This window comes from Carassius carassius, chromosome 39 (assembly GCF_963082965.1).
Source record: "Carassius carassius chromosome 39, fCarCar2.1, whole genome shotgun sequence".
NCBI classification, from domain to species: Eukaryota; Metazoa; Chordata; class Actinopteri; order Cypriniformes; family Cyprinidae; genus Carassius; species Carassius carassius.
The window spans coordinates 19,933,329-20,005,417 of record NC_081793.1 but is presented as its reverse complement, the minus strand read 5'-3'; the positions used below and the strand labels follow the sequence as shown (position 1 = coordinate 20,005,417).

The 72,089-nt window shown below is 37.0% G+C and overlaps 3 protein-coding genes across 4 annotated transcripts in view; 2 read left to right on the top strand and 1 right to left on the bottom strand.

Moving 5' to 3' along the window:
- Positions 1-17,838, top strand: part of LOC132121581 (NHL repeat-containing protein 2-like) — a 20,907-nt gene extending 3,069 nt beyond the window's left edge. The window contains exons 3-11 of the mRNA XM_059531109.1: positions 2,782-3,237; positions 5,486-5,607; positions 5,736-5,865; positions 8,450-8,534; positions 9,005-9,236; positions 12,037-12,159; positions 14,980-15,189; positions 15,271-15,499; positions 17,054-17,838. Coding sequence (XP_059387092.1) covers positions 2,782-3,237; positions 5,486-5,607; positions 5,736-5,865; positions 8,450-8,534; positions 9,005-9,236; positions 12,037-12,159; positions 14,980-15,189; positions 15,271-15,499; positions 17,054-17,310 — 1,844 coding nt within the window. The 3' untranslated portion in view covers positions 17,311-17,838. The remainder of the gene's footprint in view (positions 1-2,781; positions 3,238-5,485; positions 5,608-5,735; positions 5,866-8,449; positions 8,535-9,004; positions 9,237-12,036; positions 12,160-14,979; positions 15,190-15,270; positions 15,500-17,053) is intronic.
- A 7,110-nt stretch (positions 17,839-24,948) lies between these two features.
- LOC132121580 (beta-1 adrenergic receptor-like) lies at positions 24,949-26,864 on the top strand. Its single transcript, XM_059531108.1, has one exon. The coding sequence runs from the start codon at positions 25,320-25,322 to the stop codon at positions 26,466-26,468; it is 1,149 nt and encodes a 382-aa protein (XP_059387091.1). The 5' UTR covers positions 24,949-25,319; the 3' UTR covers positions 26,469-26,864.
- Positions 26,865-32,067: 5,203 nt separating this feature from the next.
- LOC132121579 (coiled-coil domain-containing protein 186-like) lies at positions 32,068-61,774 on the bottom strand. 2 transcript variants are annotated; one of them, XM_059531106.1, is made up of 16 exons: positions 61,619-61,774; positions 58,080-58,942; positions 56,614-56,740; positions 55,160-55,288; positions 54,430-54,642; positions 54,196-54,315; positions 53,148-53,252; positions 52,803-52,901; positions 52,122-52,208; positions 51,891-52,033; positions 50,079-50,334; positions 49,293-49,482; positions 41,923-42,003; positions 40,516-40,735; positions 35,878-36,097; positions 32,068-34,157 (listed from the first exon to the last, which is right to left on the bottom strand). In XM_059531106.1, the coding sequence occupies exons 2-16, from the start codon at positions 58,925-58,927 to the stop codon at positions 34,074-34,076; spliced, it is 2,922 nt and encodes a 973-aa protein (XP_059387089.1). In that variant the 5' UTR covers positions 58,928-58,942; positions 61,619-61,774; the 3' UTR covers positions 32,068-34,073. The 2 variants fall into 2 exon arrangements, with proteins under 2 accessions (XP_059387089.1, XP_059387090.1); XM_059531107.1 differs by having other exon boundaries at positions 58,080-58,939; positions 61,619-61,752.
- Between the last annotated feature and the right edge of the window lie 10,315 nt (positions 61,775-72,089).

The window sequence follows — 72,089 nt, the reverse complement described above, 5'->3', positions numbered from 1 at the left end:
ATAATAATAAAATAAAATAAAAATAATAATATTTTTTTATTTTATTTTTTATTCAGTGGCACAACCATAATATATATATATATATATATATATATATATATTAATATATATAGATATATATATATATATATATATATTAATATATTAATTAATATATATATTAAATTTAATAAATAATCAGCTTCATGTATTATTATTATTATTATATTTTTTTTTTACCTAAAAACACATGTACATAATCAAAAACATAATAATATATATATATATTTTTTTGTTTTTTTATTCAGTGGCACAACCATATATATATATATATTAAATTTAATAAATAATCAGCTTCATGTATTATTATTATTATATTTTTTTTTTTACCTAAAAACACATGTACATAATCAACAAAAACTGTAGTGATGACACCGCTCTAGTTTGATGGGGCTGGCAAGAGCTTAAACTCACGTGTATCGAAACCAAGCAATTCTTGTTGTTAAAACCTGTATATCTTCCATAGGTTACACTTATACTTATTTTCATACTCCTCATCTTAGGCAGAAGTGCTGGTTCTAGCATGCGTTTACTCCCCTGAGGGGAAATCAGCTGGGGAAACATGAGAAAAAATAAGGAAAAACATTGAGCACATTTTGACTATGCCAGGTGTATTTCAAATACATTTGTTAGCAGAAGGCTAAAAGCATACTGAAATGGGACACTGGTCCCCATGTGTGTCCTTCCCATTTTGCTGCTGAGCCTATGAATTTTAATCTTCTGATGGACGGCTGAAACCAGAATTTAAAAAACCACCATCCGTCTGCTTCAATCATCAATGACTGTGTTGCTTACCCCAGGGACACAGAATGGAGGAATGTCACTTCCAGTGACGAGGCGGAGACGTTCCGCTGACATTTTTGTTAAATTAGACAAAGTCAAGCGGAGTGAGCACAGACTTTAGAGTAGTGCAGGAGACTGGAACAGAGCGCATTGGTTATAATGGGATGCCTGGGGGCTCTCAATCAAGACCCCCATGTTTTCCTTGATTGGTTTTGACATTCTGCATGCAGTAGCCTATGTTAGGATGTGTACTTCTGGGATTCTTATACTCATTTCTTGAAAGGGGCCTACATTTTCTATACCTGTCTTGTAGCATTTATTTTTTTGTGTATTTTTGTAATCCTAGTCAAGGATTCTTGCATCAAAAACAGCCGATTAACTTGTAAACCTGAATAATTTTCACACACTCTTTTTGACCCTTAAGGCCTATTTACTAGAAAAAAACAATAACTATATTTGTGTCCGCACAAATGTAAGATAATGTTCAGTTTGTTATAAGTGTGCACTGCAGATACGTCGTCTGTTGCTTTTAAATGCTGGAGAGATTAAAAGTCATGGATGGATTCTCTTTGACTGGCAAATGTTTTTATTGTTCATCAGCTGGACAAAATGTATGAAAGTGAATCCATCCATATTGTTCCTCGTCGTTGTGGACTACGCTATTCTTAATAAAGAATTAAAGTTAATTCTGGTGTGAACAGCCTTTATACTTTGTCTTAAGCAGATGATACATTAAGTGTCAAGCAGTCACATTTATTACTTTTTTCTGACTTTGATAAGCAATGAGTGACGGGACATTGTCAGTCAAATACGCTTCCATTTTGTAGGTTTGTGTTACCCTGCCCAGTGTGAATCGCACTGGTCTAAATACACACTCCACATAACTGTATATTAAACTTATTAATTGGGTATTCTTATGCCGTGTCGTTCAGCATTACCTCTTTCATTGTGGACAGTAAGGCTTCTATGGCTTCTATGTAAATGACCTGTGTTATGATTGGCTAACATCGTCGCATATCTAATCAGTAACAAGGCTCTTCCTAATGGTTTTTTCAAATGGTTGATTTCTGCTTAGTTTCCATTGGATGAGTGGATAGGAGTTTTACAATGTGATTATCACAGTACGTCTAGTACATTGAGGACTTTTATAGCAAGTAAATTGCTGTTTTTCATGTCCTCTGTACAGACATTTTTGTTCCAGATAGAATTTGTTGTTCTTTTATTGAACGTTTTTAAAAAGAAAGGAATTGTGACTCATGAAGAGTGAGGTTTAGTACTGTTGAAAACATTCAAGGCGCTGATACACAGACAAAAGATGGTTCTTTGGGATTTTCAGTGTTCAAGGACTTGGATAAAACATGTCAGGAGCATACACCAACGCAACATGCTTCCACACATTGTTTGAAGAGATAAGATTGAACAGCTTTGTGTAACCTGAATAGATTTTCTTTGAACGAACAAAAAGATCATCAAATAAAACCATAATTAGGCAAAAAATAAATGTAAATAATTAAATTAAAGCCACTTTTCTATCATTCCTTTTTGATTTAGGTTCAGACCTTGATAGATTAAACATTTATTATTTCATAAGGACCTTTTAGAATAACTTTGAAACCTAAATTTACCTCAGGGCATTTTAATAAAAGTTCTACTAAGGCCAGTATGTTTTGATAGGTAAAACCTTTTTCTTTTTCACAGAATTTCTTCAAAGAGAGTATCAAGTGCAAGCTGATAAAGTTGTTCTTCATTTGAGCTGTTATTGGCCCTTCTGGTAATCTTAGAAGTCTAAAACAGGATAATATTATTTTAAGAATGTCAAAGGAAAGAGGTAGTATTCGTGCATCAAACATTTTGGGATGCTGATTTAAGCCTGGCCACTTCGTTTTCCATTCACATACCTCCTCTTCAGTGTCAAACCCTCTATATATCTTGCATTTCTCTTCTTTTCCATCTCTGCAGACGGTCTGGTTGTTGTAGGTGTGCACTCGGCTAAATTCCACAATGAGAAGGTCCTACAGAACGTACGCAGTGCGGTGTTGAGATATGACATCACCCATCCTGTAGTGAACGACAGCGATGCCCGTCTGTGGCAAGAGCTGGAGGTGTCCTGCTGGCCCACGCTGGTACTGCTGGGACCCAGAGGGAACCTGCTTTTCTCCCTGGTGGGTGAAGGCCATCGAGAACAGCTCTTCCTTTTCACTGCTGTTGCCCTCAAGCACTACAGAGAACAAGGGCTGCTCAAGGACCATGATGTGGGAATCAAACTGTATAGAGACTCCCTGCCTCCCTCCATCCTCTCTTTCCCTGGGAAAATAGCCATGGACCCCAGTAGCAAGCGGTTGGCTATTGCCGACACAGGACACCACAGGGTACTGGTGGTCTCCAATACTGGGCAGCTGCTGCACTCTATAGGGGGTAAGAACTGTTTGTACATGCTTTTAAAGTTAAGTTATCAAATACATGGGACACTGCTTTTGTTCTGTTTTTATTTTTTTGTTAAGAAGACATGGATTATCTCGATTTCTTTATGGTGCAGAATTTTCTGTACTTGGTTTTATTTTTTTTCTTAATATAATTTGACATGCGTTCAGATCAGATCTCCATTTAATTATTATTAAAATTCATGCACATACTACTATTCAAATGTTTTATAGGTCAGTAAGATAACATAACTTATAAAGCAAAACTAAATAAAAACAGAACTTATGAAACTATTAAACAAAGATGCATTGAATTGATCAAAAGTGACAGTAAAATATATTTATATTGTTACAAAAATGTAATAATAATAATATCACAGTTTCCACAAAATATTAAACAGCTCAGTTGTATATATACAATAAATACTTGTTCTATTTGTTCATGGTTCTAACAAATAATGCTACCTAACAGATTATGCTACCAACGCTCTATTTTTTTATCCTACTGTAAGTGTAAGTTTAGGGTTGGAGTACATGTACATGTTAATAAAGAATTTAGCTTCTGAATGCTATCATCTAGTGTATTTTTCAAATCGACAATTGTTTTTTATAATTATAATAATTTAATACATTAATAGGAGAATGAGCCTAATATCGAGACATTTGCTATCATCAATATCTCTGACTATCGTTGATATACAATACTATCGTCTATCGGCACTGCTAACCCTATTACCATCTGTTTTTTTATGGGAGGTAGCAAAATCTGACAGTGTAGCACAAATCGCCAGAACACCTGTGCAGCGAGATTAAACCAATAAAACCCATTACAATCGAGACATTTGTTATATCCAGTGGGGACATAATTACAGATTATAATGACGTATACTGTCTTTTTACGCGTGGCGTTGCATCGCGCCACACCACGTAAACATAAAACCATGTCTGCATTTGTGATCAGAGAAATAACAAACAACAAATGCTACTCTACACTGAACAAAACTTGCGTTTGAATCAACAGTGGCAAATTCTTTAAATATGTTAATGTACTTACTAGGGATGGGATGGTATGAAAATTTAATATCACGATTATAGTGACTAAAATTATCACGATTATCAATATTATCACGGTTTTGTTGAAACGAGATGAAAGTGTTCAAAAATAGTTGATGCTCACACTGAAAACATTTCAGCAAGTTTTTTATTTAATAATCAACAAACAACTAATAAAACAAGCAACTCTATGCACTTAATTTAAAGAAAGATTAAATTCTGTGGCATTTCCTTCCTTACAATGAAAAGTGTAGAAGCATAGAAAAGTCACTGACTTTCGCCATTCCTTCTCGAAAAAAAAACAAAAAAACATTGTGCGCTGCGCTTGCGTCAGACTGTTGCTGGCTGGACATGATTTAATAGCGAGTTATTAAAACCGCGATAATCAAACACGGTTTTAATGATAATTCATTTTTAAACGATATTACTAACCTTCAGCACATTTTATCACGATTATCGATAAAACCGGTTATCGTCCCATCCCTAGTACTTACAGACTGTGAGTTAGAATAGCCGGCATTGTAGTCTACTCTCCCAGGATCAGGAAACAGTCCTTCATAAAATGCGCTGCACACATCTGAATATTTGGGTTGAACTGTTCTGGAACAGTGTTGTAAATACAACTTAACCACTGATTTCTAGTTGTGTCCTCTTTTGGAATGCCAAACAAAGTATTTTCACTTTCACAACGAAACACACAGCGTTTCCACAACATGGCGCAACAGCTTGTAACACTCCAAAGAGAAAGGAAAACTTGAAATCGCATCATGTGACCCCTTTAATATTATTTCAATTAAAATGCATACATTTTATTTGTTTGAAATGTAATTTAATGAATAAAACTAGTAATGTGATAAATAGGGTTAGGGTTAAATAATAATTTTATTCATTATTAAACACAATTTCATGAATAACTACTTTTTTTAATTATTTATTTTTTGCAAGAGAGAATGTCTTTGCAGGAATGAAGTATTTTATTCATAGCTGTTTGGGTGTGACACCCTAAAATAAGGGGCAAATTGCATCAGTCTTTGAAGTGCAGATCTGTTCCCTTGCAGGTTGGTTCCATAAAATTAGGGTTGCCAACTGCCCCACATATTAAGAATAGAAAATCTGCTAATTTTCTTTTTGGTAAATGTTTTGAGGCTATTTTAGTCTACTTTTAGATTGGTTAATCTTTGCCCTTATAGGTCCCTCAAGCGGGAGACGAGATGGAAATTTGTTTGAGGCACAGTTCAGCTCCCCACAAGGGGTGTTCATAAAGGGAGACACGGTCTACGTGGCTGACACTGAGAACCACCTTGTTAGAAAGGTAAATCAGCAGAATCAGGTCAAGCTACTTCTCCTGCTGGCAACTCTAACCCAAATTCATCTGATTGGTGCTTGAAAAACCATTTGTGTCTGTCCTCAATAGAATCTGACTTTTTTTTTCTTCTCTAGATCAACCTTTCAGAAGGAAAAGTCTCAACCTTAGCCGGCACTGGCGTTCAGGGTACAGATAAAGAAGGCGGTGCAGCGGGACCACAACAGCCAATCAGCTCTCCCTGGGATGTTACCCTTGGCAACGCAGGTACTTTTACTAGTCATCCTCTTCTAGTATCCTGTGCTCTTTCTTTAGAATTAGGGTCACTCTTTTTTCTTTTTTTCTACCTTGCTCATAAAATTTCATATCTGCGTTTCATTATTCTGCCGTGAGCATTTTATACGTCCTTTTTTTTCTCCCTCTCACATCTTCTCTCTATCGGTCTTGTCCATCTTGGAATCTTTAATCAGGTTGTTCTCAGAAGTCTTCGCTTTGTAGATACCACACTCGCCTTTGATTTTCACAAGTGTGTACGGTGAGGGGTGCAAAAAGATCTTTGTTCTGTTAAAATGGCCTCTTGTTGTGTTGGAAGCGGCCCTGGAGTGAATTGCACGGTCGGGCAGTTGCTAACCAGAGACACAATGCTGACTGTTGTGGTGTTGCCCGAGTTAAACCCACAACCCTGAAGAAACAGAAGGTGATATGATCAGAAAGCACTCATGTGGCCGTGGTTTCTGATAAATGGTGCCTCTAATGAACTGTTTTCATCAAAGATTGCATCTTTTTGTTTCACAGTGATATCTTTATACAGAGCGGCCCTGGACAAGATGTCCCACAGGTCTAGAAAATCTAATTTAACATGCTTCTAAAACATAATTAAAATTCCTGCTTTATATTTGAAGGTATTATTTAATCAGTCCGCATTATTCAGTCATATCATTCCATTAAACAGCTGAAGAAATGGATGTGGCCAGCATTAGCTGAGAGAGAGAGAGAAGTTTAAAGTGGTCTTTGCAGTGTGTGTCTGATTTAGTCAGCGTGTGTTTGGAGCACATTCATTGATGGTCCCCACTGTGCATTAGGTCTGTTACCCTGAACAGTAGGTTGCTTTCTTGCAGGTTCTCCTACTAAGAAAATAAGTTATTGCTGTATCCTGTTCCTTTATGCATCTTCTGTTGTCCCTGATGCTGTTTTACTTTTCTTATTCCATTTCATTCATCTTCCTTTCTTGTGTCATTTAATGCAACAAGCGTTTTGAATGTTTGATTTAAAGTGGACATAAAATCAGAATTCAAAAAGAGCGTTTATTAATAAAGCCACAGATGCTGCTCTTTCCAGATCATTTGATTTCTGTAGTCAGAAAGTTGAATAAACTAACATTTACACATCAACAATGCCTATTCTGTGTTCAGAAATGGTAACCAGGGTTAGAACATATAAAGTTTTTTCTAAACACACCAGTAGAGATTTTTCGCGAATTGTTTTGTACCATAGTGTTTAGCCTACAGGTAGGTAAAGAATATTTCTATTTATATCTATATAATGGGTGCGTGCGTGCATGCGCACAATTTTACGGGGTTATATAATTTTGTTTTAAAGCAAATTGGAGCTCAAGTAGGAGAATATGCAAGAAACAACATGATTGTTTACATTTTTTTTGTCTGATATCTACTGTAATCTTTACATTTTCCAGTTTATCTTTCATAGTATTTCTTTAACCATCTGTCTGGTTTGTATTTGCCTTCTTTCACTTGTTTTCCACCTTTGAAGTTTAACTGTTATGTGGAAATCCTGCAGGATGTCTTTGTCATTCATCACACATTTGGCTCGTTTACCTTCCATCCATCTCAGATCCCTTTGAAAACTAGCGTGAGGAGAGTTCTGCTCCCTTCTTCTCCATCTTAGTCTTTTCTCCATCCCTTTCTCGCTCTGTTTTCCTCACTCTTTCATGAATGTAAGTAGTTAGGTTCCAGCCCAGCAAAGAAATGGGCTCTGATAAGCACAGTACCATTAGAGGTCTATTGTTAGACACAAGTACAGAACACCTCATTTTTGATTCCTTAAAGAGAAATAGCAGCACAATGCTCTGAAGTATTAGTGCCCCTTCACACGGTACTTAAACTGATTTATAATGTAAATTCATTAGTTCAGGTTACTGTGTGCTGAACACCATGATAGGATACTTTTATATCTCCAGTGCTCTGAAGCATTTCAGAACTTTGTCTTTTGCCACATTCTACAAATGGAATACAACGAAAGGGTCAAATTTGTATTTTTTTTTTCCCTCCCTCCATAAAGGGTTACTGAAAGGAGGCAAATCTAAACAATTAGAAAACATTATTTAATCAAACTAAATATTTTTTGGGAAAAGAGATAAAATGTATGTTTTCTTTATTATTATTATTATTATTATTATTAATTTATACTTAATATTATTTGTTATTATATACTTATAAAATAATATAAACAATATACAAAACAAAATAATACATATTTTACATAATATTCATATTTAAATATAATAAAAATTTATAATAATTTTATAGTAAATATACAGGACAAAAAAAAATATATATATATATATGTGTGTGTGTGTGTGTGTGTGTGTGTGTGTGTGAGTAATCAACTTTAGGCTCCTTATTTCTAGGGTGAAATATTGCATTTTTTTCACAGAGCAATGGTTCTCTCTCTATAGTATAATATGGAATTTTTGAGTTATATTTGACAACTTGTTTACCCATTTCATGCATGCTTGACTAAGATTTAGTTCTGTTATTTTTAGCAAGATAATAAACATCAATATGTTGTAAACATGTAAGCTGTTTGATAGCGTGTGTTTGTGTTTATGCAGGTGGTGATGTTTTGTGGATAGCCATGGCAGGAACACATCAGATCTGGGCTCTCTTCCTGGAGGACGGGAAGCTTCCCAAAGGGAGGTGAGCTCTTCTCCCAGTGTTCTCCTCATGTCAGTTCTGTACAGACAAGGCAGGGTTCAAGTAAAGAGGCCACGGCACTGCCCAAGTGATGTCATGTTCTGGGCAGCCACACAGTTCACTGTTGGCGGAAATCGTTCTGATCGTCCTGATACAAAACAAACTCTTAACTTGGTGTGCTGTTCACAAATGTACCATTTCTCTTGACTTTTTTAGAGCTGTAGCGAGCACTGATAACAGCTTTAATATCTCAGATAAAGAACATGCAGGGCATTTAATAATTTATTAAATGTAATGCTTTTAAGACTTTTTGTTACCATTTGCTAGAGATTTTTTTGGGGTGTCTCTTACAAGCTATTAGAAACAAAATTGCAATTATTTAGTCACGGTTCCAGATTTTGTTTTAGAGCCATAACTGTTCCATATAATCATTCTAATCAAACTTAACCATCTTTATCTAATGCCTTCAACAGTGACAGCAAAAAAGGAACATGTGTGCGCTTTGCGGGCAGTGGGAATGAGGAGAACCGAAATAATGCGTATCCTCATAAAGTGGGTCTGGCCCAGCCGTCAGGCCTGGCTCTTGCCCGGACAGAGAACTGGGATTGTCTATTTATCGCTGACAGTGAGAGCAGCACCATTCGTAGCCTTTCACTGAAGGATGGAGCAGTCAAACATGTGGTGGGGGGAGAGAGAGACCCTATGGTAAGCCCTGCCTGCCATGTTTACAGGTCTGAACAGTTTAACAAGTTAAAGATATGTGTTTCGCACCCCGTAATACTTTAATATAATAAAGGGATTTTAATTATATTGATGCCAGATTATATCTAGTACAATAGATGTATTGTTGTAGTATTGTTTGTATACTACTATATATATATTAGTGCTGGGCAACGATTAAATGTTTTAATTGCGATTAATCGCATGATTTTCTGCGATTAATCACGATTAGTTGCAGCATGCGCAAAATTCAATAATGAAATCAAAAGTAGTGTATTGTGTAATTTTATTCTTTCAAAGTTCTGCTGTATGAACAAAAGTGCAATAAAATTTGGTTTGTCAAAACTTTAAACAAATAAAGTGCTTTTTTACAGCAGTTAAAAGTTAGTAGCAGTTAACATTTCTTGAAAATCTTAACTTAAACATTAATGTAATCAAATTAAATATAACATTAACATATAAATAAAACATTAAAACATTAAAGTTTTGTTTAGTTTGTAAAAAAAATAATAATAATTATTATGTCCAGAACCTCGATCATAACATTTTAACTGGCCCCTTCCAAGCAACAACATCAATCTTCTTTAAGAGACTGAGAATCTCAGTCCAAAAAAAAAAAAATCTTTCAGTGATGCAGGTTGAGTGGACAAAATTAACTGCATTTATCCATTCTTCCAACTTTACATTTACTTACTCATCTGCACCTAGCCAGTTGCTAAGACACACAAGGCCATTCACATTTTCAGATGATAAAGAGAGACATTTTGCTGAAACGTGCGCTGAACATTTTATTCATGTTGCACAGCAGTGGGACATTTCAAATAAAGTCAGCACACTTAGCACAGATAGTGCAAGAAATATGATTGCTGCTGCGAGACATCTGCCTTTTGAACACGTCCCCTGCGATGCGCACAGTCTCCAGCGTTCTGTCATAGTATCTCTGCACAACAGCGCGTTTGACAACGTCCTGGCCAAATGCAGACAGGTTGTGGGCCATTTTAAGCACAGTCCAGCGAGTGCTGCAGAATTAGAACAAAAACAAATTGAACTTAGACAAAAGAAGGAGTCGCTTATACAAGACATTCCAACCAGATGGAATTCGACTCTGGACATGATAAAAAGTGTCCGCAGAAACGAACAGCCACTTAGGGATGTCCTCACCACACACAATACGAAGATTGCCATGCCAACAACAGCTGAAATGGACAAACTGCAGTTTGTAGCTACCCATTTCGCAATGGCATTTGTTAGCTTGTCTTTCTTTTGTTTATCTATAGTTCTCCCACGTGCTGCATCCCATGTAGTCTGCCGAAGCCTTACTCCACTGTTTGTTTGGGTAGGTGATTTGCTGGCATCAATGGTGTGCATTGCATTTAAGTGATACTTCAGACTCGAAGTACTCCGATGATAAGAAAATTCAGCTTTGCAGTGGTTACAAATAGCTTTAGTTCTATCAACTCCACCGTGTGAAAGAGGTTTAAAATAAAAATGTCCATTTAAGATTTCGGTACCTTTTTCCATTTTTCTGTACGCACCTGATATTTTCTGTTTTGCACTGTAGCTCATCCCAAGCAGCCAGCAGCCTACTGATAAACATCCCACCCCTCCTGTGACCCATGGTTTGTGTTGTATTCGGTTGTTTTATTACAGTCTAGCTATGTGTATTGAAACGCAGTGAGCAACAGACTTTCAAAATAAAAAGTACGTTAACGCGCGATAAACTAATTGTCGGCGTTGATTAATTAATGCGTTAACGCGATAAAAACGCGTTAACTTGCCCAGCCCTAATATATATAAAAAAAATTATATATATATATATATATATATAATTTTTTTTTTTTTTTTTTTTTAGCAATTTCATTGATGTTATTTAAGTCCCTTCTCAACCAAAAACAACAGTACTAAAAAGCTCACTGTGTAGCACAAATATATAAAAGTTGTCAGTTTAAACAAACTGTTTTAAAGTAAATTAGAGCTTATAATCTTATATAGAGTCTAATCTATTTGCAAGTTCTTTATACATTATTAGTCGGGTTAATGTAGTGATTTATAATTAAGTCAGATACCAAGAAAGAAGTTTAAAGGTGTTAGAATTTCTTCTTGAGAGGACTCTGCTCTTTGGTCAAGCAGACCTTTATTTCTTCTGATCAGTATCAGATAATTTCTCTCTCTTTTGAGCACTTTGTCTTCCCTGCACATGCTTTATAAGGGAAGGAGTGTGTTGTTGCCCAGTTCACGTAAGGAAAAACACACCACATGGAGAGATTTGAATTTTTATGTGGTCATAAATTATCACAGTTGATTACATGCCACATTTGCATGCGGTGTAAAGCACTTTTTTGTACAAGTTTGTTTGGCACTACAAGATCCCAAAGCTTACTTGTAATGCAAGGAGACGTTTAATAAAAGTCGTGGAGCTATTTTTATCACTTAATAAACCTAGGCGATTTGAATGAGAAACTATTTTTCTCCCTTGCTTAGAGCAGTCAAGACATTTTTCAGATCTGCTAGATTTCCAGAGTTTTCTTCTGGCAGAGATTGAGAATGGATTGAGTTTCGCCATATTTGGTCACTGGAATTAATTAGCTTTTTTTTCTTCCCTTGTGATGTTCAGTGACTTGTTTTGTACATTAGACCACCACAGCACTGTGATTGAGTAAATATACAGAAAAGGCTCATTTATACGTTCTTAAACTTTGCACCAAAGCGTAACATTGTTCGCATGGGTAAGCGGTCAAGAAATCATGCATGGCCTTTAAAGATTGTTTTCTTTTTGCTTGAGCAGAACCTGTTTGCATTTGGAGACATTGATGGTAAAGGCATTGATGCAAAACTGCAGCATCCATTAGGAGTGTCCTGGGATGAGGGCAGCAGCCTCCTCTATGTAGCCGATTCTTACAATCACAAGGTCAGTCGCACCAACAAAGCACTGAAGTCTCTCTGAGTGACTTTTATTTTAAAGCAAAAATACATTAGAACAAAGTTGGGGATTGTTGAATTAGTTAAATAACTTACACATTTGCACACAAATGTTTTTTATTTACTATACATATATATGTATATGCGTGTGTGTATGTATGTATGTATATATAAAAAATATATATATATATATATATATATAAATCTAGGCCTAGTACAGTTGCACAAAAATAACTGTTAATTTCTTTTCATGAAGAGGTTGTAGCCTGCATTTGCATAAATTAATCAAATTGTGGCCCCAGTATATATTTTGACACTGAAGCAGCAATTAAAAAGAAGCTGGTTAGATAAAATCAGACTAAGTGTAATTTTTAATTCAATACAGCTTACAACCCCTGGCAAAAAGTATGAAATCACCCCTCTCAGAAGATGTTCATTCAAATGTTTAATTGTGTAGAGCAAAAACCAAGCACATATATGCCACAAAACAATTTTCACTCAACAAAACAATATTCTGGCTGTAAAAAACACTTAAAAAAACAACAAAGAAAGATAACTATAGTCAATTACAACTGTTTTTACAGATCAAACAGAGGAAAAAAATATGGAATCACACAAATCTGAGGAAAATTATATGGAATCACCATGCACTTTGCATTTCTAAAACAAACACCTGTATCTGATTACAACTGCTAATTAGTCTGCAGTTAAAAACGACTGCTTGCACACATTAGTGATGTGTTGAACCAAGATGATTGACATAACTCATGGCTCCAACACGAGAGATGTCAGTTGAAACAAAGGAGAGGATTATCAAACTTCTCAAAGAAGGTAAATCTTCACGGAATATTGCAAAAGATGTTGGTTATTCCCAGTCAGCTGTGTCTAAAATCTGGACTAAGTACAAATCAAATGGAAAGGTTGTAAAAGGGAAGCGTACTGGTAGACCAAGAAAGACATCAAAGCGCCAAGACAGAAAACTTAAAGCAATATGCATTGAAAACAGAAAATGCACAACAAAACAAATAAGGAACAAATGAGCAGAAAGTGGAGTTCATGTCTGTGACCGGACTGTAAGAAATCGCCTAAAAGAAATCGGATTTACATACAGAAAAGCCAAACGAAAACCATCATTAACATCTAAACAGAAAAAAACAAGGTTTCAGTGGGCTAAAGAAAGACAATCTTGGACTGTGGATGACTGGATGAGAGTTATATTCAGTGATGAATCACGAATCTGCATTGGGCAGGGTGATGATGCTGGAACTTTTGTTTGGTGCCGTTCCAATGAAATTTATGAAGACAACTGCCTGAAGAAAACATGCAAATTTCCACAATCATTAATGATATGGGGTTGTATGTCAGTTAAAGTTATGGGAGAGATGACAGTCATTACATCTTCTATAAATGCACAAGTTTATGTTGAGATTTTGGACACTTTTCTTATTCCATCAATTGAAAGGATGTTTGGTGATGGTAGCATCATTTTTCAGGATGATAATGCATCGTGCCATAGGGCAAAATCTGTGAAAACATTTCTACAGGAAAGACATATAATGTCAATGGCATGGCCTGCAAATAGTCCGGACCTCAATCCAATTGAAAATCTGTGGTGGAAATTAAAGAAAATGGTCCACGACAAGACTCCAACCTGCAAAGCAGATCTGGCAACTGCAATAAGACAAAGCTGGAGACAGATTGATGAAGTATACTGTTTGTCATTAGTTAAATCCATGCCTCAGAGAATTCAAGCTGTTATAAAAGCCAGAGGTGGTGCAACAAAGTACTAGTAGTGTTTTTATTTGGTGATTTCATATAATTTTCCTCAGATTTGTGTGATTCCATATTTTTTTCCTCTGTTTGATCTGTAAAAACAGTTGTAATTGACTATAGTTATCTTTCTTTGTTGTTTTTTTAAGTGTTTTATGCAGCCAGAATATTGTTTTGTTGAGTGAAAATTGTTTTGTGGCATATATGTGCTTGGTTTTTGCTCTACACAATTAAACATTTGAATGAACATCTTCTGAGAGGGGTGATTCCATACTTTTTGCCAGGGGTTGTAAATACACATTTTAAAGAAAACAAGAAGTATGTTTTTGTGATCAACCCTATTCTATTATTATTATTTCATATTTTTCTCTTCTACTTTTTATTTGTGAAACTTTCCAAATTCTTACACTTATTTACTCAGAATTTGCTCCACATCAGGCCATCCAAGATGTAAAAGTATTTTTTTCCCCCGACCGATTAGATCTGGGAAAATTTAGCATTACATCACTCGCTCAACAATGGATCCTCTGTAGTGAATGGGTGAGAATATCATTAATGTTGCTTTCTCCAGTTAAAAAGATGACTTCTCTAATTCAGGAGAGGAAAATGCACAGATAAAGCACCATTAAGCCAGAATGGTTCTAAACAAATAGTATGTCAGTGGATTTTGAGAACAACAGGGAATGGACTTCTTCACGATAGTTTAAAGTTTTACTTCACAAAACGTTAATTGATGGACTGAAGTCATGTTGATTATTTGTGGATTACTGGGATGTTTTTATCAGCTCTCATTCCCATTCACTGTAGAGGATCCATTGGTGAGCATTTCACCAAATTTGTTCTGATGAAGAAACAAACTCTTCTACATCTTGGATGGCCTGAGGGTGAATAATTTATCAGCAAATTTTTATTTTTGATAAAAATATAAAAATATTCCTTTTACCACAAATAATGGAGCAGGTTTTTGAATTGGCAAGCACTTAGTTTAACTACCAATGGTCAATGACTCCGCGAGCATCAAAAAGCTCCTCTGTTGCAGATCAAAGTGGTGGATCCGAAGACTAAGCAGTGCAGGGTACTTGCAGGCACTGGGAAGGCTGGGAACGGAGTTGGCCCGGGCTTTTTGGAGTCCAGCTTCAATGAACCCGGAGGCCTGTGTCTGGGTGAAGGAGGAAAGCTCCTCTATGTGGCGGACACCAACAACCATTGCATCAAAGTCCTGGACCTGGAGACCAAAACGGTCTCTTCGGTGAGTCCCTACACGTGGGTTGTCATTTGTCAGTTGTCACTCTAAAGAATTTTCTCATTGTTTTCTCATTTTTTGCACCAGTTTCCCATTTTAGAACAGCAAGAGGTTGATGCTGTCCTCACAACCGCCACTAGCAACACACCTGCAGTCAAAAAGCTTCACAAGCTTCCCAAATCAGCCCCAGTCTTTACAATGCCATCAATCACAGTTCCTTCAGGACACTCAGTGACACTTATGCTGAAATTGGCACTACCGGCTGGGACCAAGCTGACCGAAGAAGCCCCTAGTTTCTGGAACTTATCTGCAGAAGGTACAAAATCAAATGAGAAATCCAATAAGAGCATCTTTACTAGCTCTCAATGGCAATCACTTACCATGCATATAATGTAAAACGTGTATATTTACATGCGATTTTTCGCACCTTGTACACGGTTCCTCTGGGGCTGTATTTGTCTGGATTGCTGTGTTCACACATTTTCAGCAGGCTTCAGGGACCAGCTGGCCATACTGGGAGATGATCCAAGGATAAATAAACAATTCCTCTATGCATCCCAACACACAGTCAACCCCTCACTCCATCTTACCCTTCCTATCTCTCTCTCTCTCTCTCTCTCTCTATATATATATATATATATATATATATATATATATATATATGTCTGCCTCTCCCTCTGTCCGTCTGCTGCAACATTTGTCTTTCCTGTTGTCTTTTCTCTCAGTTATTCTTCACAAAAATGTCAATCCCCCAAGAAATCACATCTTCCGTGATTGATAATCAGCCCAGTCACCAGAGACGACTTCTGCTCATCACACTGGTTGTCTTCGCTCCACAGTCCACAACAGAACGTTCTAAAATCCAATAAACAAGCACCTAATTAGTTCATAGTCATAGTTGAAGAGACAAAAAGTCCTGGGGTGCTACTTTGTATAATTAGAGCAAAGACACCCATTAGGATCAAAAAGCCTGACCGCCTGTGGGCGTTCAATTCTCAGAAATGGCAACAAATAGTTCTGTCTGACTTTGATTGATTGACTGTAATTATGCACCAAATTACAATGAGTGCTTTTTTGTGGGTGGCTTCAGGCACATGTAGTCTAGTTAGTAGTGTTAATTGTTTTGTGTGTTATATGTAAATACAAGTGTGAGATTGAATTCCTGTAATTTGATTCCCTGGAAAATTATTATCATTATGTAAATGGTTACATCAGCAGGGTCAGAAATGAATGGAGACTTGGGGAAAGTGCCATGAAAAGTGACAAAAAAAATATTTTATATACACATTTACATATGATTTTATATATTTAAAAAAATCTAGGCTTAGTTTTATAGTTGCATAAATTTAAAGAGAGCTTTTAGTTATATATAATTTATTTGTAAATAAGTATTTGCACACTTAAAAATGAATATCAGATTGTGTCATTTATTTATACAAAAATGTGTAAACCTTGCCCTCAGAAGTATTTTTTGGACAGTTTATGGTCTATGTTTTATGTAGGTCTTTGCTCACGTCTTCTCCTGTTCGGTCTCACTAGGGATCATTTGGACACTGTCCTAATTCTATCCGACACTTGTCTTGGTAGCCTACCCTTGATTCAAGGCCAGTGACACACACCTAGTTCACACTGCATTGCAGAACCATAAACCACTAGCGTACATGATTCCCCACTGAAATTGTGTTTGAATGCATTCTGAAAGTCCCCATCAACTGCCAGAAAATATTTCATTGAGTTGGCAGGTGTATGTTTTACACCCAAACACATGGTGCTTTAAGAACCAGTGCCTTTCATACATCAGCCAGAAATATCAAGCGTTACAGGAATCGTCCATTGACCGCACACTAAGCTGTATTGTTTTTCTCGGCAGGTAATGAGTGGTTACTGGAAGGGCGAGCTGTGATGGGGAGCATCAGAGATCTCTCTGAACCCATCTTGATCGTCTCATCAATCCCAGTGGCCCCTGTGTCCACAGACCCCACGCTGACACTCGATGCCTGGGTCTACTGCTGCCTTTCTGGGGGCGGGGCTTGTATGATGAAGGCAGTGTCCTTCAGACAGCCTCTTCTGATTGGTTCCACATCTGAGGAAGGTTCTGTTGCTGTGATGCTTGAACATGCCTTTTAAAACAAGTGTCCACCTTAAGGATCTTGGAGCACATTTAAAGGGATACGTTACCCAAAACTGAAAATGTTCTCAACATTTACGCATCCTCTTGTTGCTCCAAAACTGTGTGACTTTCTGTCTTCTGTGGATCACAAAAGAAGATATTTTGAAGAATGTTGGTAACCAAACAATTTCAGTTACTGACTTGCATTGTACGGACAAAAAATTTAATGCAAGTCAGTGGGAATCAAAACTTTTTGGTTACCATCTTTATTCTGAATATCTTCCTTAATGTTCCACAGAAGAAAATAAGTGATAAAGGAGTTCATGTTGACAGAAATTTCATTTTGGATCATCCAAAAATGAAAATTTTCATTCACTCACCATCATGTTGTTGCACCACAGAATTTATCTGAATTTATCATACAATTTTATCTCACACCTTTTTTTCCACAATTGTGGCTTTTTTCAAATTGTCCAAATTGTAAGGGGTTATTATTGTTATTTTTTTATTCTGGAAACAAGCTTCCATAGTTTTGGTCTCCATTGACTTTTCCTTATATTTCCATAAAAGAAAAACAGAACGGCATGAGGGTGAGTAAATGATTTTTTAGTATAATATCCCATTAACATTCAAACCACATCCCGCGGTTAACACATACTGTAGTAATCAGACACTTTATATGCTCGTCATCAGGCTAATGAAGGATTGCAAGTACTAATTGTAGAGTCAGGATTTGACTGTTAAATCTTGACAAATATTGAACAAAGTGCCTCATTCTCATCAGCAATATTTTTTGTGGGTCTGCTATGTTTCACATGATTAAGCTTGATAAATAGTCTGAAATCTTTATCAGCCACCATCAGTCAGTCAGTCACTCACATGCTCTCACACAATAATATTTGAAATGATGCAGTGTAGTATAAAAATGTAGCCAGTGTCAGCTGCTCTTACAGCCCTTTGTGGTTTGGTTGGCTGATATTAATACTATTTCTCGCACTACATTTTTTTTCTTAACCGTATGATACTGTAAGGCAGCCTTGAAAATGAGCAATCAGATTTAATGATATTTAATTGGCATTATTTATTATTGTTTTCCAGGCTTAAGTGCCTTTTCCATGAGCAATACATTTTATTTGAATGATTATGTGTTGGAAATCAAGCAGTGACATTACTTTCAGTGTTCAGTCTTTTGTGGAATGGAATCATGAACCATTTACATCTACATATGATTGTATGCTGTTACATCATAGATCAGGTGCTTGCAGATCATGAGTGCGAGTGTGAATCAGACCAGGTGATTCTTCTAGACACTGTGTAGATATTTAAATTAAAATTAAAATTGTTCTGCTGTTTTTGCTTGCTTTTCCTGTTGCAGTTCTAGCCCATAAACTATTTAATAAAAACAAAATTGATCTCTCTCCCAGAGGACAGCTCTTTTATAAAGCCTCCAAAATTCTGCACTTTAACAGATTAGCTGGATGCAGTGGTCTAATAAAGTTGATTTTCCCTGCATTTATGTGTTCAGCATTTTCATAACCTCCTCGCTACATTCAAGGACCAGTGCATTCATTTTTTTTTCTTTTTTTTTCATTGACACTTTAGAGCAATTTTTGTTTTGCTAGTATAAAGAATTTAGTATCATTAACTAAAATCAACAATTCTTTACAATATTTATTGATTTAGTATAATTTATAAATATACCATTGATTATTGTTTATTCATGTTTGTTCATAAAATATTTACTTAACGTAATTCATATGTGTATGTGTTTGTTTATATATATATATATATATATATATATATATATTTATATATACATTGATTAATAAATGGTGTAAGAGTATTGTATATTGTCCGTTAGTTATACACTACTGTTTAAAAGTTTTGGGTTGGTAAGATGTTTTAGTGTAAATGTATCTTTTGCTCAACAAGGCTGCATTTATTTGACGAAAAATACAGTAAAAAACATTAATATTGTGAAACAATATTATAATTTAAAATGAGTGTTTTCAATTTGAATATAATTTCAAATGTAATTTATTCATGTGATGCCCAAGCTGAACTTTCAGCAGCCATTACTACAGTCTGCAGTGTCACATGATCCTTCAGAAATCATGTGCTCAAGAAAGATTTATTATCATTTTCATCGTTGAAATGTTAATATTTTTGCGATAACCATAAAACTATTTTCAGTATTCTCTGATGAATAAAAGTATAAACATTATCTTTACTGTCTCAAATTTAATCCATTCATGCTGGGAAATAAGTATTAATTAATTTTTTTTTTACTATAAAATAAATTTGATTTGTAGTGTACCTATTTAATTAACTAATGTTAATGGTTGAATATCATAATGGTAAAGTTGTTATTTCAGTGTCAATCCACACACACACACACACACCATGACCATGTGCTCCATTCACTAAAGTGTTTGGCTGTCTGAAAATGGTATTGCCACCACGCTCCATTTCCTTAGCTTAATGTTCTCAGCCATTCCAAATAAAGCTGAGCTGTGAAAATATATGCTTTGTGCTGCTGAATGTGATCCTCATTATCTCTCTGCAAACACCGAATGCCATCAGAATGTTCATTTCCACTTGCAAGAATCCCCCAGAGAAGCTTCAGCGCCCATTACTGCGCAACAGGCTAATGTTCAACCAGAAAGCACATTACAAATCAGAGCCCGATTCCATATGCAGGATTAACAGACACGTAAATAAGAAATAGAACATTAGAATTTAACAGGCAGTCAATCATTCAGCCGCTTTTTGACACACATCTGCTTTCATCACAACAGCTTCCAGCAGCAGTGAAAGAGCATCTGCACCCTTGGGTTGATTACACACTTGCAAATGTCATTATGGGAATTTATGAATTTATCAAAGACATTCTTGCAATATTCGGGGGATCGGAAAAACACTGGTTATGCCAGATTCATCCATAATTTTCCTGAATTTTTGCTGAAATAATCTGAAGAATGCCATGGTTGATTGAGAGAGGCAACAACATGAGCTCAAGGCCTCGCTGCTTAGATCTGGTAATACTGTGAGTGTTGGGTGACAGAAATGTCAGTGTTTAAAACCCTCATATTAATCTCTCAGGTTCAGTTATGATTCAATGACGGGACTTTTAACCCTCTTGTGAGTCTTGCTTCTTTTTACAATCACTTTCACTATCACAGTTAATATTTAGCTCAAGTAAAACTACTTATTCAATTTAAACTAAGGCTCGGTTTCAATGTTATTGTGCTTAGTTCTGATATCTTGTTTAGACCTTTCTAATTGATCAGATTTATGATAAACGATACAATATGTGAAAAAATGTGCATCCTAATCTGCCTACTTGGCTAGGCAAATTTGCTGCAGTTTAATAAAGGATAAAGGATCTACAACAAAAACAAAGAGACTGAGACCTTTAATGATAACTAAGGGAATATTTAATAACAGAATATTAATTTGTTGCTATAAATTAAATCAAACGTGCAAAAATTTTGTCCATAAAACATCTTTTTTTTTTTTACACTGACCAAAAACCGCAACTTTCAGATTCAATTTTGTATTTTTAAGCTCAACCAATCATATCAAGCTATTTTAGTACTCAGCTTGTGACACTATCTTTAGACCGTACATGCCTTGTGTTGCCTCACTTATCTCAGTATACAGGGCAGCTTTCAGAAATCAGTCTGCAGAGCTAGACTCTGCAGGAAAGTGGATCTCAAGGGCCACCCCTGGTGTACTTATTCACTATCCTATCCTATTTTATAGTATAAATAGTATGAATTGCATATTCACACTGAAAATTCCAACAAGAAGTGCATTGTAAATATGTATTTAAAGGAATAAAACATAGTGTGGAATGTTGGGCACATTTCACGGCTCAAAGCTTTCATTACATAGTTGATTGGCTATCAGACTCAGAGGTTGGCTAACAAAATAACCTTATACTATTCATAGCCTATACGTTTGAGTACATAGTGAATAGTATAAGTGCATACAGCAGTGATTCCCAATCCCAGTCCTGGAGAACCCACAACGTTGCATATTTTTTATGTTTCTCTTAACTGACACACACACACATAAACACACACATCTTGGAGTATTTACTAATGAGCTGATGACTTGAATGAGGTGTATTTGATTAGGGAGACATCTAAAATGTGCAGTGTTGGGGGTTCTCCAGGACAGGGAACCACTGCTGTACAGTATGTCATTTGAGACAGCCATAGACTTTCATTGATGCAGGGTCAACACCTTTCAACCTATATATAGTAATGTGCTACAAATCACTCACAACACATTATAGCAACCACATCTTAACCACTCAAGACCTTATTGGTTGTGCATGACAAAACACCATACTTATTAGTGTTTAATGTAGTGTATAGCTCACATTAACCCTGAAAGAAGAGTCTATGTTGATCTGTATGATGGAGTTTGCTGAATGACATTGAAGAGTGAAATTTGCTGACTGAAAATCATTTACTTACCCTCATGTCATTCCAAACTTTCCAAAAGGAGACTTTCTTTCTCCTGTGGAACACAAAAGAAGATATTTTAAAGAATAACGCAACTGTTTTCTTCCATTCCATTAAAGTCAATGGGGTCCAAAAGAACACTGAACCCTGCTGAATTTCATTATACACTATTAAAAATAGAGTCCAAAAGGATTTTTCTAATCTAAAGAAACTTTTCCAACTATAAAGAACATTCTACACAATGAAAAGATTTCATAGATGTTAAAGGTTCTTCATGGAGCCATAGTTGCCAATAAAGAAGCATTATTGTTCAATAAGTATACTCTCACATTACGGTTAGCACTACATTTTCATTATAATCCCACCAGCTGCTGAGTTAACTGCAAATTTAAATGCTATTAAATGCTAGTTTAAAAGTTAATAGACATCTGTCTCTCTGGGGTAAAATACTATATGTACACTTCCAAAGCTCCAACAGTTCAATAATACACCTCAGACGTTTATAGAACAACATGTTGTCAGAGATTTACTACCAAGGCAGAGATCAGGGCATGTTTGTCAAAAAATGACCCTTTGAACCTTCCTTCCATTAGGAAGAGGGGAAGACAGAGGCTGTTTTTCATCTGTGATAATTTCCAGGAGTGGAAACGTACAGTATGGAATGCATGAAACATATGGAGTGTGAAGCATATAGACTAACAGACAGATGTGGCGTATCCAGGCTACTTCAAGAGTATGAATGTCTGGAAAAAGTATTTCAATCAAACTTCATATTTTAAAAGACGCATGATACTTAATGAAACCTTTAAATTGGAGTTTCCGCTTCCTAAGCATTGTATTACTTATTTATTTCTCCTCAAAGCCACAAAAGATCTCCTTATGAAGGTCAGATTACGAAAGTCTATTATTCAGTGTATGGGTTTTAGGGTAAATATGTGATTTAATATTATCCAGTATTAATATTCTGAAGACATTTACCATGACTTGAAAACTGTGCTCTGTGGATTATAATAAATCGGCATGAAACTAAAGACAATTAGACTGCTGTGAATAGAAATGTGAAAAGTTACCTGGGTTTCGCTTGCATAATTGTCACAGTACTTTACATAAGACTGTGTGACTTTAATCCTTTCATTTTGATAATACTGGGAAGAATGTTCATTTTCCATGCTGTATTTAGCACTGGGCTTGCACGGGCTAATTTAAATTCAGAATATGTTTTGTTAGCTGCACTGCAGTTATGGTTTAAGAATCATCTACAATGCAGAAAGCCATTGTGAATAGACTGATATAAACTGTTAGTTTGTTGCTCAAATCCTCATTTGCTCTATAAGAGGAGTGTGACTATAGGAAGAAAAGTAGGGCGAGAGGAATTTATAGAGCATTCTCATAATGTCCCAACCTATTTAACAGTACTTTAACTGGAAGTTGTCACTTTGAATCAGTCTTACAAATCCTTCTAGTGTATCTTTCATTAAATGAACTCAACAAATCCAGCTACTGAATCAACAAAACATCTCGCTTACTCGCTTACTAAATTAGTAATTTAATATAGCTATTTTTATCCCTATGAAAACATTTGGGAACACCAGTTTTAAGATAATGATGCCTCATTGCTTTTTTTCATGGGCCTTGTGACTTTTCATATGACTTAATCTCTCTTGTCCATTCTAATTTCAGTCATCATCATTAAACTGCATTACCCACAATCCCAAGTGCTCCAACATGTGCATGTCTCAGTTTGCATTGGAACCTGAATGGGACTTTATGCTACATAGATTGCATAACTCTCCTTCTAGAAACGATTAGCCCTGCATCCTGCTCCAGCACATGTAGCCATGCAACAAGTGTAGACTTCCTTTCGCTTGCTTAAAAATAATGAGATAATTCCGTTCACAAATCCGTTCACAAGAGTCCCAGGACTTTATCTGATGAATCAAACAATGACAAAGGCCTGAAAGTGTGTATGTACCGACCCTACGTCATTACATGTGGGCACAGTCAATATCAAATATCCCTTTATTTTTGGGACTGCAAATCCGAGTGGCTTTTTTTTAAAGAATAAAATAAGAAAAGGTCAAAGTGCTGTTCTACAATGCTGGAATGTAAAAGAGAACGAGATAGAAATTCTGTGTAGCGGCAACATTAGTCTAATGTGCCTGTCTGTGTCCCAGCTATAAGGAGGTGCAATTATGATTTTATCTACAGTAACAGCTTCCTACTGCTAGAAAAACACCTCTTGCCTGGGCTGATTCGTTTTCAGAAGGAAAGCAAGTGGCCCACTGTTGGCTTTTTTTTTTTATAGTTCGGCTGCTGGTGATTTGTCCCGGAAAGTGCCGGGGCACAATTATAGAACAACTGAATCAAGCATTGTGAAGTTTGCAAACATGCACCATATCTGTCCAGGGCCCTGTAATTGCTTTGTGGTGTCAGGCAGTATTGTTGCATATTATTTTCCAGAGGTTGTTAAAGTCTGCACTGACGTTTACATGAGTTTACACTCTCAAATGATTAGCAAAATGATTGTTGTTGCTCTATAACCTCAAAGCATTGTAGCACATGACTGGGCAAATGTATTTTGGATGGCATAAGCCACTTCATAAGTTACCAGAATGAGATATGTATAAAAATGTTCAACTATGTATTTACAATAACATCTGTCCCAGCCACACATAGGAATTCCTTAAGTGATTAGTGATTAATAAATAAAAATAAACTATATACTGTATATATATGTATGCAGTATTTGTATATAACTGTAAGCCAACTTACCATGTATACCATACAATTGTGGTAACACTTTACTTAAAGCCTTTATGTAGGCTATAATGCATTGTAAAGGGTTATTAAAGGGTAGAATGCATAGTGCGTTGTAATACATTTTATCTTGTTGTAAATGATTATAACCGAATTTAAAATGCATAGTGTAGCAATGACTTTATAAGTGTTATAATGTATTTTACAATTATTCATTTCCTACGTTTTACTGAAGCACTGTAAAAATATTTTTAGATGTAAAATCTTCTTATTACACAATACAGAATTATGTGTAAAAATATTACTGTAAAATATTAGTGAAACCTTGTTTTCTTATTCTTAAAAAAAAGAGGCAATCACAAAATTATTTGCACAGACCTTTCTATAGATTGTATTTAAAACATGAATAACACCTTTTTTATTATTAGTTATATACAGTACATTGAGATGTTTTATGGTATTGCTGACATACAGTCAATACTGTCTTACACTTTGAAAATGCTAAAACTTTCTACCAGTTCAGTAATCACCATGCGTAAAAAAAACAGGGCAATGTCCTCACTTGGGTAGAACCAGTGAGTTTTTTGCGCGGAGCATTGTGTTCATCAGATAGTAAAGACTTACAATTTAGAAATGCAGCACCATTGGCTGTGCACCCCTGTGACATCACCGTTGTACCCGTTCAGTCCTTTCAGTGAGCGCGTGTGGGCGCTGGGCTGGGGAACAGAGTGCCGATGGAAGCGCTCCACGCAGGACCTGAAGTTCTGAATGAACGCGCGTAATTTTTCCCCACCATGGGAGACGGTTTACCGTCCGTAAACTACAGCAATGACTCTAAGCGTGCCACGGTGGATCTCAACTTATCAGAAGAGTGGCTCGTGGGCATGGGAATCATCATGGGTCTGATAGTGTTCATCATTGTAGTGGGAAATATACTGGTTATAGTCGCCATAGCGCGGAATCAGAGGCTCCAGACGCTCACCAATGTTTTCATCGTGTCTCTGGCGTGCGCAGACCTCATCATGGGGTTACTGGTAGTGCCATTCGGTGCAGCCTTGGAGGTAAGAGGAACCTGGATGTATGGATCGTTCTTCTGTGAATTCTGGATATCTGTTGATGTACTTTGCGTCACGGCGAGCATCGAGACCCTGTGCGTAATTGCAATAGACAGGTATGTCGCCATCATCTCTCCGTTTCGCTATCAAAGTCTTTTAACAAAAGCACGAGCCAAGGTGGTGGTTTGTGGAGTGTGGGCTATATCAGCTCTGGTGTCATTTCCACCCATCCTAATGCACTGGTCCCGGGACAGAGAGGAGACAGCGTGCTATGACAATCCCGAGTGCTGTGACTTCATCACCAACCGCGCATATGCCATCTCCTCCTCTATTATATCGTTTTACATTCCTCTAATAGTCATGATATTCGTATATGCCAGGGTGTATAGAGAAGCCAAACAACAGATGAACAAAATCAACAAATGTGAGGGAAGGTTCTATAACAATCACGGTACTAATTGCAAACCTAACCGGAAACGAACCACTAAGATCCTGGCTTTAAAAGAGCACAAGGCACTGAAAACGTTGGGAATAATCATGGGAACTTTCACTCTCTGCTGGCTGCCGTTCTTCATCGTTAACGTGGTGCGGGTGTTTTGCGCTCAAATGGTGGATAAGGAGCTCTTCGTGTTTTTGAACTGGCTGGGGTACGTGAACTCCGCCTTCAACCCCATCATATACTGCCGGAGTCCGGACTTCAGGAAAGCTTTTAAGAGGCTGTTGTGTTGTCCGAGGCAGGCGGACATCAGGCTGCACGTGAGCTCGTGCGATCTGTCGCGCTGCACCGGGGGCTTTGGGAACTCATTGGAGCAGAGCATGCTCGGGACGTGGTCGGACTGCAGTCTGGAGAGGAACGGCAGGATATCCCATTCAGAATCTCAGCTGTAAAAGTACAACCGTGACTATTTAATCAATATTACACGAGCAGGAGTGCAGTTTGTATTTCATATTAGGTCATTAAGACCATGCGGAAAGCGTAATATTGCTTGTTCGATAAAAAATTAATATGACATCTGCGTTTTAGAGAAACATTTGACCAGTCCTACATTTCTTCATCAACGAAAATAGTTCTAGAAATAAAAATCAAAGCATTATGTTTTTACTATCGCCAAGCAACGCACAAACTAATTATATGGGTGGAGTGGAGCTACATAGAATCCCTCCGCGACCCACCGCGTTCTGTCATCACTCCGCTTTAGCTCCACTCCGGGTTTTACTCCCCGCTCCGAGCGATCCAATATAGTGAGAGAGAAAAAATACGCGCACTCGTTCCTCTTCCACTTCGATCTGCTCCTCCGTGAACACAAAGAAGCGGAGTGATACAAACAGTGAAAAGTCCAAGTGCCGTTATGAATTCAGTACTTTTGGAAAGCAGCTCAGCCAATCAAATTCAAGGACCGGAACTAACTGTCATGTAAAAATGGATAACCGAAATTTTGCAATGTCGAAACAACCAAAACGAACCCATTTAAATCTAGTTTTCTCAGTTAAGTTAGCATATATCGCATATTTGGAGAAGGCTTTGAAGCAAACTGCTAAACTAAAAATGAAAAGTTTTTTTTTTTGGCCTGACACTTTGTTATCGATGAGTAGCTAAATACAGTCAGACTGCTGTTAGTAAAAATAAAAGTTACAATCAAGCAGCATCATTTTCAAAAAATGTGCCGAAAAAGGTAAATCGATGTTCCATGCATACATTTCTGTTTCAATTAAAGTAACAATATAGCTTAAAACTGTTTTCTCAAGTGAATCAAAAATGACATGTTTGGGCATGTTTACATGTATATTGCGAAATAATTTAATGAGATATATAAAAAAATGCATTAATAATAGACTCATAAAATTTGTAATTTATCATAAATGCAGAGGAGCAAACTGAAATTAAACAGCATTGATCATGGGACTGTTGAAACCAGCTTTTTAAAAATGATCACATTTAATCAAGGACTTCATATATTGCTGAAAACTTCTGGTAAAACACACACACACACACACACACACACACACACACACACACACACACACACACACACACACACACACACACACACACACACACACACACACACACACACAAACACACACACACACACACAAACACACACACACACACACACACACACACACACAAACAAAACCTTTTTAGATCTCTCAATCTCAAAAGCAAATGCTTGTCACAAATGTTAATGTGGGATTAAATGGGTTCAAAACATCCACAAGAGTTGGATTGCAAAAAACTGAAAACTTTTTAAATACAAACCATTCAGTATTTAGCAGTAATACATGGCAGTTTGGACTGAATGAAGCACTGTTGTGTTGGTTGAAACAGTGTTTTTCATTCTTCATAGCAATGTTTTCTGGCTTTGAGCCTTTACATTGTTTATTGGAATGTTTTATCCTGGAATGTGTGATATGAAATCTTGTTTTACCTCACCTGTATAATGTGCAAATTGTACGAGGAAGTTGTTTATATTAAACAAATGTTAAAATGTACAGTATTTATTTGATGCATTGTACAGCATATATGAAGAAGCGTGGCAATGTGATAAAATAATGTTAAGTGATTTGCACCTTATTTGTATCAAATGTGAGCTGCCCATGGGGCATTGAGCTTCTTGCATTTTCCATTAATTTCTAATTTCTACCTGTTATATGTGTTACTAGATTGATTTATCTGTAAATGAGATGCACATATATATTTGGGCAGGATTTGTTATGAATATATTGTCCCGAACTACACATTTTTGCAGAAATAATTTATGTACCAGTGCCTCGTGTAAAGTATTGTACAAGATTCATCATGTTGACGTCAAGTTGGCTAGCGTGCAATAAAATGTGATATTGTGGAAAGGCACATTCCTTTTGTAATTTCTTAATAATTTGTCATGAAGATCATCGCCATCTGTTGGGATTTCAGTATGTTTGTTTTTCTCATGGCAAAATATTTCAGACGTGCTTACTGAAATGAGGGAACAATTTTATGTCAGCAGATCTTTAACTATTTTATCTACACAGTTTCGGATAACATCTCAATATGTGAATTTGTCTCATCTGCAGTTGATTGAAAGTAAAAAACAGTCCTTTTCAACATGGCTAATGTCTACCAAAGGCCTCCCATTAGAGCTTGCCTTAAATATTTATGCGCTGACCTCATTTAGTTTGATCTGATTGCTGCACTTGCATCACTGTTGGGTTTTCCACCATTTCAGACCTGAATTGGACTGTAAAAATAACATGGCAGGGAGTCATTCCACATGTGCAAACTATAACATATGTGTTGAGGTGCAGAGTGTGTGTCCCTTGGATCTTAAGATTCACATCACAATGTGAACACAAATTCTCCTAATGGTATAATTTTCCGCATCATTGGAGTGTTAGCAAGGGCTTTAGGAAAATATGGAAATTCAAATTTTCTTTATGCCTTCCATGAATCAACTGCATGCAAGTAAAAAAAAAAAAAAAAGCTATATAAGGGTATTTGTTAAAAGTGATAACGTTGTGAAAAATTATTACAATTTAAAAGAACTGTTTAATATATTTTAAAATGTTATTTATTACTATGAAGGCAAAGCTAAATCTTCAGCATCATTCAGGATCATTACATGATCCTTCAGAAATCATTATAATATGCTGATTCAGTCCTGTGGAAACATTTATTATCATTATCAATGTTGAAACCAGTTGTGCTGCTTCATATTTTTTCTGTAAACTGTGATGCAATTTTTTGATGAATGAAATGTTTACAAGAATAGCATTTATTTGACATAGAAGATTGTCACATTATAAAAGTTACTGCCACATTTTTATCAAATTAATGCATCTTTGCTGAATAAAAGCAAATTCCTATTTTCTTGTAAATGCAATGTCCCCAAACTTTAAAATGGTAATGCATCACGGTTTCCACAAAAATATTAAGCAGTACAGCTACTTTCAACATTGCTAATAAAAATAAATGTTACTTGAGCATCAAATCAGCATATTAGAATGATCTCTGAACAATCATGTGACACTGAAGACTGGAGTAATGGCTGAAGATTTAGCTTCGACATCACAGGAATAAATTACATTTTAAAATATATTCAAATTACCTTTATAAAAACATAGTTTGAGGCCCTGTTTTGTATCATTTCATTCCTTCTAGAAAAATCTGATATAACCAGAGTTCAAATGCCTTGTGCTTTTAGGTAATACATTTCATTTGATCTCACAGTTGTGTGCTATTAATTACAAGAGCTCTCCCCAGAGCCCTCTCACATTTAAAGCCGCCTCAGGGTCACCGAATGCAATTTGTCCGTTTCACTTTGGCTAATGAACCTTATATATGTGATTACCTGTGCTAATACAACAGAGCAGCATTTCACAACAACATCACTGCCCACATCATAAAAACGCTCCTTGCTGTATGTTCTCTTGTTATTAGTAACCGTTTACTTGGCAGGAATATGCATCCGGACAGACGTGACAGATGAGGGCCATTGTGTTGAAACAAATGGTGCACATGTGATTGGGCTTTGGTTTCTTTATCAGCACTGAAACTGCTTCATTAATCAGAAAGCTTTTTCTTGTTTTTATCATTCTCTGATGACTCGTTACATAATGACCCAATGTGGGCCTGCTTTTATTTGCTTGGAGGCTCAATGCTGCTGTGCTCAAATCAGTTGAATCGTACTGAAAAACATTAAGTAGAAGGGATTAGCTCACTGTGATCAGTGAATGGTGCATTTGCGTACTTCAAAAACGTTAAGTGTGTATTAATAGTTGGTGGCAAGTTCAAAAAGTTTTCTGAACTTTGACTGCCATCACACATCTTTTGTTCAGTTAAGGGTCACTTGGTTAGCAGCGGCAACAATCTTTAAACACGTTGCTTTATGTCAGCCAATGACTGCCATGAGCACATCATGGAGATAAAACACTCTCATTTTTTCCCTCTCAAGTTGGCCAACAGCTTACATGGTTAATAGCTACTAATACGTAATTGCCTTATGAGGTGTTGAGAGAACGGCATCCACTTATATATACCTGTGCATGCCTGGCTGTCATCCAATCATTCCAGTGTCGTAGTTTCCATTCCACACCTTTTCTGAAGGGCGCTTTCAGGTCACTTATCCACACTCACACTTACTGTACTGGGCCAAAAGATTTATGACACTAAACAGTGTTAATCTCGTCAAATATATTACTGCCGGTGTTGTGCCCAGTTCTGCAGATTGAAGCATTAAATGAGGCTCACGAATTCTCTGGGGGTTTCGAGGTTGATAAAAGTGTCGTAGCACGTTATCTTGAAGTGCTAAAAATAGGCACTGATCTGAGTTTACGCAATGGCTCTTTGCCATGTATAGAATGTTTTAACCTGCCATCTCTCAACACCTCCAGCAGACTCTGAAATGCCACACAGGTGAGATGAATCTAAAGCAAGCAGGGTACAAGTGTCCAATATAAAAGATAGAGGAGTGGAGGAAGAGTTGCAGAGTTTAAGTTTTATAAGATGAGATGTTTGCAAAATGATATTGCTGTACATGTAGGAGGTGTGCATTTCATGTAGACAGAGCTTTTTTTTTTTGATAAACACATTGAGCAATTTGTGTAAATGCGTCGCTTTTTAGTGCAGGTTGAAGCTAACAGAAAAAGTGAGTTTCCAGTACTCAGTGTAATGCGTCAGTTATCATTTAATATCATTTAATTGGAGTACATGCAAAGTGCATTCGAAAAAGTAGTTTATATGTTATTTTTACAACTGATTTTGTAATACAATTCTGAGAGCTTTTCTTTATATTGAACTGCCCAATATCAGTGCTCGGTGTTTTTGTTTTTGCTTTTTTTTTCTGTTTCTGTGTTTTGTGTGAAAGAGGTACAAAAAGTCAAGGCTGGTTTTGGACATCACCTGCTACTGTTACATAATGTTACTTACAGCAATGCAGGTCAAATTGGTCGGGGGAGACAGATTTATGCACTCACACCAAGACCCATAACACCTTGTAAGTCATTGAAAATGGGCAGAATCTCTGACATGGCTGCAGACAGCAGGAAAAATGCAAGATTAAATGGGAGTAATAAAATGCAACCATTTAATCATGAATAGTTATGGTGGCAAAAAAAAAAGTTGGTTTTATTAGGGAGGAGAAAACAACCCTCCTATATCATTCACTGTTAATATGCATGAAATCGTAATTTTGCTAGAGTTTTATGGTATTTTATAAAAACATTTATAAATGACATTACTTAAAAATAATAATAAAAAATAAAAACAATTAAGAAATGTAAGATATCTAAATATTAATTTTTTTAAAAGTAATAAACAATAATATAAATTTAATGTAAAAGAACTAAAGTAGCAGAAAATATCTTTAATTGAATAATACAAATTGCAATTATAATAAAATATTATAAAAATAATAAAATATAAATAAAATATAATAACTAAAAAAATGTAACTTTTTTTTATATAGAAAAAAGATTAAAGGTTTAAACAAATGAAAATGACCTCCAATTATAATATTTGAATTTTAATCCCCTTTAAACGTCATATATACAGTATTCTCCAGAAGTTAAAAACCACTGGACCATGGTACAGTATATTTACAAATTTATAATCAGTTTCACTCACTATACAATCAAGCAGAGCATAGCATGACAGACCAGAAACAGAATCAACACGATTTTTTCTTTTTCTCATCAGTTCCAATTCACCCTTCACAAACATACATACATACTCCAAGAAACCGCTCTTATGTTTTGAGACATTAAATAAACAATGAATGTAAAGAACACTGAGATTATCAAGAGATCAGAGAGGCTTCATTTCGCTATTAAGGGCTAAATGTAAATGCTTTTTTTTTTCCTGCTAGCATTGCATAATTTCCTTCATTCAGCGTTTATCTGCAATGTCTGCAATGTGTTTGTGATTTGGGTATGCTAAGAGCTACAGCACATGCTCTCAGTGTTCGAACAGCTAATATGCCCTTGACACGCTTATATCGCAGTATGTCAAGTTATTATAAATCCTTTATCACAGTGTATGGGCATGATTTTACTTTCATACTGTAACGGCTCAAACGTGAGAAAACACAGAAGACTGAAAATGGCACTAAATTGGATTGTAAACCGGCTGAGATCTGCCAATCATCACACATCTGCCTTTATAAGCTTTAAAGGTGAATGTAAAAAAAATCCATCATCAGCATCCCATGGGGTGATCCTTCTTCATGCACCACTGCAAGATGGGACAGAAGAAGCAGCAGACCAGTGATGCCTCAGGTAGTCGCAATTCATCGGCTGGAATGGATTCAACTCTGCACAATGTTATGTACCATATGGTTACATCACCATGGAATTGGATGCTAATAGGGAATATTTTGCTGGAGTCTCAGATGGGACGCTGGCCAGGGCGATTACAGCTCAGTCGAACGAACAAAGAGGGGGTTAAAATTGCACCTTTTCCCTTAATATTTATAATGTCTCCTTCATTTCAAAGGGATTTTACACTTTTACTTTTGAAGAAACGAGGCTCTTCAAAAGCAGCATCAAGAACATCATACACAAGAAAAAAATTAATTAAAAAAACAAAAAAAGCTGGAACATAAAAATAATTACAAGGTTGTTTCTACAGAAAACATAGAGGGGGTGGGGGTAACAATATTTAATTAGACAACTTAATCCTGATAGAACGAACTACAAGCTCCCTTAAGAATAGCCCTACATATATCCAAATTTCTGAGATGTAGTTATTCATTCAAATGAATGTGTTTAACTTCATAATGAGACGGAGCAAGAGCTGGGTTTTTTGGCATGGCCCCTTTCGCGTAAGTGCTTTGCGAGAAACAATGCTATCCAGGTATAGCGGTAACCTAGCAGCAGCTCGAACAGGGAATATTGCCCACCCTCCTGGGTCAGAGCGTGTGGGATGAGACGCAAGGGTCCTTCTCATGACATAATACATTCATTAATTGGCATGTTTGCATGAAGGGGAAATGAGAGCAATGTGGAGCGGCCATTAACCTGCGGTGCAATGAATAGAGAAAAAGCCTCTGAAAGCCTCTAAAGAGCTGCAGAATCTTTGGGTCTCCATTAGTCCGAGATATTTTGTTCTTCAAAAGAGCCTGGGGTCACGTTTATGAGAATAGTCATTCATCTACCCAACTTCATACACAAGGTCGTTGGATTTAGCATTGCAGTTCTGCTCTGAACTTGATGGACTGAGTCATCAAGGCACAGGTGATGCGGGACAGCGAAGAGAGAACAGATGGACATTGGGTACAACGTGAAGAAAAGTGGGCACAGGCTCTTGGTAATCTTCTTGTGTTCCAGTCTTTTGTCCCATAAGTATTGTCCAAGTATCAGTCCTTATTTTGAACTGTGCCTCCAGTGTATAAAACAGACTGAACTTGTCTTATGAAGAGAGCACTGTTTTGATCCCAAACAAACTAAATTGTTTCGTAACGGGCTCAGTCATACAGTGTGTGCTATTTATTACAACATCCTTCCCCTCGACTGACTTCACTTCCTTCCGGCTATGTCGTCCGGCACCCTTTGCTGTTTAATTAGTCGTTCGATCTCCGAACCCAGCGTTTGGAGATTCTCCTGTAGTGAGAGAAACAAATCAGACAGCTGTGAGGACCTAATGCTATTATTTTCACTGCCATTCAATTTATATACACAGAAAGCAAAAAGAGGCACATCTGAGAGAAGCGAGCCTGTAAGCTAGGATAATCAGGCAATTTCAGGCTGTTTTGCTTTGAAACGGTCTGATTTCCTGCTCATCTCATGCTAAGATCGTAATCCTGCCATTGTGCTTTGAATGGTGCTCTGCGTTCCCCTTGCGCACTGTCCTCAAAACATACTTTATTAATTTCTCTCCCCGCTGATGTGCTCCCTCAAAACAGGAAAGCTGATGTCCCTGTTGTGACCTGGATGTGGCTCTATAACCGAGAAATGGTCACTGCCAGCATGGGAATTTGCCCAGTTATTGAACAGTTATCCATCACCACCAAATTTGCTTTTGAAAGTATGCTGTGAAAAATCACAGAGACCCTGTGAAATCACTCGACGAGTACAGTATACTCTTTGGTGTTGATGTACTTCCTGTTGAATCAGGAGGTTAGGTTTGAGTGGGAAACATTAAGGGGCTCGTCTAGGGAATATACAAAATATTTGTACCATATGAGTCACTGGCTGATACTAAATATTTATTTGCAATGCATCAATCATTTTTGGATATAGTACATAATATTTTTTTCTGTAATCTAATGCTTTGTAATCCAAATATCCTTTTTTTTTTACTGTACATTATGTGATGCCTCTTATCATCCCCTCTTAGCATTCATAATGACTTATTTTTGATTCAAGTGGTCCATTTCAAATTTATTTAGACAAAATATTATGACATTTTAATATTGGCTATAACATTAAAATAATTACTGGATTATCGAAATTTAATACTGGGCTTATCTTTTGTTTCTGCATAAATCAACTTTTAAGGTGAAAGCCGTACAATTATGGGTTTTGTGTAATGGCACAATAGTATCTTGTGCGTATTTAGCTTATATTTATGTTGACTATGTAGATTGACTGTGTTGACAAATAGAAAGCTTTGTGGTTTCAAAGTGACTTTTGTGGGATTGGTGCTTTGTAAGTCACTACGCTATTTACAATGGACTTTTTGGTTTTATATATATATATATATATATATATATATATATATATATATATATATATATATATATATATATATATATATATATATATATTAGTAATGTTTTACTTTAATTAGTAATATATTTGAGTTATCATTTATTCAAGTTAAACCAACTTTATTTTGATCGCTTGTCATGAAGAGCTTTTCATTTCAGTGTGCATTTGACAGTAGTTTCTTCTCAAATAAAATGGTGAAATGCTTGTTAAGTTACTCTTGGAGCAGCTCTGGAGATGAAGTTGATATGGACAGTCTTTATATATTGAGACAGTAGTTGCTGAGCGTCACAAAACCACGCGACTCATTTACACAGACACATGCAGAACATACAGACTTATTAGCGACAAGCACTGACTGGCTGTCTTTTGTCTATTTCTGCTGTGTGTGATAGGCTGTTAGATTATTCTACATTGAGTTCAAATCTCCAGGGCTTAACATCATTATCAACATAAATTTATCGCAATTCTTGATAGGATATAATTTTTCGCCCAGTGTATACATGCATATAAAAAAATGTGAAAGTAACAGAAATGCCCTACAAGCCACAAAATTCGATTTTGATTTCATGGGGTGGATGATGTGGATGTGGATATGGATGGTGACTTATACCTTCAGTGTGATGTTTTTGAGCAGGGTGTCCTCTAGCACAGTCTGGAGTTTGCGGTTGATTTCCAGTGAGAGGTCGAGAGTGAGGCCACTATCGGCAGGGTGGGATGTGTACAACGACGCCATGATACCTCCCCTCCGGCTCAGGTGGGCTTTGCTAAAATCCGAGGCTTCTGAAGAAAGTGCTCCAGACTCTTCTCTAAGCACGTAACTTTGGATAATCCTACAGGAACATTTTTAAAACATAAAAGTTTAAATTGCATTGTATGTTGAATATCATATATGTACTGTACATGCACGCACAGTCAGTGTCAGTGAAATCTTAAGAATAAGGGCCATTGTCACACCATAACCCTCAGCGGGGAGGTAAAAGGTGATGTTACTAACAAACCCAGGGACAGAGTAGGGAAAGAGGGCAGCCTTTAGGACCCCATTAGCGTAACCACCTCATCAGTGTCTCTCTCGTTTCCTCTCTTTCACTCTAGATGATAAATGAGTTTCACAAATAAAAGATTAGAAGGCTTTGAACAGCTAAATCTCAGCCAGCCTGTCTCATAAATTTTATTTAATGTGACACTCACTTCATTGAAAAAGCTTTTCATGTCATTGTTACTTTTGCAAGAGTACATCTTGGGAGGAAAAATAATAATAATAATCATTTAGCCAGTTTTAATTAGTGAATGTATGTAGTGGTTATCTACTAAGAGTAGATAAGGGACTGGATTCATGATTTTGCTTTTTGACATACATACAAAAAACCTACAGGAGAACACACTTTATACCCAGAGTTTTAGACATCTTAAAAAAGCCTTAAGTTATAAAAGACATAATTCAGCTTTAAGTGCTTCAATTTGAACCAAAGTGGTGAGCAGATGGAAATCTAAAGTAATTATCATCTCCATCACTATTGTTGTCCATTTAATATGCTGGAATAGAAAAGGGGGAAGGAAAGAAAAAAACAACCTGCGTGGTTTACTATAAAGGATGATGTAGTGATGAAGTGATCTTTCAGTCTCCAGGAGAGAGTTCTCTCTATAGCCACTGCTATTTCAAATCTATTTTCTCTGCAGTGACGCATGCCCCAAATAAAGACAGAGTTCAATTCTAATGGTTTCTTCAGATCAATGCTCGAGACAAAAACATTAAAGGATGTGAGGCTAAAGGCCTCTGCCTAAGATCAACAACAACAAAAAACTAAAAAAAGAAAAAAAAAACTATATAAGTGCTTTCTGAATTGATGAATTCACTCTCATTCCACTGTCTGAATCTGAAATGAACACACTAGGGCATCTATCAAACAAACTTTTCTTTTTGTCATCCTGATGACTCAAAATGTCTCAAAGCGGTTATTTATCAGAGTGACAGGAAGGAAAATAGGGAAAATTTGCATATGCTTTGCAAACAAAATCTCTGTGAAGTGCTGATGCTACATAAATAATGAACACCCACACATTTATGTACACATAGACAAATATAAAATAAAGAAAATATAAAAAATGAATAACTTACCTCTCACTAATATGGGGTCCAAGTGGACCCCAGCTCCATAATGGTAGTATTTTAACAAAACGAAACACAAAGAAATTAAAAAGTTAACTAACTGAACATGCATGCATACTTTTACATTGTTTAACTGGAATTCGTTGTAACCTGCCCCTTTTTCCAGTACAATATAGTAGTAATCCACTGCCTTTCTGACTTTTTATTGGTTTTTATTATATAGGAAAGAGGAGAACTGACAGTAAACTTGAGGGAAAGAGAGGGGGAACTGGATCGGGACATGACCCAGGCTGGACAACAGATAATACACTATGTGCCACAGCTCTGACACCACTCTTAGCATTTGATTTTGATTTGGAGATCTATTTGTATAAAAGAGATCACAGCTTCAGCTTAAGCGCAGTGGCATGGCCTGATTCTCACAGCCTAGAGGCTGAAAAACTGAAAGACAGAAAGCAGAAACACCAGAAGAATGCAGAAAAACAGACACAAGACATAGGGTGAAATAAAGAGAGTTGGGATTTGACAATCTGTTTGTGCATGTGAATTCTAAGCTTCGGTCTTCATTCAAGGAATCAAAAGACAAAATGTGAATCTTTATGTTTATTTCATGAGGATTGTGAGTTTTTCAGTACTACAGCTGAAGCATGAGTAAAAGATGAGAGCTCATATCAAAGATCATATTGAATCAAAGCTAACACAAAAGATACATCTAGACAGCGTATTCCTGTTTCAATCGAGACGCAAAAATGTTGATCAAAAGATATAGATCGGTCAAAAAATGCCCATATCAGTTACCAGCCTTTCCAGTAATTTCATACAATAATACAATCTGAAACTACATTATTAAAGTTTCTGAAACTGGTGCTTGTCCGTGCAAAACTGCCACAATGTTGGAGTGCACCTGACAATATTTTTTATGTTCCAATGATATTCGAGTCCCCAGGGAAGCCACGTCAATCCGAGGAGTTCAGAGTCTGAACATTCAATCATTTTTTTCTTTTCCCACACATTTATTTCATCATCCGCTGGACAAAAATCTCAAAAAGTATCCACATACCACTCCACACCAAGCCATATGATTTGTTCATGCTCAAGTTTATGTTAGGGGATTGTTCAAATTTAGCAATCATCACTAAATATAGCAAGGATTTATGCACCATTCCAATAATAATTAATCATATGCAAATCCAACGGCACTTGGTATCAATTCCAGAACATCAATGATTTCCTCTAAGTGCCCTTGATGAGAGGCGCAGTGAGCATAGTTAAGTTTATCTCTTCAGAGATAAATGGAAATCCTCAGCTAGGTGTATTCACGCTGTTAAATCAAGGAAACCTTATTAAATCAACCTCAGTTTTATGTTGTAATCAATTTCCACTGAGCCTTGAATGATATACCGGCCAAATCTAACCTTGCCATGTGTCAAAGAATCACTCGAACAGCAACAGTCGATAAACACTGGGAGACATTCCACTGCTTGGCGAATTTGGACACAGCTCAGCTGCATGTAATGGCTAAAGATCAGTTAAGGAGGCTAAATTAAGCCTGACCTCAATGGGATGTGTCTTTGATTAGAACTAATGAATGTGGGTTAGTGCAGGTAGACCGATTCAAGGCCTATCATTACTCAAGTGACAGGAAAGGGACAGGCATTTATGTCCAGAGCGGTGGCGGCAACCCATCTCACAGCCTTCTGCGGCATATTAAATTATTTATCTCATCCAAAGACAAAAACAAAGAGCTCTCGTTCTCTAAGACCATTCGCTTTGTTTAGCAAAAAGATGCTTTTTTCTGTGGTGGAATGGGCATCAGCCGCCTGATTTCTCATGTATGAAGGTGCGTATGAATATGTATCAGGCATCATTAGCAATCTCGGTGATGCATCAATCCCGCAAGAACTGACAGCTATAAATATCACTGCCAAGACCTCTGTCACACACGCAGTGTTTGTGTCTGTGAAAGAAAAAGATGAATGTCTGCCAGATTTCCTTTTGTAATGAAAGTCAGACAAGATACAAGCCTTGGTCGGGAAGCTCTAGACAAATAAATAAAGGAAAAAGTCCAACAAAAGAAAAATAAAGAGAAAAATAAGAGAAAGAGAGGATGCAAGAGAAGGACAATGACCTGCCAAATGCAACCAGACGGAAAGGAGAGGCACTGAGAAATTCTCCAAAACATGAGCTCAGAGCTACTCTATAGTGGCAACAGAAATGTTTAAACACTTAAAATTACCTGAATATAACAGTGGTAAATATTAAACAAACTACATGAAAAACCTGCTATTCCAGTATTTTTGTAAGGGCAAATTTGTGCTACATTCATTTTAAAAATGAATGCCACATTTTGATATTTTATTAGACATTCATACATTTTTCAGTGTGGAATAAGTGCCCAAATGCTTTCTGGTGCCACTGTGTCCCTCTACATTATTAATTTTCAATTAAACTCGTGGCTTCTATTTGGTGTCCTTCATCACAACTTTGGTTACATAAGAGTATATATATATATATATATATATATATATACGTATAAGGGCTGCACGATGTGTTGTTTAAGCATCGATATCGCGATGTACGAATCCACGATAGTCACATCGCAGGATGTGCGATGTAGGCTGTCATAGTTGATCCGTTATTCATTAATTGTACGGGCCAGCTGCTCCCCGGCCCTTGACGAATGTGATTCGCGGAGAGAGCGAGAGAGAGAGAGAGAGAGAGAGAGAGAGAGCGCGCGAGAGAGAGAAAGAGAGCACTTCAAACAAAATGAGCGCTGTCTTGCTCTCTCTCCCTCGCGCATATTAATCAATTGACACGATGTTGTCGATGTTTAAATCATTTAAAATGAATGTATCATTTAAAATGAATGAATCATTTAAAATTAAAATGTAAATCTGCTCACCCCATTTTTGTTTGTAAGAAAAAATTTGATTAGATTTCATCGCAATATATATCGCAGAAAAATAAAATATCACAATGTAATTTTTTCCCAGTATCGTGGAGCCCTAATACGTATATATATCAACCTCACCTAGGCAGCTTCAAGCTCAGTAAATGGCAAATTAATCTTTGGGATGGGAGTAAAGGAGCTTTTCTCCATCGTCTTTTACCTTCCATTCTGTCTTTTTCGCTCTCACTCACTTTGTCTTTTTCCTGATCTCCTCCACTAACTGCTTAATGTGGTCCTCCATGAATTCAATCTTCTCGTTCTTACGAGCGTGTGCTTTCTGCAACCGCACGATGCGCTCCACCAGCACAGCTTTGTCCACTTCGGGGAAGCTGTCCACCACTACTGCTGATGAACCAGATTGATTCTCTGGAGAGCGATCATCCATACTGATGCCCCGTGCATTTAAAGAGCCTGAAAATGAGAGATTGAAAACATTGTGAAGTCACACTATAAGTGTAATATTACAAGCAACAAAGAAAAGAAAATTGGCACTAAGATTAGAAGAACATTCTGGGTTCAGTACAAGTTAAGATTTATGCTGCAAATGCTGCTATTAACTATGATAACCAAATAAATTATTTTTGACTCATGTCTCAAAAATTGCAGGTTACAGTAACACACTTACAAGAAAGTAAACCAGGTCAGCATTCCAGAGGGTTTAAATGCATAAATATCAAGATTAGATTTGTGTTAAAACATTTAAATGATTTCTTTTAGAAAAACTTCACAGTATTTTAGTTTTATACATACCTAAAGTGTCCTTTATTAAGTGGAACGACTTTTTTGTATATGGAAAGACTAGATATAACTTTACATATTAGTTGTAAGTGTGTTACTATACTTTACATTTTTGCTTTTTTGGCTTGTCAGATTCAGACAGTGAATTGATGTTGATGTACCTTAATCTGTACTGACCGAGAAACATCACGCACACACACACACACACACAGTCTTTTATGCTCACCAAAGCTGCATTTTTGATCATAAACAGAAAAAAAAACGTGTTAATGGAACAGAGATTTTGTTATGACATTTGTCAAGTATGGTAACCCATACTCGGAATTGGTGCTCTGCATTTAACCCATCCAAGTGCACACACACAGCAGTGAGAAGTGAACACACCGTGAACACACACTCGGAGAAGTGGACAGCTTTATATCCAGTGCCCGGGGAGCAACTGGGGGTTCAGTGCCTTGCTCAAGGGCACTTCAGCCATGGGTATTGATGGTGGAAGAGAGAGCTGTTCATTCACCCCTGCCCCCACAATTCCTACCAGTACCGAGACCTGAACTGGCGACCGTCGGGTAACTACTCCAAGTCTCTAACCATTAGGCCACAGCTGCCCCATTCAAAATGTGAATAGATAGGCATTATAACATATAATAACGGTGTTTCCAACTATTTATGAAAAGCATATGGATAAAATGTATTGTAATTAAGGAACATCACATGAACAAGAGGTCTAAAATCAGCAAGGGTGAACTGTTGTATAAGACATTATGAGTTCTTTTATAATGCATTATATATAGGCCTCATGAAGAAAAGATAAAAGTGTGTGTCACTCTCAACATCTCTAATGAAGTGTTAAAAAGTTGTACCTGAAGAACTGGAGCGGCTGCCCATGCTGCTGCCCTCTCGATCACATCCTCCATTCTCCACCTGATCCAGCTTCTTACGAGCTACATAAGGGCACAATCAAACAATAAGTTCTTTCTTTCTCTTATACTGAAAAAACACACACTCCTGGCATAGACAAGACACCTCGGTAATGGTAATGGGCTGCACCTGCTTGGGGGGGGGGATTATGTACCACCAGAAAGAGATTAGAGCGGCTAAAAAGACCTATGCTAAAAAGTTGGAAGACCAGTTTACTTCCAACGACTCTACTTCAGTTTGGAGAGGACTGAGAGCCATCACAAACTACAAGACACCATCCCCTTGCACTGAGGCTAATCAACGACTTGCTAACGACCTGAATGAGTTTTATTGTAGATTTGAAACCCCCAACACCCACTCTGACCATCTCCCTGCACAACCATTAACACCTCCTGCAATCCCCCTCTCCATACCTCCTGCTCTTCAAATCTGTGAAGATGATGTGCGCCAGGTCTTCAAGAAAAACAAAAGAAGAAAAGCACCAGGCCCAGATGGCGTTACACCAGCCTGTCTGAAAATCTGTGCTGACCAGCTGGCCCCCATCTTTTCACAGATCTTCAACAGATCTCTGGAGTTGTGTGAAGTGCCTTCCTGCTTCAAACGCTCCACCATAATCCCCATTCCAAAGAAACCCAAGATAACAGGACTTAACGACTACAGACCTGTGGCTCTAACGTCTGTCGTCATGAAGTCGTTTGAAAAACTGGTTCTGGCTTATCTGAAGGACATCACTGGACCCTTACTGGACCCCCTGCAGTTTGCGTACCGAGCAAACAGGTCCGTGGATGATGCAATCAACATGGCATTGCACTTCATCCTGCAACATCTGGACAAAACAGGGACTTATGTGAGGATCCTGTTTGTGGACTTTAGTTCGGCTTTCAACACCATCATCCCAACAACCCTCCAGACCAAACTGACCCAGCTCTCTGTTCCTAGCTCTATCTGTCAGTGGATCACCAGCTTTCTGACAGATAGGCAACAGTTAGTGAGACTGGGGAAATTCATGTCAAACAGCTGCTCCACCAACACTGGTGCCCCTCAGGGATGTGTTCTCTCCCCTCTGCTCTTCTCCCTGTACACCAACGACTGCACCTCTAAAGACCCCTCTGTCAAGCTCCTGAAGTTTGCAGACGACACTACAGTCATCGGCCTCATCCAGGACGGTGACGAGTCTGCTTACAGACAGGAGGTTGAGCAGCTGGCTGTCTGGTGCAGTCTTAACAACCTGGAGCTGAACACGCTCAAAACAGTGGAGATGACTGTGGACTTTAGGAGAAACCCCCCTGCACTTTCCCCACTCACCATCATGAACAGCACTGTGGCTGCAGTGGAGTCATTCAGATTCCTGGGAACCACCATCTCTCAGGACCTGAAGTGGGACAATCACATTGGCTCCATTGTGAAAAAAGCCCAACAAAGGTTGTACTTCCTTCGCCAGCTGAGGAAGTTTAACCTGCCACAGGAGCTGCTGAAACAGTTCTACTCAGCCGTCATTGAGTCAGTCCTGTGTACTTCAATTACTGTCTGGTTTGGTTCAGCTACAAAATCAGATATCAGAAGACTACAGAGAACTGTTCGGACTGCTGAAAGGATTATTGGTGCTCCCCTGCCCACCCTCCAAGAACTGTACACATCCAGAGTGAGGAAAAGGACTCAGAAAATCACTCTGGATCCCTCACATCCAAGTCACCCCATCTTTGAACTTTTGCCATCTGGCCGGCGCCTCAGAGCCGCAAATACAAGAACAGCAAGGCACAAGAATAGTTTCTTCCCCCAGGCAATCTACCTCATGAACAGTTAAATGTTTCCCACTTAAACTTATGCTTATGCAAAAATGTGCAATATCCTTATATTTATTTGTTACCCCTCCATCCTAGAACATTCCTGCATCTCACTCGATCCTATCCCATTATCATTTATAGCACAATTGTTTATACACTTATTTATTTGCCAATTTGTAATTCTCCCGTAATTTTTTTTATTTTTTTTTTTTTTTTTTCTGTGTGTTGTTGTGTGTCTGTTTACTGGAAGCTTATGTCACTAAAACAAATTCCTTGTATGCACAAGCATACTTGGCAATAAAGCTCTTTCTGATTCTGATTCTGATTCTGATTCAGAAAACTATCACCCACCAGGCATATCTGTAGTATCCGTCAACTATGCAGAATTAAGGTTCACATTTAGCTTGCAGACCTTGAAAAGATGCTGAAGATCACGGGTACCCAATGGGGAGGAAAAAATAGATTTGTTTAAAAATACCTTCACGTACTGTATGCCTCCTCTGACACTAAAGAGAGTCTCATGGTGCACATTCTTCTCCCTTGTCCTCGCTTCCTTGCCTCTTCTCTCAAAAAATTTAAAAAAAAAACGCTACGAAACAGTCTTGGGCCCTAACCTAGCCTTTCCTGCGGCTATAGGCAGGCACAGATACATAAACTCAATCTGTCTGCAATGAACGTCAGTCTGCTCCACCGAGAGCGTCAATATGGCTTGATAATTACTAACAGTGCCTGTGGGCCCCTGGGAGCGTGGAGAAGTAACTCACTGCAAGCCTATTAAAATAACAAATCGAATTCTAGTTTAGACATCTAGACACAGAAAAAAATTATATGAGAGTGGAACGATATAGCCATTTTTTGTAATTGAGTTATGATTGGTTACTTTATTGTCTTTCGTTTTGCATTAAAATCATTCGCATCAGTGGCTCTTAATTGGAGGGTCATATTGCAAACCAAATGAGTCTCGGGGTTGCTCTGATAGAGAAAACAGCATGAGAAAAAAGCAATGCTAAATGAAACTAAACTTACAATTATTTAGTATAAAAAATAAATACATTTTAAAAAGGGAGGAGATTGTTTCCCATATTGACGTCAAAGGCTGTACGTCCAACAGTATTTTGGCTGGAGTTACTTGGTAGAAGCGATCCAAATTAGGAAGATGCCAGCATGGACCTGTTGCGTGACATGCTCTCATCCTCTGAAAACATGAACAAACTATGCAACAGACGGACTACAACAGACTACATTAAACCGCTTTGTCTTACATACATACATACACACATATATATATATATACACAGTACAGACCAAAAGTTTGGAAACATTACTATTTTTAATGTTTTTTAAAGAAGTTTCTTCTGCTCATCAAGCCTGCATTTATTTGATCAAAAATACAGAAAAAAATATAATATTGTGATATATTATTACAATTTAAAATAATTGTTTTTTAATTTATTATACTTTAAATTATCATTTATTTCTGTGATGCAAAGCTGAATGTTTAGGATCATCATCACATGATCCTTTAGAAATCATTCTAATATGATGATTCATTATCAAATTTGGAAACAGTTCTGCTGCTTAATATTTTTTCAGAACATGTGATACTTTTTTAAGATACTTTGATGAATAAAAAGTAAAAAAAAAAAAAAAAAACAGAAGCTATGTTTTTAAAATATAAATATTTTATAATAACAATATACACTACTGGTCAGTAATTTGGGGTCAGTAATTTTTTTTTCTTTTTTTCAATACAAAAATCAATACTTTTATTCAGCAAGGATGTGTTAAATTGATAAAAAGTGATAGTAAAAAAAATATATTATTAGAATATATATTATTAGAATTTTTTTTTTTTATAAATGCAGTTCTTTTTAACCTTTTATTCATCAAATATATTAGACAGCAGAACTGTTCCCAACACATAATAAATCAGAATATTAGAATGATTTCTAAATGATCATGTGATAGACTGGATGTTACATGTGACACTGAAGGCTGGAGTCAGGATGCTGAAAATTCAGCTTAGCATCACAGGAATAAATTATTTTTTTTAAGTATATTCAAATAGAAAACTATTATTTTAAGTTGTAATAATATTTCACAATATTACAGTTTTTTCTGTATTTTTGATCAAATAAATCCTGGCTTGATGAGCAGAAGAAACTTCTTTCAAAAACATTAAAAATAGTAATGTTTCCAAACTTTTTGGTCTGTACTACATATATATATACATGGGTTGGGTGGTGCATGGGATTTCCCCCTTTCTGATCAATGTATCCCTGCCTTTGCTGGGATAAATTTATCCCCCCCTCAAAGTGATCAGTGCTATTACACTAGTGGCGAGACGGATCACAAAACTTAACACGGATCAGTGGTTTGATTAAAGTCAATTTTATTTCAAAATGCGCTACTATGGCTGGCTCTGATATAGCTGCCGCGCACGAGCGCAGCCTCTCTGTTCACCACTCTGCAGACTTGCTCAATGTCCCGCCCACGGCGCTATCTGATTGGTTACACCTCACGAGTAATAGCCTATCAACACATGCGAGACGGTTGAAGCCGGTCCGCTGGGCAGTGGAGTTGCTAACTTGGCGACTTTTTTTTTTTTTTTTCAAAAAAGCGACTAGTGACAAATCTAGCGACTTTTTGGGCAATCATTATTAAGTCTCTGAGACTCTGGTGCTGCCGTACGAGCGCGAGGTCTCTCTTTCCCAGCGCGAGCCTCTCTCTCTGCTTCTGCGGTGTTCAGCAATCGCAGAGAGGAGCAGCACTTTCAGTAAAAAAAAAAAAAGATATTCTGTTGCTTCTAACTCTATTTTACAAGCAAGTATAGCCGACATCAGTCACAGCACAACCACTGACTTTATCGTATGTGTATTTGATTTCATTAGTGCAGATTAATGTTTGAGAACTGGTTATGTAGTCTTAATGGACCGCGTTTCAGTCATTATAATATTAATTCCGTTGTCTGACAACAGAAACATTAAAATATAGTAATAAAAACAGTTTTTTTGAGAACTAAATTAAATGGCTAAATTAAATTGCAGTATGTGAGCATAGGGAGGCAATATGCACTTACATCATAAATATGCTAATTAGCACATGACTCATTTAGTTCATGTTCTCATGATTTATTTTTATGAATGACAATGTTTCAAAACACCCCCCCCCTCTGTTTTTTCCACAAATCGCACCCTGTATATATATATATATATATATATATATAAAAATACACACACACACACACACACACACACAGTGCTGCTTTAACCTTTAGTATTTTCTATATTTCTGCATAAATATGACCTAAAACATAATTGGATTTTTATGCAAGTCCTGAAAGTTGATAGAGAACCCAATCAAACAAATGAGATGAAAATATGTACTTCTTATACCATGCATAAATACAGACAATTCTAAAGGGTTCACAAACTTTCAAGCAGTGCTGTGTGTGTGTGTGTGTGTTTGTGTGTGTATGTATATATATGCCACTTAAAATTAACAAATTCTGGTTTTTGTTTATTTACTTTTTAATTAAACAACATTGTTAATTTTGATGGCTAGCGTTAAAACTGGGTTCAAAACCAGTTTGATGCTTACTATCCTTCTTGAGCATGCAAAGCTTGTTTTGCAAAAACATGTGGTTTTGAGCTAGTTTCTCACTACTTCTGGCCTCAATACAGTGGTGTAGCATCTGGGTAAGAAGGTGTATATGGGCCAGGGCAGATTGGGGGCCCGCCGAGCTGAGGGGAACATTTAATTGAAACGAGGAAATGAATTTCCCTGCAATTTCCCTTGGCTGACAGCTTATCACAATTCTCAGCCCGAGTCCGACTCGAGCCCGTGTCTTTTTTTCTCTCTCTCTTCCCTATTACACAGCTGCTGTTGCAGCCATTAAAATAGTTATGCTTCGTTTTTTAATGGCAAAGTGGTAATATTTATTTTCGTTTCTTAAGTTGAGTTGAGCATGTTTGATCAATTTAGCTTTCTCAAATCAACACGATGGCTTTTACAGAAAATTTTACAGATAAATGTGCGCTGTTGTGCGAATATCCAATCGTTTATGTGGAGAGTAGAAGCTAAATCACGCTTTGCAGGAAATGGGAGGCACAAGCGTGATAACTTGGAAGCTTAAAAATATGCAGTCATTTCTGCTCATAAGAGTATATCTAATTTGGAACTGCAAAGTCTACTTTTATTTGTGTGCACTAACAATATCAACAAAACCTTGTGCTTTTGCAAAATAAGGAAAACAAACGCTTTCTGATGCGCTTTCTTTCGTCTCTGTTTTGAGCAGTAGTGCCTCACAATGATAAATTGAAACTTTATTTTTTTAATTTTTTAAAAGTTTTAAATTACTAATTTAAAACAAAATAATTCAAATTGAAAACTCTTTCATTATGTAATCCATAAAGATGCATTCCTCGCTAAAGGCACGTCCAATGAGGAGAAGCCGAGTCATGTTCGTCAAATTTACCTTTGCTACACTGACTCAGAAAACACTAGTTTATTAACAAATAATTAAAATAACCCTTCACAATTTTTTTATTCTTTTGTTTATTTTTTATATATTTTGTTTGTTTTTTGGACCATTGTGCCAAAATTGTGTTTGCATTCAGTAGCTACAAATAGCCTACAGAAGCATTTTAGTGCCACATTGAAAAATAACTAAATAAATAAGATTAACATCATAATATTTTAAGCATAAAGTCAAAATTATGATAATAAAATCTTGTTATATTGCGTATAGTTAATGTGAAAATTCCACCTATAGGCTATTCCGCCAAAAAAAAAAAGTAGAAGAAAAAAAAACACTGTGGCATCCGTCATTCTCGCATTTAACATAAAAAAAACTGCAATAGAATTCAGACTTATTGATGTTTTTTAAAACTCTGATTGATCGATTTCATGAAACATTCGTTTGTTTTAAATTGTTCTGATTTTTTTTTCCATGCATGCATTTAACTATTCATGTTTATTCCATGCTGCAAATATTAAAGAGGAAATTATCATCGATTCATATGTTGCTGGAACTGAGGCGAATTATCTCACTACAAATTAAAGAGCGAAAAAACACATTTATTGTTAGTATTTTATCATAAATTTGACGGAGGCGGAGACTTTGTAGTTACAAAGCTGCGATTATTGGGTGGCTTGCATGCTACAAATAATGAATAGACTTGAAAACTTTAAATTTAATTTCCAGGCATTTAACCTATAACGTAAAACAGCTTGTGAGTAGTCATGATTCACGTAACGTTATTTTACTTCAGAAAAAAATCAACGATAGGGCCCAAGTTAAGTTAACCGAGTTGAAGCCCATAACGTTTGTGGGGTACAAATTTTATAGCATATGACTTGATACGCCACTGCTTCAATATAAAAATAATAATATAAAATACATAATAAATAAAATCTATACATAACGAATCACTAATAAAGAATAATAAAAAAAAACCTATCCATAGAAATAAATGTAAATCAATAAATAGCGAAAATGATTTGTGTTGCTTGTGTAAAGTGCTCACCCTGCGTGAGCTGCTTGGTGAGGTCTTTGATGTTGGCTGCCTGTTTTCTCTTCTGAGTGACCAGTTCGTCTCGTAATTCCTCCACACGTGTCTTTAGTTGTGATGTCTCGGCCTGTAGTGTTGTTCTCTCTGTCTGCAATGCCAGAACTTCCTCCTGCCTTTGTTTTTCCTCTTTCTTCAATCTGTCAGTCTGAAAACATACACAAAATGCTTCAAAATGAAAGGCATCTAAAATATACCAAAGATTTTTGTGTGTATCTGTAATTAAACTGGTCAGTTTTCCTATTTATTCCAGCAGGTAGCACTGTAGCTAGTGATAAGAAATTGGATTTGTAATAAATGGGTTCATTGTAATAAATGAGATCATTATAGCTTGATTTCAGTCATTACTCAGTAGTGTTCAGAAGTGGCATTTTACGGTTAATTTTCTTTGGTAAATAAATGTAATTAAATATTTTCACTTTAAGATACAAAAAATTATTATTTATTATTAATTGCATTTAGTCTACATTTGTGTTCAAGCTTCATGCTCTTTCATAATTAAGATAAATGTTTGTATGTTTTGCCAAATAAATATTGCGGACAGTTTTAATAAATTATCTGATAATTATATAATTAAAATACTTTCAAACAGCTTGAATAAGTGTAGATTGTAATATTTTTATTAGTGCCTTGTACTGTAGCCAACTACCTTTAATTGCAAGTAGCTTGTCACTTTGCATGGTACAGTTTCCAAGAAACATCCCCAACACTGATGGAGCGGTTTAACACAAGCAGACGTCTTACCGTCTCAGAGAGGCTTCTCTCGGTCTCCTCTAGTTTGCTGTGCAGTTCTCTAGAGGTGCTGTTCAATCTGTCCAGCTGGGCTTGTAAGCTGTTGCTCTCAGACTGCAGCTGAGCATTTTTACTGGTCAGTTTCTCAGTAAAGCCCAGTAGCTCCCCCTCTCTTGTCCTACTTCCTTCAATGTCCCTCTGCAAGTCAGTGATCTGAGAGTTCAGATTCTCCACCTCCTCCCGCAAGGATGCAATCTCCTGATCATCCCTAAAAAAAGACACATACACATCAGACACGAGGACCAACACGTGTACAGGCCGTGCTATTTAAGTGATTCCCACCCTTGTCTAGTTATATCATAATGGTGTACCAGTATTCCCACCAGACCAAATTACTGCATAGACTATAAGTGTAAGACTGAAGGCTCTAAATCAGTGGTCTCAAACTCAATTTCTGAAGGTTCACAGCTCTCCAGCCCTAATCAAAACACACCTGATCTAGCTAATCAAGGTCTTCAGGATTACTAGAAACCTCCAAGCAGGTGTGAGTTGGAGTTAAACTCTCCAGAGCTGTGGCCCTCAAGGAACTGGGTTTGAGACCACTGCTCTAAATTAACAAACTAAAGACAAGGTGTGTCATTCTTGGGAATACACATAACTCATCTGCAGTAGAGATATACCCTCAAAAATACCCTCAAAATAAGAATGAGCTAATACAGCTGAACGACACATTTATGTGGCCACCAGAAGTGAAATCAGAGCAGCCCCCTGAGAGGGGGCCACGGAGGTATGAATTATTCTGTTGGTGCCGCAGGGGCCCGTGTGATCACACTATAGATTCACATCCACCTGCAGTTCCTGCATCAGCAGGGTCCACCAACCGCTGGGAGACCACTCAAGGTCTGGCTGATGTACAGACGCTCCATGCTCAACAGAAGCATGAAAAAATGAATAGGTCTAAAGATCTGAAAGTGCTAATGGGAATAAAGTCTGTAGTGTTATCAGAATTATTATAGAGCAGAGAAAATGACATATTTATATCCACATAAACAAAAATAAGGCTAAGCAATGGGAGTACATTCCAGTGTTATGGTGTATTGAATTGGCATTATTTTTAGTTTTTAACTTTTTTTATATTAGTAATTTAGTTGTGTTTATGGTTTCTTTAATGTTTTTTATATAGATGTCTATTTTTATTTATTTTATTGCAGTTTCAAATTATTTAATTTAAGTGATTTTAGTACTTCACCATAACATTTTATTACATTTGGTTTCAGTTCAGTTAGTAGTTTTATCTAATTCTTTTAATTTTTTATTTTAGCTTCATTTCAATTAATAACAATTAACAACGCATTTTTTATAATGTTAATTATAGTTAACAATAACAACACTGGTCTATTTAATGTCATATAGTTCTTGTTTTCTTTGAGCTTCATTTTATTACTTAATGTTTACTATATTTCTTTAAAGAAATTTAAATTCTTTAGAAATTGTTCATTGTTTATAGTTAGTGATACGTTCAATATTAATTAGTGGGAACACTTTATAGTTAGGTTCAATTCGCTAATTGTATTGGTATTAATACTACACTTTGAAAATAGTTAAAAGGATTATGTTCAATAGAAAATTAATATTTAAATTGGTTTAAAAAAAATTCACTGGTATTGGTATGGTTACAACTTCAGTCTTACTCTCAACAAATTCAATCTTATTTCATGACCTGAAAAACTAGTCCTAAAGATCAGAATGGCTGCAGTGTATAGTGGTAGCTGAACTAATAATAGACATGGTTAGTGGAAGGTTGCTGCAGGCACAAGTTCAGACCTCTGGTGCTGCTCCTCTAGTGTAGTGATAGCGGTGAGTTTTTCCCTCTGTTTCTGGATCTCAGCCTTCTGTCTGTTAATGATCTCTCTGTATTTGCAGAGTTCGTCTTCCCAGCGGGGCCGTTCGTCCTCTAGACACTTAACCTGAGGGCCAGAGTGAGTGTCAAAGCGTCAGAACTGTACTCTTACACAGAATCATTTCATAGTGTTATCTTTAGAAATGAGTTTCCACCTTGGTCCGCAGGGTGGTCAGCTCATCCATGCCTTCTTTAAAAGTCCTCTTCAGATCCTCCAACTCCTTAATCTTAGCTTTGTGCATCTGCCAATCAAACAAAATGACCATGAAAACCCCTCCTTTGAGACACTGCTTGCCCATTATTCATTATTGTACTCACAATCAGCAGAGGACGCCTGCTAAGCAACACTATGCTAATAATGCAAATGAGAATGCAAATGCTAATAGCACTATTTCTTGCACAGGGGCGACTCATTGATAAGGGAGTACACACTTTCATTGTCAGCCACAGTTACTAATGACGCTTGGTGAATGGAGGCTCATTTACTCCTAAATACATTTAAAAACAGGTGGCAAAGTGCCATACGGGCCAAACAGTTTATCTCAGCAACGCAGTGGCACAACAACTAAAAGAAGCAAACCAAAGACACATGAGGTTTAATATGAACAAACACCTGCCCCCTGAAAGGTAACTTTTACGAGGCCTCCGTTCTCTACTGAAGCACATTACTTAAATATGCATATAGAAATTGATGTCAATAGGGCTTTATATTATGACAAAAATATACTGATATCATTCAAACTATCTGGACAGGGTTTTTTTTTTTAATTTACATTTATGCTCTTAAATTGAGTTTGACTCAAGAGAATCTGAGTGTAAATTAAGTGAAACTGCACCTCTAGCTGGTCTGTCTGCTCTTGTTTTTGCTTCTCCAGCTCTCCTTTGGTCTCTCGCAGCTTTGCATCCAATTCATTTGATTTAATCTCCTCGGATTCCTGCAGGAGACAGAGAGATAGTATAATCACTTAAATTTACAACAAGCAACAGAAAGTGCAAATTAGTTATACCCCACAGATGAAGATATGCCACTCAATTTGTGTATCAATTGTGTCAATTTGCAGAGGACTAAAGCAACCTTTTTTTAATAAACTTGTGTTTTGCATTCTACATGCAGGGTATGTTTGTATATGGAGCCCTCTAGAGGGCATTGCTGGTTTCATGTCATTATAAGTAAACAGTACTTGGTATGTGCGGATCATGTCCTGGCAGTTTTTGCGAATCTGTTCAGTCTCCTCCTTTGCTTGAGTCAGCTTGGCAGTAGTTTCTCTCAGTTTGTCTTTTGTTTCCTGTTATTAAAGAGACATCTCAGTAAAATGACATCAGCAATACAGTGTTGTTATTGTTAACTAAAACTATTACAAATAATTTTCAGTAACTGTAACAAAAAAAAATACAATGACAAGAACACTTAAAATAATGAAATGAAAATTAAAATTGAACGTATAAACTAAGTCCTAACTCAAAATAGCAATACATTCTATAAAATAACACATAATATAGTAAATGCACCAAAATATATATTTTTTTTTATATTATTTTTTTTTTGCCAAAACCAAACTGGATGCAATTGGTAGAAAAGTACAATTTAAATTTAATGTAAAATAACTATATATTTTTTACATTATAGATGATATATTTAAGTAGTTAAACTAATCCCTTAAAACTGGATCTATTTTTAAATAATCTTATGTGAATTTTTTTTTTTGTGGAAAATGTTGTTGTGCCCTTAACAATCTGGATAAACTACAGTGGAAATGAACTTTCCTCTTCGTCGAAATTGGAGTTTGGCCTTTGGCTAGATCATGGCTGCTATAATAATGTGCCCTATCATAAAAGAGTGAGTGAATTTCTATAGACCTGTTCACAACATGACAACTAATATAACCATAACTATAACATTATACTAATAATAACGAATTATAACATTCTTTTTATTATAAGTGCTGTTTATATGCCTTCCGCTGCTTTAAATGCACAGGCTTTTTAAATTTGGTGTATTGTGATTGGCTTTCAATGTTTTTTAACGTTCTTCACCTGGATAAATCATTCTAAAAGTGATTCCAACATATCATTTCTCTGTGTTGTTAGTGTTATAGCAGTGATTTAGACAGTATTCTCATTATAATTAGAATGATTATTCAAATGTATAGTTTTAGATATGTATATTATTTAGTTATTATTAATTCATGCTTCGTTTAAACAGCCTTTATTCAGTGTTCTCTGGTCTACCTTGTGAGTATCCGTTTCACTCTTCAGCTTGTTCTGTGCCCACTTTACTTTGATGACATGAGAATTGATTTCTTCCTTGACTTTCTCCAGTTCACGGGAAAGTCTTGTCACTTCATTCTCCTACAGAAAAGTAATCAAAGACAAACACTTGTGAGAACCTGTACACAATCAGTGCATACTGTAGATTCACACACCATATCAAGCATCAAGGTAAACTGTATTTTCATGTATGACCTTGGCTTCATAGAGCTGCTGCAGACGTCCTTTCTCTTGGGCCAGTGTGTTTCCCCGCCGGGCCTGTTTGTCTACTTCAAATGTGGCCTCCCGAAGCTTCTTCTCCAGCTGTTCCTTTTCCCTCCGCAGATCCAGAGCTTCCTTTTCGCCTCGAACGTACTTCATCACCATTGTCTCCTTCTCCTGCCGTGCCTCCTCACATTTCTTATTGGCCTGTAAACAAATGAACAAACATTGTTTATGGACCATGCGAGATTAGAACCTATAACATCCAGTTACCATCCCAAATATATTCCATTCTATGGAAATGTGGGCATATTTGATGTGTCCAATGACAGTGAAAGAGCAAAAGAGAGGCCCTCGCACTTGACTGAGGAGTTCACAGGAGAGTGAGGGGCTGTTTGAACAAGTTCTGCCAAACCAAACACAACTCGCTTTCCAATTTTGCTCAGATTTTTATGATGCAAGTCCTCAATATCTGAATTCTGGACTTTACATTTACCCACAGTTGTGTGGAATAAAAAAGGATGAGGACAAAAAGACAAATGGAAACCCAGCACATCCTTATGACCCTCTTTCACTTTGTGCAAACAAGATCGCAGGACTGACATGATTTCATTTTAAAGACGCTGCTACACAAAGAGCACAGGCAGATTTAGAAGTAATTTAGCCAGCGCTCTTATGCACAAAAGGCTTTGCTTGGAGTGTCTCCATGGCGTTGAGCTCTCACCTGTTCAAGTCGACAGGCCAGCTCCCTCTGCAACTGCTGGATGGCGTTCTTAGCAGCCTGATCCTGGTGAACCAGTTTATCTCTGGAGTCTTTTAGTTCCTTCATTAATTCCTCCACCCGGCTTTCAAACTGGTAAGACAAGAGAGGGAAACAGTTAAAAGGCTGTGACTGTGGTAACCATAAACATATTCATAATGACGACAAAAGAGGCAGCTCTGACAGACGGTAGCTAATCCAAAACAGATCAGAGTTTACACACCCAGCGAGTTCAATATGACCTGCGTCTTCATTTAAATGTCAAGTTCTGGACAGCTTATGAAAATCGATTTAAACTCAAATTTCAATAAGTGACAGACTCCATTTTTAAAAGAAACCGTTCCCTTTCTGGCAACCATGTATAGGAACCAAGTGTGCGGGCTTCTTCACAGTGTTCCTATTGAATGAAAGTAAACAGACAGACAAGGTATCATTCAGATGAAGCATTTGTCTGTGTGGCCTCAGATGCCTGTTCTATGCGGAGAAACCATGACAACAAAACGCACACATTAGTTTCACGTCATCAATACTGCAACACTTAATTGTGGCTTCTCAACCTGTCCACCCCGCAGGGAAGCTCTGTTTGATCTGTGCTATTACCCTCCGTGACGGGGGCTCTTTTTAGACCGAACTAACCTACAGTCTCTTTTAGCCTGGAGTCAGTCTCAAACGAACCTGCTTTTCCAGTTTGGGATGAAAGCTTGTCAGCAAACAAGTGTTCTCTAATCAGTGCAACAAGGTACAGTCAGGAATGGCCATCCACATACTGAAAAGGCATTTAAATAACAAATAATGCCACTGAGCTGAGCGAACCTAAAATCTGGATAGACTAGAAATGTATACACAATGCAAAGATGACTTTCTACTCACCAAAGAATCTTGAAAGACATGCATCACAAAAATATTAAGCAGCACAACGGTTTTCAACATTTATAATAATAAGAAATGTTTCTTGCGCACCAAATCAGAACATTACAGTGATCATGTGACATTTAAAAATAATGGCCATTGAAAATTTAGCTTTGCCATCCCACAAATCAATGACAGTTTAAAATATATTCAAATAGAAATACTTAAATTCTAAAAATATTTCACAATATTACGGTTTTAATGTATTTTTGATCAAATAAATGCAGCCTTGGGGAGAAAAAGATTTTTCTTTCATGAACATTAAAAAGATTTTAGGCTACTCCAATTTAATCTAACTGACTTCAAACTTATACATAACCATTGGACAATATATGAAAATTAAAGCAAATTTCAAGCTAAACTTTAATCTTTACAGCAATGTTTTTTTTAACGCTTCCTTGTATTCCAGTGCATGGACAAATGGATAGCCAGGTTGTCCAAAAAAACTAAAATGAAGACACACACATACACATACACACACACACAAAACAATTTATGGCAGCCATTACTTTCTTAATGGTGCAAAGATGTTGTTTCTCTGTCTCCATCCTCTTCTTCAGCTCATCCCTCATGTTGTCTTTCTCAGAGCAGATGCCTAGAATCAGCTCCTGATGTTTCTTATTCTCATCAAGTAATCTGAAAAACAGTTAGCAGCTGTCACTACCAATGTTAGCTCATTGTAATACACTGGAGCTGTTGTACTGTGAAATAACACTGCTTCTGTTGTTGTGTCCATCTGTTAATTGCTAGTCAATGAGAAGAACACTGGTGATCTAAACCACATCAAGAACAACAAATAATTGTTTTCAGCAAAGTATTAGGCACCAATATGTGTCAATGTAGAAAAGACCATGTGATATTAGCAGAGGGAACAAGTGTCCGTGAGCATCACCCATCAGACAATATTAACAGCAGGCCAAGCACAACAGAGCTGTGGACCAGATCCAATATGTAAGTCAGCCAGATGCCCTTGCAAAAATTAATAAAGCCAGAACAGGAGGGGGTTTAAGACCAGACAGGCGAAGGTCGATCACAGCATAAAGTAATCAGTAGAATTAGCACCATAGCAAAATAAATCATATTTTACCAGAGTTGTGAAATCGCAGTCTGAATTAAATGTAATGAGTTAAACAGGCAATGAACCATGAAGTAAGACAAAGCCAATGTCATTCTATTGCATGGTCTTCTGTGGCTGGATGCAAAAACAAACACAAAGCACAAACATCGTAGTTTGATTCATAAATCTTTGCCAGTTCTTTCAATGAAACAGTCAAAAAGACTCATAGACTACAGAATTGTTTTGAATCATCCGAACAAATCATTCGCTACTCCCGAAACTGTTTACGCAAAATAACATCTGACTCAATTAAATTAAATATAATTACTGGGTAATTCATTATTTATTTAATAATATTCCCAGTTAAACTTAACAAAATCCCAAATATATTTTATTATAGATTAAATATTAATTATTTTTATTATATAAAAAAAAAAAAGAGTAAATATTTTACAAAAAACATATGGAGGACGAAACATAATTCTATTATATATATATATATATATATATATATATATATATATATATATATATATATATATATATATATATATATTAAATTATCTATTTTATAGAAACCTATACCTATACTTCCTTCGATTGCACTTTATTCTCACCATGAATATAGCCTTAGAAGCTGGTATGGCGTTTAAAAGAAAAGAAAGAAAGAATCCTATATAATCCTGATAATTCATGAACTTATTTTACATGATTAGCTGATGTTTACAGGGGCGGGGGTTGTGAATGTGTAAATACTGCTACACATTGGCAATGAAAGACAGTGAAGTGTAATTTTCATGCAGATAAGAATGTAAAATTAAACTAATGATTTACCATCTCCTGCTGCTACAAATCAAACAATAATGGGCTATAATCTTGCGTGAGCTGATTGAAGTCAGCTACTAATCAACAGCTTACCTCTTGATGGCTTTCTCCTGTTGGGAGTACTTGTATTGTACACACTTCTCAAGTAGAGCCATGGAGTTCTGGTCTTTCTGAAGCCCATTGGGAGGACTTCCCTTGTGCATGCCATCTGACTGACTGTTAAACAGCTCATCCTCTAGCTCATCCAGCAGAGACTCTTGAGACAGAGAGCGCTGGATCTCAGACAACAGTTTCCTGCTGCAGTCCGTGTCATACGGGTTCATGTTGGAGTTGGATTGTGAGTTTTGGGGTACTGAAATGACATCTGGCAGTTCCTCACCCTGAGGAGCTGGTGTAGGTTTCAAAGGAGTTCTGTTAAGGTCTGTAGGTCCATTGAACACATGTGTGGATGAAATATCACCTGTCCCACTCAGAACAGACTGAGAAGTTTCCTCAACTTTATTGGGAGTCCAACCTTCTGATTCTGGAACCTGCTCCGCTGGTTCATCAAGGCCAGAGCATTCGAGTTCTCCATCGAGAACAGCAGGAAGTGATTCTACAGCGCTGTCGTGAACAGCTGGTGGAGACCTGGCATCATCAGTGGATGCTGTTCCACTGTCACAGCTAGTGTTCCCATCACCCTGGGTATGTTCTCCAAGTCCTTCATCTCGCTGGACCTCCATGTGCATGTCTGGTCTCTCACCGTCTCTGTCCACGCTATCTGAAAGAGTACCATCCAGCTCAAGACTGTCCAGCTCAGTGTCTTCCTCCTGTTGTTTTAAATCAGATTCACCCCCACTGCTGATGACATCGTTTGATCCTTCCAGAACCATGCTGACCCCTGAACTTTGGTATGGGTGAGAGGCAGGGGTCAGTTCGCTGTGACAATCCGACGGCTCCATGACCACCTTCAGCTACTGGCACAGGAAAGCACAACACACAAAATACAGGCACATGCACGTAAAACTCAAAACAATGCAGCTTCCTACCATCTGACTCACTTTTGAATTCAGCCTAATTATTGACTGGTTGTTGATATAATGACAGGCCTAGCTAAAGAAAATCCTGAAAATCCTAAATAATATTATGTTAAAGTGCCCCTATTATGCCATTTTTAAGGTTTATAATATTGTTTTTGGAGTTTCCTACAACAGGTTTACATTTATGCAAGGTTTTCAAAATATGCATTTACTGTCACCTCACTTTCCAGCAATTCTCGCTAAACCCTTCCTTTCAATGAGCCTACTCTGCTCTGATTGGTCAGATGGCCCAGTCTGCTGTGATTGGTCTACCGCATACCCCTTGCCATAGTTCCATAGTTTGATCTCTCGATAGAAAATATAAACATCTATTATTTATCATTTTAACAGGTTATGATTCAGTGGAGCCAGTTGGTCCAAATAAACTGGGTACTGAGCCATCTTTCAGAGCAAAGGTTTTGTGAATCCTACATTGAACTCCTTGAGATTAGAGAAGCACTCATCAGTAAAATGACGGGAACAAAGACTGGGGTTGTACTGCTGTGGTACAGTGGAAAAATGAATTTTAACCACTGATTCTTTGCAGCCTCATCTTTTGGAAGTGAAAATAAAATAAATTTATTTTCACTCCATAGGACACAGTCATTTTTCAACATGATGCTAACCACACAAACAAGCTACAGTGTTCAAAGTGGGTCAACTTGTTTACGGCCAGCCAATGAAGAAAATAGGCAGCCATTATGCAAATGTGTTACACCATGAAGTGGGATTAGAATTACTGATAACTCGTTTAGGCTGTTCGGAGTCGATTCTCTCTTTTGAGAGATAAAAACTTTATTTATCATGGACTTTTGGCTTTGCAACTTTGCAGATTATTTACATTCACATACAGCTACATTACACACTGCATGAAAGGCAATATTCCATAATCACCAGGTCAAATAAAGCTAAACATTTATATGGCACCAGGAAATAAGGATGCTGTGTACAATGTTTGTGTCTCACACTTGCTGTTGGGTCACTGGCATTATTAGAGCATGTAATAACTGTCCAAGCCCACCCATTTCCATGACTGAGGTGTGGGACATGGCTCTCCTTCCACCTGGAGGCAGTTTTGTGATGCCAGTTTTGTGAAACTAAGGTGGCCCTACCCCTTTCAAACCCTACTTGCCTAACACGTCATTGTATTAGCATTCAGCGGATAACTGGATTCCCAGCTAAATGACTATAGATGACACGGAAGCACACAAATGCTGTTTGGCACTGAGGAAAAAGACACTGTGTGATTCACACAGAATGAATGAAACTGGGGCAGAAGCCCTTCAGCAGGAAAATCAAGAATGTGTTATGAATACTATCAGGATGATTGTTACAATATAGACCAGGCCTATTTTAGGAGCTTATTGTGAGGGTTAACCATTGTGCAAGAATGGACCTTGGTCTGAGCGCCTTGAGCCCACAATTTTTAATCCTTGTGTTGCAGGTTATTTTCTCTTTCTCTTTAAGAAGAAGAAGAAAAAAAAACGAGTTTTGTATAGGAGATTAAAATGTAATTTTTCTCTTTCATTTTTACTTCTAAACCCCTTTAAGTGTGTGAATGTTTTTACAGGTGGGAAATGCAGTATATCCCTTTTTGTTTGCATGAATTCTATTTATACACCAAAAAATGTTTATACAATACATATAAATACAATTATTTGTATATATGTGTGTATGTGACGTCTTTAAGATGTCAGTTTTACGTAGTGTCATCTATCACCCAACTGAAAAGAATTTCTCACTCACTGACACTTCTGAAAAACTTCAAAAAGCTGTTAAATGGATGATAAACCTCTACACTTTTAGGCACACATTTTGTTTTTTGAAAACATCACATGATTTCCTGATTTCCTGGCCAGGTTAACTTCCTTTCCACCCTTTCTTATCTGTATTTGATCTGTCAGTTTCGTCTCACACATAATGTTAGTATATTTCTTCTGTAATTCTCTATGGGGAGGTTGGACAGTGCTCAGCCCACGAAACCCAGCACTGCCACCTTTTTACGCACCACACGCGTTAGTTTATTTGTAAACAGCACTACAAGAGGGATAACAGCAAATAAGAGCTATAACGAAAATTGTATTACTCATTTTGAGTCGATAAGTTCGGTGACAAACTGCTGTTCCCACACAGGTGCGGTTAGCTTTAGCTTTTTGGCTAACCTGTCCAAGTATACCACATTTTGCATGTTTATGAGAAATCACCTGCTTTGTCCACTCAAATTTAAACAGATAAGGTCAATACAGAACGGTCAATTACTGAAATGCTTAAGAATACAAAAAATACATATACAAAAAACGGTGTGCTGTTGATCTAGCACTTGATAACATTCACAAGCCGATCAGATGTGTTTTAACAGCCACAATCGATTCTAACAAGGCATTTAGATTGGTGTCACGATCTATAAGAGTGCATTTAAAAATTCTATAAATTGTAAGTGTATAACACTGACAGTAATTGTGAATCAGCCAGCTGCCATTGAGTTCATCCACTGACTTAGCTTTCATGCTAATTAAATAAACAGTCGCTCTTGTTATTGAGATCTGGATATTTTAGTTTAAATCTGTGTCTTACCGGTTATGTTAAATCCATTTAAAATGCCATACACCAGCTGCCGTGATAAATAGTGAGAGTCAAGACCGTGTGAGTGATCTCCTCCCGAGGTGACACATCAACAATATGGCCCCTGAACGCATTGATACAATAATAGCGACTCCCGAGACCGAGACAGCAGCAGCAAGTTACACATCAATGCAGGATCAAACACCGCCGACAGAGGGAGCCAAACCGGCACAATACACCTGTACAATTTTTTTTTTTTGTATGTGTGTGTGAGTAAAACCACATGTAATAATAAAGATTAATTTAACCCGAAGACGTGTTCAAATATTGGTAAGAAATGTAGCCTAATGGCGAAAATATATGTATCATCTAACAAACCAAACGGTCATTACATCAATTACCTGGACGTTGTGCATGGTTCACTTTAAGGGCTGTTGCCTCTTCTAGGCTTACTGTATTTCTGTTTTGTCGATTAATATATATTTATACTGTATATACATTGACTAAATTTGTATTTGGAGGACAACATTGAGCAAGATGTTGAATGTATATTTTCTATAAAAATATGGAAAATAAAATCGGCATTTCTAAAATCTTATTAATTGCAACAAAAACTAAAAAATGTCAGATTGATAAACAGGCTAAATTGTAGCAATAGACAATATTATGAAATATTATGAGTTGTTAACTAGCTAATATGTGGATGCAGACTTGAACTGATGTGCAGTAAAAAACCCAGAAAACACTACAGCTTTACTGCCATATTATTCAGTGAAACCATAGCATCCACTCATTTACCGAATCACTTTGTAAGGTTAAGTCCTATAGGGTTGCAGGGATTCTGGAGAAGATCCCAGTGTCTCAGCCCATAGGGACAAAAACACCCTGGATGGAGAGCCAGTCCATTGCAGAATGCTTTACATTACAGGTAAGGAAAGGAGGAATATCAGGGACTTTACTCATTCCCCGCCAGCTTTAAAGTTTTCTTTCTTTCTTTCTTTCTTTCTTTCTTTCTTTCTTTCTTTCTTTCTTTCCATGTCCTGCTCTGCTGTAGTCAGCTTCTCGTGCCTTCTCATTTTCAAACATGTTTACAAAGTAATTCAAGAATAAGTTGATCATTACAACAGTTATGAGCACTAGTCACTATTCATTCTTATCGAATCCTCCAGCAGGAGCCTCCTCATTCTTACATACAGTACATACAGATGTCACCTCCAAGAGGACCCATACAAACTAGTCATTTCCCGTTTTTACAATTTCACTCCTTAAAATAAATAAATACAATATTATTTATTGATTTATTTTTAATTTGCCGGCAGCCATATCACCCTGGAGCCCAAGACCGGTTGCCCACTGAAGCTAAGCAGGGCTGAGCCTGGTCAGTACCTGGATGGGAAACCTACTGGGAAACTAGGTTGCTGCAGGAAGAGGTGCTAGTGAGGCCAGCAGGGGGTGCTCACCCTGTGGTCTGTGTGGGTCCTATTGCCCCTGCGTATTGACGTGGACACTATACAATGAGATGTTAAACCGAGGTCCTGACTCTCTGTGGTCATTAAAAATCCCAGGATGTCTTTCGAAAAGAGTAGAGGTGTGACCTCGGCATCCTGGCTTAATTCGCCCAGTGGCCTCTGACCATTATGGCCTCCTAACAATCCCCATATCCAACTGATTGGCTTCATCACTCTGTCTTCTCTCCACCAGTAAGCTGGTGGGCGTTCTGGCTCAATATGGCTGCCGTCGCATCATCCAGGTGGATGCTGCACACTGGTGGAAGATGAGGAGATACCCCCTGACAATGTAAAGCGCTTTGAGTGCCTAGAAAAGCGCTTTATAAATGTAAGAAATTATTATTTTTAATGAGAGGAAAATCTAAACCATCTGACAAATCAAATGGCATTAATGATTGATAACTGTTCAGTTCAGTAAATAAAAGGTATTATTCAGTGAAAGAATGATATCATTCACTTAAAAGATTCATTCAACACACAGATTCATATAAAACTGTAAATGAGGATGATAATGGTAATAGAGAAGCATATACTGTAGTACATATAGAGCTCATGCTGCTCTAATTGACTTATTGATGACATCAAGTGTTGTTTACGTTCAAATGAATCTCAACATTCTATGTCGGTTCAGCAGCTTGAGTTGATATTTGAAAATCAACACAACTGTTCCTGAAGCCTTGAATCCTGATCAAGCTCTGCTACAAGCTCTTCACAACTCTACAATTTGGTGAGTCTCAGTAATTTGTTGAGTTTGTGAAGTTTTTCTTGATTCATTAGCATGGAGCAGCGTCGCACAAGAAGAACCAGGGCTCGTCCCACACACCTGAGGGGCTTTGTAGTGGAGGGTGTCTCTTCCGTTCCAGACCCATGTGAGCTATCACAGTTGGCAGATGTAATCAGGTTGGACCACTCTTACAGCTGCGTCTCTGCGAAAGCTCGAAGACCCAGAGGTCTGGAGGAGCGCTACCTAAAGAATGCTGCTGTCCTTCCTGACATCCGTCCAGCAGCATCAGTCTCTTCAGGGATACCTCTGTGTCAGCAGGAAGAGTCTGTCTCCATTCACGGCTGCAGCGTACAGGGCTACCAGGACATTTACCACTCTGTGGCTGAGCCTGTGATGAAGACACGCCGTGGTCGACGCCATCCCTACAGCCTTGAGCTGGGACTGAACATTAAGCAGTGTCTGTGGAAGACACTCAACTGCCCCTCACTGGTAGAGACAGAACAGCCTGATGGACGCATCCTGATCACGGAAAGCTTCTCCACAAACAACAGAAGCTTCGCCCCTCAAATTCACGTGGACATCAGTGAAGAGCCCCTGCCTGAGGAGCCCAGAAGAAAGAAGCCCAGACACTGAGTCATCACAGTGTCACATGGAGCCCAAGTATGTAAATACTGTATATAGTTATAGAGTCAGTTTACTTGTAGAATAAGTTTCATTTGTAAGTTTATAATGTGTAGAGTAAATTTTCAGCACATATTCTGTTGTTTTTTTCACACTTTGCTATATGGTTTTCAGGAAGTTTTGAGTGTTTTTTATGCATTCACATGGTTCTGCCAAGGTTCTCTGTGCGGTTGTTGGGATGTTGTTTTGCGGTTGCTGGCCTCCTCCAAGTGTTTTTCATGCTTTGCTACATGGCTGTTAGTTATGTGTTATGCGGTTGTTAGTTATGAGTGGTTAGTTGATTTGAACAGTTTGGTTAGAGTAGGTTAGGGTCCCTCACACGGTTTGCAGCTTGACGTGCTGTGAGGGCTTGTGTGCATCAGTGATGCTGAGAGCTACGCCACTGGTACTTCACAACTACTGGTAGGGTCTCCCATAGTGGACAGGTCTCAGCTGAGATGCCAGACGAAGACAAACCACCTGATTCTGGACAGCAGCAGATTGGCCTGATGTTCCTGGCAGAAGATCATGGTCTTACAGGTAATTTGGAGAAATGTCATATAATATTAATCAATTTAAGTTTTTAATTAATTTTGCAGTCAAATTTGTAAACTTGTAAAATAATTGTTTCAATTTATAATAAGTTGATTATAAATATATAACCACAATTAATTGCATGGCTTTTCAAAATTAATCAACATGAATGAAAACTAAACTAAAACAGAGATAAAACGGAGCAAAAAAAAAAAAACAACAACATCAGAAGCTCAAACTATCCTTCAATATATACTTTTACATTCAGTAGATATAAAAATATAAGCAGTGTTAAATGTGTTTGCAAATGTATATACTCATAGATTTGTTTTACCATTCCAAAAAAGAAATTTCCTGTATCTTATATACACACTAATTAGTTAGAATTTTATTTTAATTATATCATTTGTAAACAGTGGCGGCTCGTGGGTTTTAAAATAGAGGAGGCAGAGTAATTGTATTGGTCTGGGTATCCCTGTCGATTATTACTCTTATTTGGTAAACCACTTTAAAATGGCTTTTTGGTGGCTTTTAGTCAGAAAACTTAAAGAAAACGACACACATGCAGCAAGATAATATAAATTCCCTTACCTGTCCTATCACTTGAAACAAACATCATGTAATTTCAAACAACTGTGACATTACAAACACAAATATATCCATTCTGAGACATTAACTGAAATGAATTGTGAATTTTATTAACATTAAAATGTCCTATTAACGTTTTCACCCTTGAAATATTGGGGAAGCTGTGCCTCCAGCGAGCCGCCACTGTTTGTATATTAACTAAATACACTAAATATTAATTTCTAAATATGAAATATCTTCATAATTTTAATAATTACAATTTTACAGTATGTTAAATCCGTCTGTAGGTGAATCAAATAAATTTGTAAAAAAAAAAAAAAAAAACTATTTGTTAAAAAGAATTATGGAAAGAACAATAACACATTGCAAATGGCATATGTAATTAGTACTGTGAATTCAATAATCTGTTTATAGGCTACCATCCATGACTTATTAATGCTTCTCATTTGTCGCTTTATATAAATGCTAAAAAATACATGTAAAATGTTCCAGGCGGTCCTAATCAGGGAGAACCCAGAAAAACACAAAACTCAAGCAGATTAACACATTATTATTTTCACCACACCTCCATGGATTGATCTGCTCCAAGTCTAAAGCGACAGCAGATAATGTCAAAAAAATACCCAATCAATCTGTGAAGCAGACCTGTGTTAAGAAGCACAGGACAAGAAAAGCCTATGAAGCCATGTTTGGCTATGATTTGCTAACAACACTCTGATAATGCATTTCATAACCTTGATAATATGTTTAATAATATTTTAAATGTATCCCATAAACAATGTAATCATACTGTAAATGATTTACTTTTATATTTACTTTGTAAATTTACACCCTCAGCATTCATTTAATAAATGTCCCAGATACAATATGACTGCCTTTCTTATTGCTTACAACCCGCTCCTATATGACAGACAACATGAACATCCACAACACACACTTTCACACACGCATGTACAGATGCATGTAAGGGGCACAAAAACTCTAGAACCAACCCGTTCTGTAACAGAAAACTGATACATGTTCACTGAAACACCTGATGTGTGCAGCTTAGTGAGGACAACTTTGATAAAATACTGAAACAGCATATTTTCTGAGAAAAAAAAAGTGTTGGTAGCTGTATTTCATGTAGATACAGGAATTCTCGACTTATTCTACATTTCAACATAATTCATTCATACATAATTTGCATATTTTCCTGTGGGTTATGCTGGACAAATGTAACACACACACACACACACACACACACATATATATATATATATATATATATATATATATATATATATATATATATAAAACAAAAAAATACTTAAGCTCTAATATAATTTTTTTCTGTGCCATCAAGGGGATTGATGTGTCCAGGAACATAGTTCTCAAAAGATAAATAATCTATCAGATGTGTGAAGTTAAGAGCAACTGGAGAAATGAGAGAGACAAATTAATGTAAGAATTTGCATACATTAATGTCAACAATAGAAAATAACAGAATTTCCTTTAAATGTGAATTATATATACAATTTATTTATTTATTTTAAAATTTAGAGTCCTCCATCTAGTGAATATCTGAGTTACATAACGAGTTAATTAAAATTGTCTTTAAAGGGGTCGTATGATCTTGCTAAAAAGAACATTATTTCGGTATTTGGTGTAATGAAATGTGTTTATGAGGTTTAAGGTTTAAAAAACACATTATTTTTTCCACATACTGTACATGATTGTTTCTCCTCTATGCCCTGCCTTTCTGAAACGCGTCATTTTTTACAAAGCTCATCGCTCTGAAAAGCGAGGTGTGCTCTGATTGGCCAGCTATCCAGTGCTTTATGATTGGCTGAATAGCTCAAGCTGTGACGGAAATGTTACACTGCTTACTATACTGTGATGCCGTGTCCTGGTCAGAACATCGGCGCGACAAGATAAAAACAATAAAACCCATTACATACGAGTCATTTGTTGCGTCCAGTGGGGACATAATTCCGGGTTATTGTGACTTATACTGTGTTTTTAGGCGTTCTGTTGCAACACGCCACGTTAACAAAACCATGTCTGCATTTGTGATCTGAGAAATGACAAACAACAAGCACGACTCTACACCAGCGTTATTAACAAGGATAATAAAGAAATACTAATGTGAATAACAATATGTGCATATTTATATTCATTCATAAATATGATTCATTCAGACTCCCCACAGATTTGTTTAGTAAATCCACAACCAATGAAATGCTCCTTGACGGACCACTCAAGTTCTGCCGGCTTGTGCTATAGTCGCTCTGTGGAGCCAAGAAAAGCCATCACAACAGCTGTGCACTTCAAAAGGAAGAAACTTCGGTGAACTGAAGATATGATTCAATACAATAATGATTTGTTCACATAAAAGATTCATCCAGCACACAGATTCATTCATGAACCACTAACACAGAGCAGCTCCTATAGTGATTCTGGCCTTAACAGACAGCACTATATACATAAATAGATGAGGAATATGTATTTAAACTGTAAATGAGGATGATAATGGTAATAGAGAAGCATATAGTACATGTAACATAGAGCTCATGGTGCTCTAATTGACTTATTGATGACATCAAGTGTTGTTTACGTTCAAATGAATCTCAACATTCTATGTTGGTTCAGCAGCTTGAGTTGATATTTGAAAATCAACACAACTGTTCCTGAAGCCTTGAATCCTGATCAAGCTCTGCTACAAGCTCTTCACAACTCTACAATTTGGTGAGTCTCAGTAATTTGTTGTGTTTGTGAAGTTTTTCTTGATTCATTAGCATGGAGCAGCATCGCACAAGAAGAACCAGGGCTCGTCCCACACACCTGAGGGGCTTTGTAGTGGAGGGTGCCTCTTCCGTTCGAGACCCATGTGAGCTATCACAGTTGGCAGATGTAATCAGGTTGGACCACTCTTACAGCTGCGTCTCTGCGAAAGCTCGAAGACCCAGAGGTCTGGAGGAGCGCTACCTAAAGAATGCTGCTGTCCTTCCTGACATCCGTCCAGCAGCATCAGTCTCTTCAGGGACACCTCTGTGTCAGCAGGAAGAGTCTGTCTCCATTCACGGCTGCAGCGTACAGGGCTACCAGGACATTTACCACTCTGTGGCTGAGCCTGTGATGAAGACACGCCGTGGTCGACGCCATCCCTACAGCCTTGAGCTGGGACTGAACATTAAGCAGTGTCTGTGGAAGACACTCAACTGCCCCTCACTGGTAGAGACAGAACAGCCTGATGGACGCATCCTGATCACGGAAAGCTTCTCCACAAACAACAGAAGCTTCGCCCCTCAAATTCACGTGGACATCAGTGAAGAGCCCCTGCCTGAGGAGCCCAGAAGAAAGAAGCCCAGACACTGAGTCATCACAGTGTCACATGGAGCCCAAGTATGTAAATACTGTATATAGTTATAGAGTCAGTTTATTTGTAGAATAAGTTTCATTTGTAAGTTTATAATGTGTAGAGTAAATTTTCAGCACATATTCTGTTGTTTTTTTCACACTTTGCTATATGGTTTTCAGGAAGTTTTGAGTGTTTTTTATGCATTCACATGGTTCTGCCAAGGTTCTCTGTGCGGTTGTTGGGATGTTGTTTTGCGGTTGCTGGCCTCCTCCAAGTGTTTTTCATGCTTTGCTACATGGCTGTTAGTTATGTGTTATGCGGTTGTTAGTTATGAGTGGTTAGTTGATTTGAACAGTTTGGTTAGAGTAGGTTAGGGTCCCTCACACGGTTTGCAGCTTGACGTGCTGTGAGGGCTTGTGTGCATCAGTGATGCTGAGAGCTACGCCACTGGTACTTCACAACTACTGGTAGGGTCTCCCATAGTGGACAGGTCTCAGCTGAGATGCCAGACGAAGACAAACCACCTGATTCTAGACAGCAGCAGATTGGCCTGATGTTCCTGGCAGAAGATCAAGGTCTTACAGGTAAGTTGGAGAGATGAACAGCATATAATATTAATCAATTTAAGTTTTTAATTCATTTTGCAGTCAAATTTGTAAACTTGTAAAATAATTCTTTCAATTTATAATCAGTTGATAATCACAATTAATTGCATGGTTTTTCTGAGTTAATCAACATGAATTAAAACTAAACTAAAACAGATATAAAACAAAGCATAAAAACTAAACAACATCAGAAGCTCAAACTCAATATATACTTTTTACATTCAGTAGATATTAAAATATAAGCAGTGTTAAATTTGCATACAAACTTTTATAAAAAGCCACTTCCTGTATCTTATATACACACTTAATTATTTGAATTATATTTGAATTAGGCTATATCATTTGTACAGTGGCGGCTCGTGGGTTTTAAAATAGAGGAGGCACGCCGATTGTTATTATTATTAAACCACTTTAAAATGTCTTTTTGGTGGCTTTTAGTCAGAAAACGTAAAGAAAACGACACACATACAGCAGGATAATATACATTAACTTACCCTTCTTAAAAGTCTTTGTGGTAAAAGAGAGCTGCCTGTTGTGCTATTTAATTAGTCCTACTTCTGTAGCCGATAGTTCTAGCTCCCTTTATTTTTAATTTGTTTATACTCTTTGAATGACAGCTGTTGGCGATCAAATATTCAATATTAGAGATGTGACGTTCGCGAACGAACCGATTCTTTTGAACGGCTCATAAACATGAACGATGGGAGCCGAGTCGCGGCTGGAGGGGAGCCGTTCTTTCTGTCGTTCTTTTTTCCTATGCGTGTTTCACACAGATGCACACAAATGAGCTCCTCCGCGAGACAGAACAGTTGTAGGGGGAGGGGCGCACCCAGCGCAGGCCAACCCTTTATAGCGTGATGATATTAGTTATTAGTTGTGCACGCATCCTTCACGTGAGTAGGACTCCAGTGGAAAAAAAACCCTGCGTGCCTCTGTCATTGTCAGCTGTCACAGACATTCATTGCAGCCCACTTTGTTATTGTTCATTGACTTGAAGGGGCTGATGTCCTATTTGCAAAGTTTACAGTAGTATGTAGACATTTCCATTTTATTTATTAGAATTTTATCTACTTTAAATATTTTTAGTTTTCTATCAAAATGTTCTTGTGTGATAACAATGTTCTTGTGTGGAAGTGTTTGTAGTAAAAGCTGTTTTGCACAGAAATTCATTGCAGCCGGCTTTCTTTTTGATGTTTATTCGTGAGTAGGTATTGTATGAATAACATAAGTCAACGTAGCTTTACACACACACACACACTTTGTACTAAAGGTAAATCCAAAATAGTGATGTCACTGTCTAAGCAGAGGGATTTGTGCAACCCTATGGAATATAGTCCACACATGACAAATGAGGTAATAATCAATATTTCAGAATAATTCAAACTCAGATATTGGTGTGTGATATCTGAGTTTTAATTATTTGACTACAAATCTCACCTCATCATTCCTCCCAGTGATTATTTCCAGGATAAACTGAGATGCCCCCAAGCTGGCTTCTTAAAACTGACTAAATATTTAAAAAGAGCCAAAAGAGCCGTTCTTTTGAACGGCTCTTTGAAAGGAACGGATCGCGAAGATCCGGATCCCCTCAAAGAGCCATAAATCCCATCACTATTCAATATCGCTACAGATCATAAATACTTGGTTAATTATCAGTCCAGCCGCTACGAGAGACGTTCAAACTAAAAGCACGTAATTTACGTCTCTGTGATGATTGGTTGATTTACCAGAAGGGAGGCTAGCCTCCTCTATGATGTTCCTTTTCTCAACACTCCTCAGCGCTGAAAGCGAACACTCGATGCTGATTGGCTATTTTTTAACAACCGAGGCAGGAGCTTTCTTTTACTCTCTATGGGCAGGAGAGCGCATTTTTTTTTCTGTGCCGTCAAGGATTGATCATTTCCAAAAGATAAATAATCTATCCTATGTGAGAAGTTAACAGCAACTGGAGAAATGAGAGAGACAAATGAATAAAATAATTTGTATGTTTTAATGTCAACATTAGAAAAGAACTGAATTTTCTATACATGTGAATTATCTCTTTAGAAATTTATAGAGTCCTCCATCTAGTGAATTTAAGTGAAAGTTAAAATTGTCTTTAAAATAAATGGTTTGTGACTTGACAACTAGATAATTTAATTAAAATATCTGAAATGAATCCAATTAAATAAATTCTGATGCACCTAAAACAATTACCTTACCTAATAACTGAGTAAAACTTACCTTCATTTTTGATTAATGAAGCAAAATTGGCATGACCTCTGATAGTATCAAATGGTCTATAAGCACAGAATTAACATGTCATTTCTGTGATTTCTTTATAACAGCTACAGTAAAACTGTTTACTTGCCTAATTTGTTTTACAACCACTGCCACACTGTGAAATAGCAGTTTTTTTCTAGCTAAACAAAACCTATAGTTTTCCTTAAAACAAAAGTTGACTGACAGAACTGGAATACTTGAAGAATCTGCAGATGCTTCATCCAGAACTCATAAATAAAGCTTCAGTTAAACAGTTTTACAG

What these genes read in the sequence shown, in the direction of transcription:
- LOC132121580 (XM_059531108.1), top strand. Translation starts at nt 25,320, where the DNA reads ATGGGAGACGGTTTACCGTCCGTAAACTACAGCAATGACTCTAAGCGT.
- LOC132121579 (XM_059531106.1), bottom strand. Translation starts at nt 58,927, where the DNA reads ATGGAGCCGTCGGATTGTCACAGCGAACTGACCCCTGCCTCTCACCCA. An exon ending in TGACCACCCTGCGGACCAAG is followed by an intron (nt 52,034 to 52,121) that starts GTGGAAACTCAT and finishes TCTGGCCCTCAG; the next exon opens with GTTAAGTGTCTAGAGGACGA. An exon ending in CACCAAGCAGCTCACGCAGG is followed by an intron (nt 42,004 to 49,292) that starts GTGAGCACTTTA and finishes GCCCTTATGTAG; the next exon opens with CTCGTAAGAAGCTGGATCAG.